This window comes from Chenopodium album, chromosome 4, assembly GCF_948465745.1.
Source record: "Chenopodium album chromosome 4, dcCheAlbu1.1, whole genome shotgun sequence".
Taxonomy (NCBI): domain Eukaryota; kingdom Viridiplantae; phylum Streptophyta; class Magnoliopsida; order Caryophyllales; family Amaranthaceae; genus Chenopodium; species Chenopodium album.
The window spans coordinates 59,259,753-59,331,841 of NC_137837.1; the positions used below are offsets into that span (position 1 = coordinate 59,259,753).

The window sequence follows — 72,089 nt, forward strand, 5'->3', positions numbered from 1 at the left end:
AAGTAACCTCTTTTCTCCCGCTAGTTTGGCATCCAAATCGAGCTCCTTAATAGCCCAATATGCCTTATATTCCAATTTGACCGGGAGATGACATGCTTTACCGTACACGAGTCTATACGGAGTAGTACCTATAGGGGTCTTAAATGCAGTTCTGTACGCCCAAAGGGTGTCATCCAACTTGTCGCTCCAATCTTTCCTTGACTTTGCCACCACCTTCTCTAGAATGGCCTTGATCTCACGGTTAGACACTTCAACTTGGCCACTAGTTTGGGGGTGGTAGGCTAAACCTGTCCTATGGTAGACACCATACTTTTTGAGGAGGGTGTCTAACTTCCGCTCATGAAAGTGAGATCCTCCATCACTTATTATCGCTCTAGGAACGCCAAATCTTGGAAAGATGGTGCTCTTGAAAAGTCTGTGGACCACCTTGGCATCATTGGTAGGAGTGGCGATGGCCTCAACCCACTTGGATACATAGTCGACGGCGACAAGAATATAGCGGTTCCCTTTTGAAGAAGGGAACGGTCCCATGTAATCAACACCCCAAACGTCAAAAATTTCAACTTCTAAAATTCTGGTTTGTGGCATCTCATGCCGCCACGAGATGTTGTCAGTCCTCTGGCAAGAGTGACAAGCCTGCACAAAAATTTTAGCATCCTTAAACATTGTAGGCCAATAGAAACCCGACTCATTAATCTTGGCCACCGTTTTAGTGGGGCCATGATGTCCTCCATATGGTGAGGTGTGGCAAGTAGTTAGCACACCGTAGACTTCCCATTCGGGAACACACCTGCGAAACAATCCATCTGCACACTCACGAAACAAAAAAGGATCATCCCAAAAATAATGTTTAACATCAGAAAGGAATTTCTTTTTTTGTTGGTAGGACAAGTTAGGAGGTAGAGTACCACCCACTAAATAATTAGCAAAATCGGCATACCATGGGTGTTGCTCTACAACTGCATATAAGTTGTCATCAGGGAAAGAATCATCTATAGGAAGAGAATCCTTACCCTCATCATACCTGATACGTGACAAGTGGTCTGCCACTACGTTCTCTGCTCCCTTTTTATCTTTTATTTCGATGTTGAAATCTTGGAGCAAGAGAACCCATCAGAATAGCCTTGGCTTTGATTCCGCCTTAGCTATCAAGTACTTCAATGCTGCATGGTCAGTAAAAACAATGACTTTAGAACCAACAAGATATGATCTAAATTTTCTAAAGCATAAATAACAGCAAGAAACTCCTTCTCCGTAGTGGCATAGTTGACTTGGGCTTCATCCAAAGTTTTGCTTGCATAATAAATAGCATGCAAAACCTTGTTCTTTCTTTGTCCGAGCACGGCTCCTAGCGCAAAGTCACTTGCCTCACACATGATCTCGAAAGGAAGGTTCCAATCGGGAGCACATATGATGGGTGCCGATATCAAAGCCTGCTTAATCCTGTTGAAAGCCTCAAGGCACTCGTCAGTAAAAATAAAAGGAGCATCCTTGAGCAAAAGCTGAGTCAGTGGTTTAGCAATTTTAGAAAAATCTTTGATAAAGCGGCGATAAAACCCCGCATGACCCAAGAAACTTCTAACTCCCTTAACATTAACTGGGGGAGGTAATTGCTCAATCACTGAAATCTTAGCTTTGTCTACTTGTATGCCCTTATCAGATACAATGTGACCTAGAACTACTCCCTCTTTCACCATAAAGTGACATTTCTCCCAATTTAGAACTAAATTGCACTCTTCACATCGTTTCAAAATTTTAGCGAGATTAATTAGACATGAATCAAATGAAGAACCATACACGCTAAAATCATCTATAAAGACTTCCATAATAGACTCTATGAAATCAGAAAAGATGCTCATCATACAACGTTGAAAGGTAGCGGGTGCATTACATAAACCATAAGAGCATTCTACGATATGCAAAAGTGTCATAAGGGCAACGTTCTCTGAGACAAAAGGAGATAATCTAGACTACAAAAATAATCAGAAAATTAAAATAAAACCGTTTCCCCGGCAACGACGCCAAATTTTGACAGGGTAAAGTCGTATCCCCTAATCAAAAGTAATTACCTAAGTCCTCTAAGTAAAGTAGATAGGGAAGTAGGGTCGAATCCACAGGGAAAAAAGTCTTTCTACTCCTAATTAATTATTATAATCTAAATTATCGAGGTAACCAATATTGTTGTAAATAAATTCTATACTACGAAGAATAAGATCGGAGAAAATAAAATAGGGAGAAATTAAATATTAAAAGACTTAGGGCATAGGTTCACTAATAAACAATATTCCAAGGCAAATCATAATAAGCAATCATCAAGCATTGATTAATCAGATTATAAAGGGCTTTCGCTACGTATTATAATCACAGAGTTAATTTACCGATATTAAATCTCATCTGTCGAATCTCGACTTAACCATTTATAAATTAGTCCGCCTATTGAAACTAAGCCCAAACATCAATTCTCATCTGTCTAATCTCGAATTAATATTGCTAAACTCATACAATTAAATCTGGCCAAATCTAATTGCATAGCATTAAATCAATCAATAGGAAATTAACCAAGCATTGATAATCAACAATCACAAATTGACCCCTTCATAATATTTATTACATCCCCATAAACCCTAGAAATAAAACTACTCAAGCATCATCATAACTAAACTAATCAAATAAATAAAGCAAGACATAATCAAAGAAGTAAATAAAATAACTGAAATTAAAAGAGAAGAAATTGTTACCAAAAAAAATCTGGATTAATGAAAGTAATTAAGAACAAAGTTGAGAGAGAATTTAAGAGAGAGAAAAATATCCTAAGTAGAGAGAGAAAATCTAAAAGAAAAGGTAAATAGAATTTACGTACATAATTCGTACTTAAACCCTCCTAAAACAAAAACTAAAACAAAACTAATCAGCTCTAAGAAAAACACGCGCCTGATCGGGCCCGCCTTTTTACTTGCCCTTGCTTGGTATGCCGCGCCCAATCGAGCTTATGCTCACCCGACCGGGCGCGCTTCTTCCTTGAGGGTGCCTTTGCGCGCAGCCGCCCGATCGGGCGTATGCTTGCCCGATCGGGCCCGGCTTCTTCTTCGAGGCTTGGATTTCGATTGGGCTCGATTCCTCGGCCCAATCTGGATTTCCTCATCGGGTCTTGATTAATCGATCCAATAGCCCCGGTATCACATACCGAGCCCTTAATCACCGGCTCTCACCGATCTTGGGCTTCAAGAGTGGTCGTGTCCTTCTAGCTTCCGTAGTTGATCCATGAAAACCTGGAAAAATGCTCCAAAAGTGCAATTTCCTGTAAAACTCAACTAAAACTATGAAAACACTAGAAAACACAAATTAGTAATAAAAGTGGCCCTAAAGAGCCAAAAACACTACTAATTATGACCACGGGATGGGGGTAAAACACTATATAAATTAGACATATCACTTATTAAGCGTGATTACAAGTACCAATTCCCTTTAAACATGCATAAAATGTGTGATCAAGCAATAACAATAAAATATATCAAGCAACATAATAATAATCATGATAATAAAAATAACCATAATCATAAAAAATATCATAATAATCATGTTAAAACATAATATTAATAGCAAGATCCTAGGCATGATACTAACAAGATTAATAACAAACCCTAGCATGTCACTAAACAATAAAGATCAAAGCTTTAACCCTAACATGAATATTAGGAAAGAAAATAGGAAGCATCACAATTGTCATATTTGATAATAGAAATTATAGTTGTTACCCTAAACATGATACTAGGAATCAATAAAGCATCCTAACATGATACTAGGAATCAAAATAAAAATCTAAGCATGATTTCTGTATCATAAAATCAATAAATCAATTAAAGCACTTACTTGGATGCCTCGTACCTCTTTCTAATAACAAAATAAACGCGTTAGTAACTTCAAGGAAAATAATAAAATCAAACAATTAAATTAAATAATTGAAATAGAGATTTGGGACCAAACCCTCAGAAATTAAAACCTTTCACGTCTAGGGCAAAGGCAACTTCGAACTTGGCTAGGTGTTTCTTGGTCTTGTGAATGTGGAATTTTGTAGAAAAAGCTAGAGAGAAAGAGAAGAATTCTTAAAAGCTAGAGAGAATAAGAATTGATGATATTTGATGACGGAAAACGGAGATTTTAGGAGACTATTTATAAAGAAAATCAACCGGACGGATAGAAAAACAAATCAGAGTTTCGACGAGAATAAAACAACTTAGCGCCAGACGCTGGACATTAGCGCCAGACGCTGGACATTAGCGCAAGGCGCTGAGGCTAGCGCCAGGCGCTAATCCCTTTCGTCAAGCGCTAGTAATTAATTTCACGCGTTTTCTTAATTCTGATAAAATTTAGCCATACAGAAGGGCAAAATCGTATTTTCCTTAAAAACATTCTTTTATTCTGATTAAAACTCTAAAAAGTCAACCAAAGTCAATTTATCAATGCTGATTGAATTAGGAATGAAAAGAACCATCTAGAAGAATCTAGAAAACTAAATTCAATTCTAATTGCATTAGGAATGATAAATCAATATTAGGCCCTCCTCTAGATCATTGGGCCGCATATAAAGACCAAACCGGGCCCAGTTTAGTAATTTGGCCATAACTTCCTCATTATTCATCGGAATTGGGCTTATAATATATCGTTGGAAAGCTCTTTTCAAGCCCCATCCAAATTTACCATTATTAGACCCTTGCTATGGACCAAACTAAACTGGATTGGATGTTTTCTTAAAATAGGTTTTCAAAAACAGAGAGAAAGAAAAGAAGTAAAAACTATCCGCAACACTAGACTTTCCACACTTACTTCATTCGATTATGATTCGATGTGAAAGGTACTCATCACCGGGTTTGGTTTTTGGGAGACACAAATGGGTGTCTACACCGAGGCACACCGCAAACAGACCTATCTTGCCGCCTTTCTTTCTTGCTGGTTGTGCGCTTTCGTCCTCCCTTTGAAAGATTTAGGCTTCATTCGTCCAGGAGTATTCAAACCTGCATCTTCACTTGCAAGTGGTCGCAAAATATCTTTGGCTATTCCAGTTTTGACCAACATTTATAGAGGCTTGAACGAGCTATCGACTTTCGCAACACCCGAGAGACGTCCAGGATTCTTCCCAGCACACTATGTCCATATATGGGTAGCAAAGTATTTTCGAAGCCATCGGATGTCTACTCACAAGTACACCGGTGCCCATATGATTGTATTTCAAGGCCCTGATGCAGTCATTTACTCGTCATCTGCCGATGCTAAATCGACTGTACGTTCTGGTAGATCGATCAACTGGCTTGCAACTTGTCCAAATGAATTTGAAGATAAAAGATTTGTAGATGACAATCAATGTTTTCGCCGCATCTCTGATTACTTCATCGCCATGAGATCTTACTATGTGACTCTAAGATACGACGATAGTTACGTGATTGAGCCGTACAACCCTCATAGATTTGGTCGCCAATTTGGTTTTTACCAAGGGGTGCCTAGTGAACTTGACCACAGGTAGATGCCATTACCCCAGAGCGTGTATTCCAATTATTCCAGGTAAGCACCCAATTAGGCACGAAGTCTGAGTTCTTCATCCCGGGTCGTCCGTTTAGTCCTCAATCTCGAGTTACTTCTGCTTATGCAACCTGGTGGGCATCGGTCTTCCCCCGAACCTCGTCAACTTATAGTTCACCAAGTCCTCTAGATGCTCCTGTAACTCGTAGTCAAGGCAAGTCTAAGAAGAGGAAAGATGATAGCGACTATTTGGGAGGCAAAGTTGTAAAATCAGTCGTTGATTCAAGCAACAAGCGCACATTGAAGGTTAAACTCAACAAGTCTTGTGAAAAGTCTCCATCCTCGAGGGAGAAAGAGAATAACAAAAGGAACTCCCCCAGAAAATTTATTCTTCCAGGCGAGGTTTCTGTCCTTTATGACGTCCTTGGCGATTTCTACGATGAGATCGCGAATGACAAGGGATAGGTATATACATATATATATTGATAGGGCCTACACGTAACCCGTCTGCATCAACGATCTTGTACGCTCCATTGGTGTATACTTCTTGGACGATATAAGGACCATCCCATTTCGAACTGAATTTGTTCCCCGTCTTTCTAGAAGTGATGATGGGTCTCCTAACAGCTAGAATAGTATCTCCCACTTGGAATGAACGTACACGAACTTTCTTGTTGAATGCATGTGTTAGTCGAGCATGATAGCACTCCAAACTTTGTTGAGCTTCAAGCCTTTTCTCATCCAATGCTTCTAATTCAGCCAATTGGAGTTTAGCATTTTCTTCTTCAGTAAGCTCTTCCTGTATGGCTACACACAACGACGGGATTTGTATTTCCAATTGTACGATTGCTTCGACACCGTACACCAGTGCGTAAGGAGTTTCTTGGGTCGGAGTTTTGTAGGTTGTTCGATACTCCCATAGAGCTTCACCAAGCCGCTCATGCCAATCTCGTTTCTGCTTCTTTGTTATCTTGATAAGAAAATTACAGAGAGTTTTGTTGAAGGCCTCAGCTAGTCCATTTGCAGGAGCATTATACATCAAAGACTTATGTTGTGTAAACTTAAACTTTTCACACAGACTTGTCATCAATCTGTTAACGAATGGAGTGCCATTGTCTGTGACGATATATCGCGACACGACGTATCGATGAATAATATGGTTTCTGATGAAATCCACCACATTCTCCTTTTTGACCTCGCGTAGAGGGATGGCTTCTGCCCATTTTGAAAAGTAATCTGTAGCAGCAAGGATATATGCATAACCAACCGACGACTTTGGTGTAATTGGTCCTACAACATCAAGACCCCATGCTTCAAACGGCCAAGACGTCATAGTAGGATGTAACGGCTCTGGAGGTGTATGAATTAAATTTGCGTGAAATTGACAAGCTTCACATTTCTTTGCAAATTCCATGCAATCTTGTACCATTGTGGGCCAATAGTATCCCATTCTTTTGACACGGTCATGTAGTTTTGGACCAGATTGATGTGCTCCACAAACTCCTGAATGAGCTCCCTCAATAGTTTTAGTAGCTTCTTCATCTCCAAGACATCTTGACCAAGTTATAAGGAAAGAGCGCCTATAGAGTGTCCCCTTGTAATAGATGAAGCGTGGAGCTCGCCGTCGAATCTCTGTTTTGTGCTTTAAATCTCTTGGCAGTCTTCCATTCTCTAGGTAGTCAATGAGTGGTTGACGCCAATCCACTGCGTTTATTTCGTAGAACGAAAAAATGCACACATCTTTTGTCTCTTCGTCTTCTAGAGAAGTCACTACCCACCGGTTGCAGACGGAAACTATCATGCTCTCCTCTGCCCCCAGTGCCAAAGTAGCTGCAAGATTTGCAAGAGAGTCAGCTATCTTATTGGCACTTCTTGGAATGTGCTAGAGTTTGACGCTTTCAAATGATTCCAACAATTGCGAAGCGTACTTGTGGTAAGGCTTCAAATCTTCTTTCTTAACCTCATATTCATCAAGAAGTTGATGGATTACCAACATGGAATCTCCATATACATCGAGATCCTAGATGTTCATCCCCTTTGCCATTTGCAATTCCAGAATAAGTGCTTGATATTCAGCAACGTTATTCGAGCCCGATAATTATTATCGGGTCAACCAAGTTTCGATAATTATTATTGGGTCAACCAAATTTCGAGCCCGATCACGATCAAACACTTAAAGCGCCATTCAGGTTGTTTCTTTGATAAAATTCCCTTTTTGATCGCCAGACGATGAATTGTAATTTTAGGATCAAGCCCCGACATCTCTTTATACACTAGTAGAAAATAAGTGATGGGAAGCCCCAAATGGCAAGCGGTTTTTAAAATCCGCTTGCCATTAACCTTTTTTTTTTAAAAAAAATCCTATAATTTTAAATGGCAAGCGGTTTTGGCGCGAACCGCTTGCCAATATATATAATGACAAGCGGTTTGGCGCGAACCGCTTGCCAATATATATAATTTGTAAGCAACTGGGTCAAATCCTTCTTTCCTAGCGCTAGGCATCTCCGATATATTTTCAAGGCTTGCAGATGGTGGATTAGATATACTTTTGGTTGCTTACTCGTCGAACTGGAAAACTCATGCTTTCATCTAATGAAGATAGCTTACTTTCGACTTTCTTAGGTGCGACACGTACTTCACATTTTTCGAATGGAGTTTGTCCCTCCTTGCGACGTGACATAGGAATGTAACGTAGCACTTGAACATGTGAGATAGACTTCCCTTCTATGCTTTTTTTCTCATTGATTTCCTCAACCTTCTCACTCAAGACCTCCTTTAAAGGAGGGCCTTCTTTCGTTTGTTGCTTCTTCGGAGCTTGTTTTCCTGTGGAGGCTATCTCCAATGGCATCACTTCAACTGGATCTTCTTGATCGATGTAGAACTTTGCATCAGCGAAATGAGATTCGGCCTCTGAGAAAGGCTTCACCTCTGCGCTCACCCTTCTTTCACCATTCTTGTAATACTTGAAGCATTCATGCAAGGTTGATGCTACTACTCTATTTTCATGCATCCATGGTCGCCCTAACAACAAATTGTATGAAGTTTTTGAATCAATGACATGAAATATTGTTGCTGCAGTCATCTCTCCAACAATTAAATTGACTCTTATCATGCCGATGGCTCGTTGCCCCCCGAGGTTGAAACCTTGAATCATGAGGCGGCTTTGAGACAATTCATCGTCGGTGATTCCTAACTTCCTCATAGTAGAGTTTGGCATGATATTCATTGCAGAGACTCCATCTATGAGTATGCGATTAACCTTTTGTTTGCGGATGTATCCACAAATAAAAAGAGGTCTATTATGAGGTTTCGACCTAAGCATAAGATCTTCATCAGTGAACGCCAAAGATGCACCGCATGCTGCACGTCGGTCAGGATGGTCCTCATAGATGCCTTGTTCGATATTTTCCTTTGATGTATAATGAATAGGATTTTCTATAGCTCGTGTCATAGCGAATCACATTTCTTCTGGTAGAGACAAATCTTGGCGCCATCCCATACGAGATGGTACTGTGTCTAACAACACAAGAATCTTTGAGTCTCTTTCGGAATCTCTTGAATGATCGAGACTTGTAGATGGTTGACTTTCCTCAGATCCATCTTTTACTTCCGTCGTGTAACAAGACACTACATCAATAGAAGCTTCACTAAAATAGTTTCGAGGGAAGAATTTGTCTAAAGTGATAGCCATCCAGGGCTTTACTTCTTCACGAGGGACAAGTAGAGCGCGCCGCTTCCTTGTTCTTTTCATTTCCTCCGCCTTTCCGAGACCTTTCCTTGTTTGCTGGTGCTTTTTAGAAGGTTGTGAAATGGATGTAGTTGGCTTCCTTGCCTTCCTTCTGGTTACCAACGTCCACCCTTCCTCTTCCTCTTCATATGGCAATGGAGTAGGATCTGAATGTAATGTTGGGCTGTACTTCATTACTTGTATGACAACAGGCTCCAAACTCCCAAACTGGATAATTTGTGCATGTCGTTCACATGGTGAAGCATCCACGGTGACTGTGGTATGATTGGATCCTACTGTTTCATCTAAATCTAGCACAATCCTTCCTTCTTTTGTGAGCCTCATTATTTTCTCCTTGAGAGTGATTCATTTTTCAAGGGGATGACTCACCAATCTATGGTATCGACAATAGTTTGGATCAGATGTTCTACCCATTTGCTCGGGGCGTTTAGAATCAGGTAGTTCAATGATCTTTTTCTCGAGCAAGTCGTCTAGCATTCCTGACAAATCTAAATTTGGAAACAGGTACTTTTTTGCCTGCAATTCCTTTAAGGTGGGCCCTTCTCTTTTTGTATTTGCATCCTTCAAAGATGACTCTCTCTTTTGTTCACTCTTTGGCTTACTGGAAATTTTTACTGGAGCAGATGTGGTGGAGACTGCCAACAACTCTTTGGTAGATTTCTTGCTGGTCTTTTCCGTCTTCTTGAAATCATTTTTCTCTTTCCTGACGAAATCTGAAGAGCTTGTACCACGACTTGAGATGCTTATCTCCATGTCGTGGGCTCAAGTTTCTAGTTCTTGAAAGGACCTTGGTTTTATCCCCTGTAGGATGTACAGCAGATCCCACTTCATCCCTTGGATACACATTTCGACAGCAGAGGTTTCTGATAGACGATCTTTGCATTCAAGACTTAAAGCTCTCCATCGACTGATGTAGTCCAGCACTGGTTCATCTTTCCATTGTTAAGTCTTGGTTAATTCGATCATGCTGACTATGCGTCGTGTACAGTAGAATCTCTTCTTGAACTCCTCCTCCATGTCATCCCAACTATCGATGGACTCTCGAGGGAGATCAGTGTACCAATCGAACGCAATTCCCTTAAGGGCCTTAAGGGAACGAACGAATTGTTTGACAAGCAAGTCTCCTGTTGTTCCAGCGTTGTTGCAAGTCTCAATAAAATGAGCGATGTGATGCTTGGGGTTGCCTTTCCCATCAAATTGCTGGAATTTTGGGGGTTGATAGCCTTTAGGCATCTTCAATTTTTTTATCCTCCTACTATATGGTTTCTCGTACAGCTTCTTGTCGCGAGAACCTTCTCCACTTGGTTCTTGATAGCGTTTGCTATCATATCCTGGATCTTGTAGATGGTGAATATGGACTCGCTTTTAGCACTTGATCCGGAACTCTCTCCCTCGGAGTCTACTTCTTCCTCTTCCGAATCGCTTGCTCCCTTTGGACCTTTTTCAAGCTTTTTGTTTAAGCAGAGATCTTCTCATTTTGTTGCTTGATCTGCTTATCTTTTTCTTCTCCATCCTTCATTAACTTTTGAAGGAGGCCCTTTAATTCGACAAGTTGTTCCTCGACGGTCTTGGATTCAATCACCATAACAGCAGCAATAGTTGTTTGTGATGATTGAGAAAACTCAATCATATCAGAAGTTCGTCGTGGAGTTGAAGGAGATGAGGCACAACTGCTTCCTTGATCTCCTTCGTCGAAGGCATCGAAAAGCGGGCTGGTATGGATAACTAACTTCTCAGATCTGGCAGGTGGAGTCCTTTCTGAGTCGTGTGTAGAGGCGGAAGGTTCACCTTTAGAAGGAGGGAATGAGCCGAACACCGGAATCTCATGAGAAGCGAGAGATTTGAGGAGGAACGTCCACGAGATCTCGTGCTTGGCTTAGTAGGGATGATAGCAGTTCGAAGTCTCGCGGCAGCTTCCTGAAATTCGGCCCTCCTCTTCATTCCTCTAGTGTGCAAGCCTTCGTCCTTGAACAGTGCAGCCAACTCCGCAGCCCTTTGCTGGGCGAAGGTGAGATCCTTGGTGGCGGATTGAGAGGTGTTGTTGTTTGAAGCCATTGTTGAAGACTTGACGTGGAAAAGGAGATGAGTGGTAGGGATGGTCCCACCGAGCGTGCCAAAAATTTGTAAACACAAATTTTGCGTCTGCGAAATAATCAAAATAAATGCAACAAATATAATTTTTATTAATATAACAAATTTGAGTACAATCTCTAATGTAATCCGCTGATTCGATCTCCACACTACGTCGTTAAATGGCTCGATTTGCTGTAGCTGAAACTGGAATTCCTTGATAGACGACCGAAAAGGCTTGATTTCAATCAAGGTTGGTCTTCTAGAATGGAACGGCACGTCCGATGCTTGTTGTTCTTCTTCTAGTTCTTGAGATTGGTTTTTAGAGAAGTTTAGAGAGGGTTTTTCAGTAGAGAGATTTTTCTCTGTATTTTTCATGTGTATGAAATGAGGGAGAAAGTTCTATTTATAGAGTTCTCCTAAGCTAGGGTTTCAAGATGACCACTAAATGGGTCTCATATCCATTTCCACCTCCATTTAAATTAAATCAAATCCATTTTGTTGAACGTTATTATTAATTAAATGAGTTTAACTAAAATAAATGATACGGGCCAAAGTAACACAGATTAATTATTTAGTCAATATACCCGAGTCAACAATTTGACTTTGACCCAAACAATAAGTAATGATACTTGATAAAACTAGTCGTTGGAGCACGCTCCCCCGACGGCAAGATAAGTAATATTCGTGGTTGTGTTCGGGTTTTGTGACATTCGTGGTTGTGTCGGGTTTTGCATTAGTAAGGACACATGAATTTACAAGTCATAACAAAAAGTAGTGATAAAGTTTTTACGGAGAAATATATATAGAAAAACAATTTTAAAAGAACAGTTTTCTAGAATTTTCTAGAATTTAAAGATGTTTTAAAAAATTATACAATTCTTTTAGATATTATTTCTGAACGCAATATGGTTTCTTATTGAGTAGCTTAATTATTAACAAATATCTCGTCTTAATGATTATGATAATAAGGAGCAGTAATAAATAAGGAAATACAATTTTAAAGGTTAAAGTTCTGTAAAATGGATTAAATGCAAAGAATATGAAAGAATTGTATATTTCTTTGTTATCAGTCTACATAGTTGGTGTGATCTAAACTTCTTCAAAGCTTGTTTTGTATTTTTACATTTTTTCTTCGAGTTGAATGTTGAATTTTAGTCCTATTTTTATCCTCAAAATTTGTTTTCCCTAAGTGAATATACGATCTAATTTAGGCAAAAGTTACTGTATTCTTCCCTTGGCCTTTGTCTCCTTGTTTTTTTATTTTTTATTTTGTTATAAAATATCTCCTTGCCCTTCTTTTTCTCAACTCCCCCCTCTCTTTCTTTCTCTCTCTTCCCCCCCCCCCCTCTCTCTCCCTCTTGTATGTGATGAGTGTCATTTTGACATTTATTTTCTAGTCATGTTCCTAGATTTTTATGTTAATTCCTTTAAAACTTAATGTCTTTATTAAGGTTTTTGATATTTTATGACTTATTTCTCCTTTGTGTGTTTTCATACATTATTGAGGTCATTTTGGAAGATTAAAAGATGAACGAAATAAAGGGATTCAATGTCTTTGAAAAGAAATATGATATATGCAAACTTAAGGAACTATTACGTAAGAATCCAACACGTTCTACCTTAAGGTTGAAATCATTTCTTAAATATGTTATCAATCAGATTAATTTTCTATACAAATTACAATATTGATTTTTTATCATATGAACTTAAATATCTTTTTCTCCCCCTCCCTCCCTCCTTTTCTTTCCTTTCCTATCTTATGATTTTCAAAATTTATAAAGTTATGCTTTATTTGCATTTCCCCCTTTCTCAATCATTCTCCTCTCTCTTTCCATCTTTTGTTACATTGCACCACTTATGTTTTCCAAATTTTAAAGCCTTTTTAAAAATATTGTTTTTTTGTTTTTTTCAATTTCTAAATCTTTTCAAAAGTATTGTACTTCCTCCGTTCTTTTTTACTTGACACGCTTTGACTTTTACATATAATATCATTTTAAATTCGTCTCAATAAGTACTATCGTAATATACAACTTTTATAATTTTTACTTATAAAGAATTAAAGTTATTGATCGCTAAAGTTTTGCATTAGCAAGCATGATAAAGGAAACAGATCAAGTATAAAAGAACGGAGGAAGTATATCTTTAATTCATTCGGTTAAATAGAATATTGTGTTTGCACATAACTTTTTTTAGAAGTGTTTACATTTTTGATATGTAAGTATGTAACGTTCATGCAAATGAAGGAGCATAGAAAAAAAGTATGAGCTAGTAATCTAAAGTTCTCACATGCATTAGAGCCATTACCGTCACCCTATCTCAACACGTGGTTGCACTTTATATGGTGTGTCATAACCATTAAAATCAACGATCACGTGCGGTCCCCTAAATCATCAAAAAGCTTTAAAGATACACTCGATAATTTATTAGGAGCTAATTAAAAAGGCCATTATAAATATAAGTTTTCTTTATATCCTAAATTTTACTTTAAACAAGGCCTCTAGGGTTTGTTCTATTCACCTGATTTTCAATGATCTTAACTTTTTCTGAACTTACATGAACTTATTAAACCTTATTTTAGTTATAGTTTGTACTTGAATAACCCTTATCAAAACTTATTAACCTGAAATAAGTGAAAATAAGCTAAACAAAACAAACCCTAAAATGTGTTCTCTCACTAAGAGTTTTTAAGAAACCATACTGCACTATTCAAATTTCCAAGTACAGACACCTTAAAAAAAAAAAAAAAACAGTACGGACATCTTCAAAGAATCCACGCAGACTTAAATAAGTGGTTTTCGCTGCTTCTAGGCCAAAAAAATTATCATTAATCCTGTAAAGAGATTTCAGTTAAAGTAGAAGTTAGATTAATTCCACCAAAGCACAATCATGTTAATTTTTTTTTTTTAAAAAAAAAAATCATCATTTCAATGTTTGCCATCTTATACAGTAAATCAATCACTTGTATTTGACCTACCACTTATTTTGAAGTGATGAACTCAAAAAACGTATTCTAAACAACAAACACTTGCAGTTGCATGCATCAAACACCATCAATCAATCAGTACAATATCTTTATGCCAAATGAAAATCAGAATAGATAAAATTATACATTCATCATGGACAATCCATCAAAAAAGATACCTTCACAGAGGGCATCTTTTTATTAACTAAGAAACCCTATAAACAACTATAAGAGCCTCTTCTCCCAATTTCTTTCCCAACACAAAATCATCCTGATACAAAAAAAAAAAAAAAAAAAAAAAAAAAAAAAAAAAAAAACTAAAGTTGAATATGTTAGCATAGAAACCTAAGCAATTAAAATATTTTGGTACTGGATGTACTTGTTTGTTTGGTCACTACAAGAAACTTTATGAGGTCCATATGGCCCTCAATTCTTTACCAACCTCTACTATCCAAAGTCAAATGCCTCTCATGCAATTATTAACTCAAAAATACGATTCAAGATAGCTCTCACAAAGACAGCAGTACATCACAACACAAATTCATAAAGATATTTCTCCATATTTTTAGTAACAGAACCTAGATAAGAGTATCAGTATGCCAACAAAACAAAAAAGAAAAAATTATAGGGCATTGTCCAATTATGCTAAATTTGTGACCTTCCATCACATCTCAATAGCCTCAATAAAAATACAATCCAATCAAGGAACATATACTCCAAACCAACATGAAAAAAAGAAAATGAAAGTCGACGCCTAAAATACATGTCATTTATTTCCAATACTCCAAAAGGATATCTCAACCATTAAAAAAACCCAACAACCAATGACATTGGAAAAGAGAAAAAATCACAAAAAATCATGGAACATACACATATAGGCATAATACTTCAAGGTAGTTATGAAATTCATCAATCGAATGAAATTTGGTGACACATCCAACGCAAAGGCATATACGAGGAATATGGAACAGGAAGGCTTAATGATATCTGGTATTCTGGGTATGAGTATGCAGACAACATTCATTTTCTCTTGGTTATATGACAACTAAATCAGTATAAATATGGCCAGTATAGCATATGCATGGACATAGTCATCAAGTCACTAATACATTAGAAATGTAAGTAAGCTACGAAATGTAACAATCCCTATTAGAGATTCTGTGAATTAACGTTAACAAACAGAAGAATATAGAAACAGATTTCATAAACAATTAAGGTATGCGGCACCAAAACAAATTGTAACAATAATAGTAGTATCGATCAATCAGATCCTTACTCCCTCCGTCTCATTATTAGAGTCCCCTTTCTAACATTTATTACTCTAATAAAGAGAAAGGGGACTCTAATAAAGAGACGTGGGAGTATATCATAATCACAGAGAATTCGCATTGTAAGCTATACGACAACAGTGAACAAATAGACTCGAAACTTAATAGTAAACCATGATATATATGTGAGCTACAAAAAAATTAAATATAGTGAAGTGATAACCTGAAACGGATGATAAATAGGAGCTTAGCCTCTGGCTCGACGTAGAATCCACCCTTCAATTTAGTCTCCCTTCTGAGACAGATCAATTCCCTCTCCTAATTAACAATAAACAAGGCTAATCAGAAACCTAATCAAATTAAATAACCATACACCAAGAACAGACACCACAAATAATACCCCTTTGTTGCACATAATAGGTAACGGAGGTAGTATATGATTAATTTATTAGAAAGATAAGTATTGTTAAACATTTAAAAGACATGTAATTTCTAGAACAATTGACATAGCATAATTAATTATGATTGTATTAGGGAAAAAGAAGAATCAAATCAGAGAGCTGACTTTTACCAAGTTTATTAACACAGTAATTTTTTAAGACAAAATATTATTCTATTAAGACATTTTTATGATTTAATTGCTCCTTTTAATACAAAGAAGTTATGAATAGAAGGTTTGAATCATGAAAGAATATATGCTTGTTGCTAGTGGGATCAACAATTCAACATACTTTCGGCTAATAAATAATCTTAATTAAATTATTATTCCTGATGCACTTTCTTGCTGAATTCCGTGTAATTAATTAATGTGAACAAATTTACTACTGTAGTTAGTGATCAGCTTCCTGATTTCAACTCTCTTCTTCTTCTGAACATCCTGATCCTCCTCCTTGGCCAAAGTCCATTCTTTCTCCCTCTTCTGCTTTTTCAAAACCGACTCCGGTACAACAACTTTAGTAGCCTCCTCACCCATTTCTGCTTAACAAAAGTACCAATCAATCATCCATTACAACCAAAGCCAATTACTCAAATCATATAGCCTATAATTAAGCATCTGAAAACACTAAAACCAAATCAGCTCCTCCATTTCATATCAATTGCAGATTACACATCCCAAACCAATGCATCATTAAAATTACATGTGTAAGCCATAATCCAAACAATTTGTTACACAGAAAACAAACTTATCACCACAATTTGAATATTAACCACAAAAATCTATTTAATTTATGCGATTACTTGACATATTTATACTAAAAACAAATAAAATTCAAAACTTTCCCACATTTTATTACAAAAACACACAACGTACTCCAAATTTTTCGCAAGAAAGGAAGCTAAATCAGTCAACATTCAAATAAAAGGAAAAATTTAATTAAAGAGCTGAAAATTCAAACAATTAGAACACGAGAGTGAAAGAAGAGAGAATCAAACCTGGAGATCAGAGAATCATCAAATAACCTCTCAAGCTTCTTCAATGGAGAGGAAAGTCCAGAAGTTGCTTCAGTGGAGGGTTGGAGAAAGCTCAGAAGAGAAAGGAGAGAGAGAATTGTACCTAGAGATCAACAATTCAACCACGAATCAGACAATTCATTCCAAAAGAACGATAAATCACTCAAATTCAACCCAAAAAACGAAAGCCAAAAAACAGAAACAAATCGATCACATAAACCCCAAAATAATCGAAAACCAATTGAACAAATAAAGACAAAAAATCAAAAACAAATCGATCAAATAAACCCCAAAATAATCGAAAACCAATCGACCAAATTAATGGATTTTGGTTTTAGATCAAACTACATATCAGGGTAGTGTAAAGACAACGAGACAACTAATTCTAGATAGAATGAACCGTTAAATTTGAGATTATGATGCATCCTAAGATACCACTTTTCTCCATACCCAAAAAAGATAAAATGATACCACTATAAAAAAGTATCACCTTATATAATCATATTGTAAGATTTGTAACTTTTGCAAGTGGTCAAGATCATAGAAAATACAAGTATTATAAAAGTATATGAGATGCTCATCATTCAGTTATCATCAATCTGAGAAAAGGTTAACACACGCGAATTAGCTCGAGAATCTTAATACTTATTTTACTTGCAAATTCAGCCAAACGTAATTTAATATAAATCATGCTCTGTAGTTGCATCTAATTTAAAGATCAAGATAAATTATGCTCTGTAGTTGCATCTAATATATAAGACGAAATAAACATAAATCATGATACTTAAAATCTTTTAAACATATAAGATCTGAGTCAAGAAGTCGAAGACATGCTATTATATCATGTTCCTTGCAATCAAATCGTTTAAAATTTATTAAAATCATGTTTAATCGAAAGATCGTGAAGATCTTATGCTATAAAGTAATTTCAATCAAAGACACGAGACTAATTGATTGAAAATCAAATAAATCAACAAGATATGACAGTTTAAAGGCTCAGAATCACAGAACTATGAATTAAATAGGTAATTTCAATCACTTGTGACGGTGGTTGTAATGGAGGTGACGGTTGAAGGTTGGTGTCGGTGACGAAATTCACAAAGCTTCGTAGTGCGATTTTAACCTAGAGATCAACAATTCAACCACGAATCAGACAATTCATTCCAAAAGAACGATAAATCACTCAAATTCAACCCAAAAAACGAAAGCCAAAAAACAGAAACAAATCGATCACATAAACCCCAAAATAATCGAAAACCAATCGAACAAATAAAGACAAAAAATCAAAAACAAATCGATCAAATAAACCCCAAAATAATCGAAAACCAATCGACCAAATAAAGCCCAAAAATCGAAAACAAATCGATCAAATAAACCCAAAAAATTTGAAACTAAATCAAGAGAGAGAAACAAGATCGAACCTGATAAATGTGACGATCGGAAAGTCATCTTCCACAACCTCAGACGCTGAGAAGAATCAAAGCCCCATCGTCGAAAGCGATGATCGATGGTCTTGAGCGAGGTACTGCATTTTTCTCTCTCTAGGTTTCTCTCTCCTTGCTTAATCAAATGCTCTGAGCCTCTGACCCTTTTCTTCTAAGATAAAAGAGAGAGGGAATTCGGTGTAGTGCTTCAGATTCAGACAGAGTTGGAAGAAGCAAGAAGGTGAGGAAGTCGGTGAAAAGCAAGGGCCATGTAAGTCGGTGGAAATAAGGGGTATAATTGGCAATTCATTAATGTTGGGGGCAAGGCTGTAATAACACCAAAAAATCCTATTCATAAGGAACAGTAGCAACATTTGCACTTTTATAATGGTTATGGATTTCCATGCCTACACAAGTACAACGCCAAAATTTGAAGAAAAAAAAAAGCCGAATAATACGAATTGGTGTTGTTATTTGTCGCTCCCATTTTAGCGGGTAACGCTCCCTTTTTGTCTTGAAATTCCAATTTTACCCCTAATATATAAATACGGTTTTTTCCTTCCCGACCAACATTTCTCACTTTCTTACTTCTCTCTCTAACTCTCTTACTCTCCAACTCTCTTACTCTCTAACTCTCTAAAACACTCTAAAAATTTTAAAAAAAAAAATTCAAAAATTTTTCTTCATTTTTTTAAAAAACAACAATCATCATAAACACAAAAAAAAATGGGTGATTCGAGGCGGATTAGGCTGAGATTCGGAGGGAGGAGCTTCGGCGGCGCTGGTGGCAGCGGCGGCAACAGTGGCGACGAGGTATTTTTTTATTTTTTTTTAATTACGGATCCCAGGAACTTCCGCCCAAAAATTCCGGAAGTTCCATGGAGGATCCGGAAATTCCAAGCAATGTTGAGACACTTTTCCATGGGACATCCGGAATTTTTGGGCGGAAGTGACATCCGTTCATTTTTTTGTGTTTATGATTCGATAGTTGCATCACCAATAACCAGTATCTTCCAGAAAGAATGAATTTGGCTGCTATACAATCCTGTCTGTGCAACTATCGAATCATGTATCTGGCAAGCACATGGAAGACCATGGGTCACACGCATAGAACATCCACACCGTTCATGGACCTGGTAACTTAAATCCCACATCCTTTTCGTCTCCTTATCCAGAACTTTCAAGCAATGTTGAGACACTTTGCCATTTATACGTGACAGTGGCAACTGTCTGTACATCTGACCAATTTTAGACCTTGATGCCTCCAAGTCATTACGAATTTGTATGATGCGATTACCGATATGACAATGGACTCGGGCCCATACGGTATCCAAAGCACCTGCCAATGATTCTAATTAGTAAATTCAAATACAATTACAATTAATACAATTACAATTACGTAACAACGAGAACAACTAATAAAATAATACAACTAACCTGTGGATGATTCAAACCAAGTTTTCACTGCTGAATGTTGGCTCTCAACTCTGCAGTTGGTGGTGTTACCAAAGTGAAGAACCTGGTTCATCCAAAATTTCACAAATTTCTCCTTATGACAAAGCCATGTTCTCTGAACATAATGAATCACTTCCGGATATTTTCCCCACCTCACTTGCATGGCAGCTAGAGCACGATCATACTCCGCCTGTGTTGTTGCATTCACGATTTTGAACCATCTCCCAGCTCTAAAACTGACACCAACCGTCTTGTTTCCAAACATCTTCGTCACCTTAGCCTCCACATCTCTGTTGATGTGCCATAGACAGAGTAAATGTGACGTCCCTGGAAAGACTTCTCTCAAAGCCGCACATAGCCCAAGATCACGGTCTGAAATAAATAGCCGTGCACTCGTCGCGCATGAAAACATATCCAACTAGAAAATTCTGGTTTGTCGGTGTCACGCCTACTATCTCAAAGAAAGGCATGTTATATCGATTGGTCTTGTAAGTAGAATCCATACCTATGACATGTGGGTATGTACGGAGTATGTTGACCATGATCGGGTGCACCATAAATGCATGTTGCAAAACGTTGTGATCATCGTTCGTGACTAGTAAATGTATTTACTCTCTCTTTCCAGATGAAGAAATTGCTGAACAACTCCTCTTCCTTCGAACATCTCCATCCTGAAGTCATTTCGGCAATTGTAAATGTGTCGGATGTTTGGATGATCATCAGGAAATTGATCGGCAATAGTGGACATGATGTTACGGGGAGCAACCTTGAACTTTGTCATGTCCCGCACAACCTGTTTTGCACCCGGACTCAAGCCGCTCACTTTACAGTGACCTTCTGGGTACACAATCATTGGGTGGTTATGTGTCCCGGTGTGATCATTTTTCGCAATGATCTTCCAACTTTCGGTGCTGACATCATAATATATCTTGATGTAGAATGGACAACCATTAGCTTTGGTTTTGGTGTCCTTCCGTATCGCGTTCTCCAAATCTCTCGGCTTGCTCCTTCGTGACCTATCACATCGCAAATACCGATACGGCCGACCATCTCTGGTTTTGTTATAAGACGATTTCACCAATATAAATCCCAATTTTATGGAAACACCATTAGCCCATGTAACTGCATTGTCAAATGTAGGAAAAAACGTATGGGTGACAAAATTCCCACTATAATTCACACCGTCACCGCCTTCCTCAGATTTCATATCCTATACAAATTAAACAAAACATGGTTTATGTCAAAATAATAATAATAAAAACAATAATAATAATAATAATTATAATAATAATAATAATAATAATAATAATAATAATAATAATAATAATAATAATAATAATAATAATAATAAAAACAATACTAATAATAATAATAATAACAATACTAATAATAATAACAACAAATACAAAACAATAACAATATTAATGATAATAAAAAATTATAACAACAACTACAAAACAATTTATAAGACCATAACATTAATTAATTAATAAATAATAATAATAATAATAATAATAATAATAATAATAATATTAAAATTATATTTCTACTAATTAATAATAACAATATCAACAACAGCAACAATAAAAATAACAGCAACAACAACAATAATAATATCAACTACAACAACAACAATAATATCAACAATAACAACAACAACTACGATAATGATAATAATAATAATAATAATAATAATAATAATAATAATAATAATAATAATAATAATAATAATAATAATAATAATAATAATAATAATAATAATAATAATAATATTTTCAATAATAATAATAATAATATAAATAATAATAATAATAATAATAATAATAATAATGTAACAAAAAATAAACATATTACTAATAATCATATTAATACAACAAAATTACATTAATTATCAAATACTAAATCACAACAATAATCACAAGACCACGAAAAAAAAATACATAAAAAAAAACTTAATTAACATAAAAAAAATTAAATAACCGTACTTAACATTTAAAAAAAATATATGAATAGGGACATCCGCCTAAAATTTCCGGATGTCCCTTGGTACATCCGCCAAAAATTTCCGGATGTACCATGGAACATCCGGATTTTTTAGGCGGATCCCATCTTCCGCTTGAAATTTCCGGATGTTCCATGGTACATCCGGAAATTTTAGGCGGATGTACCTAGGACATCCGGAAATTTTAGGCGGATGTCCTAATTACCGAAAATAATAATAAAAAAAAAACTTACAGAATGATCCGACGCATTCTCCGGCGTACGTATGTTCCACTCGCCGTCCATGACCCAAGACCCGTCGGAAAATTTCACGATTTTTTAAAATAGAAAATTTAGGTGGTCGTGGGGACCGATTTGGTTGCAAGGTCGTGGGGACCGATTTTGGGAGGCTCGGGACATCAATGTCGTGAAGTGAGGGGACCGTTTCATGTATTGTGTCCAAATGGGGAACAAGGTCCTTTTTATAACACAAATTGCATAAAGGGCATAGTGGTCCATTCAAGTCAAAAAGGGAGCGTTACCTGGTAAAATGGGAGCGACAAATAGCAGTTGAGTTTGGAAGTTGATTCCCTGATCAAAGGTCCCATTTTTCCTGCAAAATTCGACAGCATGTAGCCTCCTTCAACCCCTCTTCACTCTCCTCTTACTCACTCAATATTCCCAGATTTTCTCTCTCCTTCTTTTACCGACTACCTGAATCGTCGGTCAACATCACCACTTCTTCAACTCTTCATATTATTCGAGGTACTTGAGAATCTAATTCTATTTTGGTTTTGTAATTGATTTTTTTTTTAATTTTTTTTTTATGGTTTATGAAAGTTATTTTGCAATGTATGTTGTGATTTTAATTTAAATGATTATGATTTGCGGATTTGGAATTTTAGAATTGTGAAATTGTTTCTGAATTTATTTGTTGGCAATTGAATTATGTTATTAACCGGAAAAGATCAGTAAGTAAGTTTGCTCGAATAAGAAAAAAAAAACCATTAATCTAGCAACACCAGAACAAAATACAGTAGGTGATTACATTTGTAATAAGATTGTTACAACAGCTTTCGTCGGCGTTGTCGTATTTTGCTTTGTACTTACGGCTTATGCAGACGATGATAAGATACCGGATATCCTATAACAAATAGGCACTAGACAAGCAAGTATTGCATAAGACTAGTATTCTTTTGTGTTCAATTTGTGTACATAGTCTTAGAAAAACTTGTGAGTATATAGGCGACGTTAAACAAGATACCACATATCCTTAAACAAACAGGCACTAGACAAGCAAGTATTTCTTTGTGTTCAAATTGTGTACATACTTAGTCTTAGAAAAACTTGTGAACAGTGGCGGAGCCAGGATTTATAATTCGGGGGGACAAATTTCAGATGTTTAATAAAATCGACAAAAAAATTTAAGAAAAAAAGATGATCACATAAATTTGCTTAATATATATTTTTTTATGGACAAGACAATTATTCTTATATGGAAAAAGAGGAGTTTTTATAAGTTTCATTGCATATTAAGAAAATTATCAACAAAAAAAATATTTTTTTGTTGGTGAACCCCAATTGTAAGTTATGTGATCCCCGATAATCGAAAAATACGATTTATCGAATAACAATATGAAAATAGATATAAAGGGATTTGGGTTACATTCCGAAAAAGAAAAAAAAAACACAACTTTATTTGACTAATGAAATTATTAAAGTGTGTTATGTAAAATTAAAATTAGAAATTTAGTTCCAAACACTATAAAATAAAAAATTTGAATTTAGGCACACATAATCAAAGATATAAAAAAAAAATGAAGATATGTAGTTGAATAGCAAATTATTAATTATTATCAAAAAGGCGGTACTTGATTAAAGTTAACTGAAAATAGTTAGAGGTTTAAAAACTTATTATACTTTAAATTTATAAATTATATATTATAAAATGAAATCCAAAACAAGTATATAAAAAAGGGGAGAAATCCAAAAACAAGAAAATGAAGTTAAATGGCAGCACTTTGTATAAATTATAAAATGAAATAAATATTAAGTCCAAAGAGAGGGTTAAAAAAAAAAAAAGGATACAAAAAATTGTATGTGTGAAGAATCGATCCGTGAGACAATAGGAGGAAAGGAAGCCTTATTCAAGGCCCAACAACCACTAGACCATAAAAAAAATGATAAAAGATGGTTCAACTACATATCTTTGTACCAAAAATGAAATTGCATACGTATTTTGTACCAAAAACTAAACATCTAGGGAAACAAACAGGCACTAGACAAGCAAGTATTTCTTTGTGTTCAAATTGCATACGTATGTAGTCTTAGAGAAACACGTATGCCTATGTTATATGGACTCAAGTAACTATGTTCGACATGGGTATGTGTCCAAGCGTCCGACTCGACTATTTTGTTAAATGAAGTTAAATGGCAGCACTTTGTATAAATTATAAAATGAAATAAATATTAAGTCCAAAAAGAGGGTTAAAAAAAAAGGATACAAAAAATTGTATGTGTGAAGAATCGATCCGTGGGACAATAGGAGGAAAGGAAGCCTTATTCAAGGCCCAACAACCACTAGACCATAAAAAAAATGATAAAAGATGGTTCAACTACATATCTTTGTACCAAAAATGAAATTGCATACGTATCTTTGTACCAAAAACTAAACATCTAGGGAAACAAACAGACACTAGACAAGCAAGTATTTCTTTGTGTTCAAATTGCATATGTATGTAGTCTTAGAGAAACACGTATGCCTATGTTATATGGACTCAAGTAACTATGTTCGACATGGGTATGTGTCCAAGCGTCCGATTCGGCTATTTTGTGAAAAAAAATCCATGATTTTGAACCAAAAGTGAAGTGTCCAACGACATAACGACATGGGTACCTGAGGTGAAATGAAGAGTTCATATAACATAAACGTATGCACTAGCATAAAGCTTATCAATTGGAGAGTTATTTTTATCAAATATACTAGCTAGTCACTAGCCACCTGCAACATAGAACTGCTGCTTTATGTTCATCGAAGGATTGCATCATGGCCGTCTTAGAAGGATTAATTGAATCTGAACACAAGAAGAGCCTATAGTAGGTTTATAAACTGAAGATAAATTATATAATCAATATATAAAGCTAAACTTTTAGCCAGGTCACGAGACATTTCAACTTTTCACCAAGTGTCATGCCACGTAAGCGATAGTTAATTAATAATATACACATAAGATTTATTTGAATGTTTTATTTTTTAGAATAGGGAAAAGCAGAATAGATTCGATAAGATAAAAATGTTATTTTAGAGTTTTATTTTCAATAAAATTTGGATAAATTTAGTAGGATAAAAAGGTTAAATTAGAGTTTTGTTTTCAATAAAACTTTTGTTTAGAATTTTTTTTAATAAAATACCAATATTTCTATACAAATGACGGATCCGGAGAGGTACAAAAGGAAAAATTAAAAAAATCAAAGAGACGTGTTATTATATATAGTCGTTCTCTTAAGCCTTAACATGGACCAACATTTCCCTAGATGTTTAGAGATCACATCTTTAGAAAACTATTCTTTTTGGTTGTACATTATTAGTTCTTATTATTTTAGATTGTCAAGTGATTTTTTCATAAAATACCCATAAACAAACAATCATTGTCAAGTAATTATTAATCTTCAAATTACATAGATATTTTAGATGAAATTTTTTATTTTAAAATTCAATAAATAACCCGGACATCGCACGTGGCATAAAACTAGTATTTAAATAAAGCGAAGCCTAGGAATTGAAATGCTTATACACTCTAGGATGTTTGGTTTGGAAAATGGAAACGGAGTGTAAAGGAAACAAATAAGGGGGAAATGAATCATTTAGATATTACCTTTTCATTTGTTTGGTTTAACCATGGTAAGGGTATTTGTTACCCCAAGTTTTTTTGAGAGGTAACTAATGAGGGGTAACCATGCTATCAAATCAAACACACTATAGCGATATTGGTTTAATCTAATCTGTTTCCAATCCAAAAAATACACTAACCAAACACCCCCTTTATGTGTCTCACTAATACATTTGCACTGGGATGGTTCTTCGCTTTGCTTTAAATCAAACCACACGCTCCACTAATTGTATGACCTCTATCAATTACCGTGAGTTATTGCAGAATTTACTTTTGTTGTTGAGAACTTCCCTAGGATTTTTCAATTTTCTTTCTGAGACGTTGGCTCGTTTTGGTTGTAAATAAATGGAAATAATACTTTTTGCTCCGTTTGGTAACCGTGTATAAACAATGATAATGGGAATGAATTTATATGTAATTTTTGAAATAAATTCCAGGTTCAAACCCATAATCTCTCAACATAACCCCTAATTTGTCTATATTTCTTTATAATTTTCATTCCTACCTAATATCACATGTCAAGAGTTAATGGAAAAGCATGAAGAGAATGTTGAAAGTTCTTGAAGTAAAACAAAGAAGTTAGGGTGTTTATTATTTTGACGGTTGGGATTTAATGGCTATTGGAATCCCTTAATTTTAGCTTCCTCTTATTGCTAATTTAATGGGGCATTATTGCTGATTAATGTTGTTACTTAAAAGACTAGCCGCTACTCTTTTAATGTTGATTAAAGCTAGCTCTTATTGGGGATTAATGGGTGGATGTTACACCAATTGATTGATGACCATTTTCCCCTAAATTGCAGGTTGTTTTTTCTCCCTCCATTGCCTTATAAATCAACATTATTCACCTCCGGAAAAAATACAACAATTAGTCTCCTTTCCTCTCTAAATATATCTAAACACGAATTCTTTCTATTTGTTTTCTGGGCAAGTATTCTGGGTTCCAGTCGGGTTTGTGAGTGCACATAAACTCCGGCGCCGTGCTTATCCTGGAGGGCGACCGCTTCTAGTCTACTGCACCGGGAGGTAGCGCGGAATCGTCTTTTAGGTCAGTGGTTCTCCACGACGCGGCTATTGTCAATTGGTCTACACAACATTGAGATAAGTGTTTCCGACCCGTTTAATTTGCATATCTTCTAACAATCTAAAAGACGATTGATATGATTTCTAAATATTTGATTTTTTGATATGTCAAATTTAGACAATGTTGTGATTTGATGTATTCTGATTGTTAAGATATTTTAGTCAAGAATATATCTTCGTATATATTTCGGTTACTTGATTATAGCCTAGAATATTTTTGTAATTAGTTGTTGCCTAATATATAGCTATGTCAGTAGCTTGTGATAAGCTTGGTAGATTGCATATATTGCCAATAGTGCAAAGGACATCACTCACGGATTATAATTCTAATATGGTATCCGTAGTTATGATGTGGTTTTGTTTGGAGCAATCTTTTCTTGTGTATGTGATTAGTCATATTACTATTGCAATGATGAATGATTTCATTGAATTTATGCTTATAATGTGAATGTATTATGGAAAGTCTGGTTTTGATTTCACCGTCTCGACTTTTCTCAAAGAAGTTTTCCATAAATTGTTTCCTTAATTTACTCAATGGATACTTAAACTAGGAAATGAATTATCCTAGGCTATAAACTAGGAATTGTTATAATTGTGATTTGTGATCTATTACTCCGTATTGTTTTTATATGTTAGCTATGTGTCTTATAGGCTTTAGTTTATTTGTACATGGTTTTGCCTAATTTTAATTAGTGGGTAATTTTGTGTTTTCAATAATTTATTGCATTTGTGCAATATCATGCTTGATATTTTTCGATTCTCATATGTATGAGTTGGTTTTTCAAGTTGATGCATTGTCTAATGGGAAATATTGTTATCATTAACTTGCTATTTTACACGCTCAAGTCGATTGAGTTACACGATATTTTAGATTCTTTGTTTTTGTATTGGGCTTAACGTTCTCATATTTTGTATCTCTTAATTGGATTGATTTTGTTTACATATGTTATCGTGTGTATCCTAAACTTTGATTTGCATATTGGTTTAGTCCAATTACAAAGATTTATCTTCTTTGTAGTTATTATTTTCTAATACCTTTTCAAAAATTCTTGAGATAAATTTTAGGACTAGGTTCTTACTCGCGGATTTTCGGGAGCATTCCCAAAGATGACCCACGATCAAAGGTCATCCTTGGTCGGTTTGAGCTGAAATTTTGGGAGTATGTTTGGGACACATGAGGCTTATTTTTCAACGGTTTAATTCAAGGGAGGTTCATTCTAAACTAAGTCTCGTGTTATTATGTTTATCATCTGGTTTAATTTCTAGTAATTATCTTAACAAATATATGCTTTTGTGGGTGTTGACAAAGTACGTTAAATGTTGAATTTGTCAATTAAATATTTGTTGAATGATTAATAGAAAGTAAAAGTTATAATGTCGATATTTATGAGTACGGAGTATGATATTATATTTCACATAATCAGTTACCTTTAATTTGTTGGTTCTACATTTTGTGGAGTAACTTGTTATTCAGTATGATGCTTTTAAGCAATGTTTTAACATTTTTTTTGAGGTGCATGTATGTACTCCGGGTACTACTTTTATCATGATTCATGTATGTGTTGAGTATGGAGTTGATGAGATGTACTATATATGTCAATTGCTTGAATCCATGATATGAAATACTCGTATTTAGAAGCTTTATTCATAACTCAATTGATCTCATTACTTTATCCTCGGTTTAACATGTTTGTGTGAAACTTAGTATTCTTAAACTTGTTGAGTTTTGTGAAGAGAAATTATGTGATAATTTTACTTAAGGAGATTGTATGGCTTTCTCTTTGGAGAATTTTCGAGTAAAGTATTTTGGGAATTGACTACGATTTTCCAATATTTTATGATGGTTTAATGTTACTGTCTATGACTCTTTATTGTGTTATAATTCTTTATGAATAAAGCATGAATAATTTGTAAATGCCTTGAATTTTATATGGTGGATTGGGAGTTAATATTTTGAGGTGTTGTTGAATTATTATCTTTGATTAATTCAATGTTTCAAATATCTCTGCTCTTGTCCACTTTATATATTATTATACCTAGTGTTATGACATAGCTGTGATTTTTTTTTTTTTTTTTTTTTTTTTTTTTTTTCCAACCATGTATTTGTTTATGCTCTATTTTGGTATTTGAACCTTGTCCTTTCATGTGAGGGTTCATGTTTTATAAACTTATGCGTTTTCTTTATAAGAAATCTATGTTGGTGCATTGGTAAGGGTTTTGAATCGGACTTTGTTGTCCAATGTGGGGGAAGTAATAAAGAATCGGTGTTGGACTCAAAGTCTTGCTTAGTTTTTGCTTGATAAATTGCATATCCTCATTGATTCTTTATTGAATAAATTGTCTTTGAGCATATATGTGTATTATTACTATGTTTCAAGTGGTTGGATATCCAAGTTGGATTACTTGAATCTAGTAGGAATGAGTGACATTAATGTTAGAATTTTATATTGTTTAATGCAAAGCCTAAAAGTGGTTAATTGAGCTAGAGATGGTTTATGATTGAGTTTTCCTTACAAGTTTGTTTTGGTATCTCTATGTCTTTAGAGTATTAACTTTGAATTAGTGGAATATCATGAGTGATTGTTTTCATGGAAGAAGTCCTTGATTATGAGTTAGGTTATGTCTAACTATGTGTAGAATTCTACAATCTTTTCCTTAGGATTGTAATGCTTGATATTTCTTCTATGGATTTTGTTGTTAATACATTTGAGTTTTGCTGAAAGTTTTTAAGGCTAAACTTGTGATTTAGATGAGTCATTGCTCAGATAAGTTTTTTTGAATTTATTAATTATATGGGAGAAATTTGTGTCCGTTTAGTAGTCTTATGTTTCTTGGGAACTATTCTTAATCTGACATTGCTTTTTATGTAAGTAGATTAAGCAAGTATACTCTTAACTCGAGCAATGATCATTAGATAGATTTGAGAAGGATGCATAAGTACTTGAAAAGTACAAAAGATAAGAGTTTGCACTATTGCAAGAAGTTTCCATGAGGTCTTGATGTTCGACAATGATTTCAAACTCAAGTGGTTATGTTTGCACCACTAAGTGGTGGAGCTATGTTTTGGAAATTGTGCAAAGCAACCTTGTTTTGCTATGTTTGTTTTGGAATAATCTAAATTTATTGCTCTTGAATTGACAGGTAATGAGGCAAGATGATCAAGAGTATATGGCTCTTATGAGCAAATGTGTTTGCAAATATCCCATTGAAGGGGAATTCGTTGAGATTTGCAAATCATGGTTACTTTTGATTGAACCATGCTTATAAGGTTGATGTCAAAGATGATTTGTTGAATGGGGTGATATCACTAGACTACATTAAGTCTAAAAGAAATGTTACGGATCCGTTAACTAAAGGCCTATGAAAAAAAAACTAGTTTTGGAAACATCGGAAGAGATGGGGCTAAAGCCCGTGGTATGAATTGTGAAATAGTGAACTCCTACTCACCATGAGTTCAAAGGGGAACATTATGTCATAATTCGGAAGCACATTTTTATTTTATTTGTCCATCTCTAGATGTTTGTTTGTGCTTAGCAACAAATGAGAAGGAGGTTGAGCATACGGCTCTTAATGAACCCATATCCATATTTTGGAGGTGTGTTGTAGCTCACACTTGATGGAGTTCACCTACTTAGGTGTGGAAGTGTGGCCGCTTCCTATGAGTATTTCGTGGGCTTATACTCTAGAGCACCTATGAGCATCCAGGCTGGACGTATGGCCAGTATAATGCGTTATCTTTATTCGCGGAATTTCAGAATATTATACATGTTCAATTGTGTGGCTCAAAGTGACGGGTCCCTAACTCCCTATTGAGTTCAAGACGAAAGTCACTTGGTAGGTGAGGGATCATAGCTTGATGTCCACTATGTGTTAATTCAAGTCGCGAGACATTGACACTTATGCAATTGTTTTGTTTTGCCCAGAATTCATTTTTCTTTCTTTCTCTCTTTTCACTTCTTCGAACCTGTGGGGGATTGTTGGAAGTTCTTGAAGTAAAACAAAGAAGTTAGGGTGTTTATTATTTTGACGGTTGGGATTTAATGGCTATTGGAATCCCTTAATTTTAGCTTCCTCTTATTGCTAATTTAATGGGGCATTATTGCTGATTAATGTTGTTACTTAAAAGACTAGCCGTTACTCTTTTAATGTTGATTAAAGCTAGCTTTTATTGGGGATTAATGGGTGGATGTTACACCAATTGATTGATGACCATTTTCCCCTAAATTGCTGGTTGTTTTTTCTCCCTCCATTGCCTTATAAATCAACATTATTCACCTCCGGAAAATATACAACAATTAGTCTCCTTTCCTCTCTAAATATATCTAAACACGAATTCTTTCTATTTGTTTTCTGGGCAAGTATTCTGGGTTCCAGTCGGGTTTGTGAGTGCACATAAACTCCGGCGCCGTGCTTATCCTGGAGGGCGACCGCTTCTAGTCTACTGCACCGGGAGGTAGCGCGGAATCGTCTTTTAGGTCAGTGGTTCTCCACGACGCGGCTATTGTCAATTGGTCTACACAACATTGAGATAAGTGTTTCCGACCCGTTTAATTTGCATATCTTCTAACAGAGAACACATGCTTGTGGGATGAGGTTGTGTTCCCATAGATATTATATGTTGTTTCCATAGTAAATTACACTTAAAGTTCATTCCCATTATTACAATTTAGGCTTTCCCAAACTGTTTTACTGCGTATGGGCTCACTTGTAATTCTGGTTTTTTTAATTCTCTTTCTGAGGAGACATTGTCCTTTTGTGCACTATGAGGAGTGTTAATGCATATTTTTTCTTTTTGAATAAAATTGGATGATCCGAAAATGTCATATGTTTAGCTTTCAGTTTCTCACAACTAAGATGAAAATTGGTATCAGGGTTCTCACTTGTATTAACCAAACATCTTTGCATGAAGTTTATACCCAAAGCGAAGAACAACAAAGACATAGGAATACAGGATTACCTTGTCAGGTTTGGTAGGATATCCCTTAACTCCTTAAGGAAACCTTATTCATACAAAACAGACTTTAGAAAGCGTTACTCAATTGAATCATAGGCTTTCTCATCATGTCTACCTTAATCATACTTATAAGGGATGTATGTTTTTAGTTAGAGGCAAGCAAGATATTTTCCTTCAAGGAATAAAGCTAGAACATCACACCTCACCAATTACGTACTTTTCGCAATATAGTAGTTAAGATCTTATGAATCAATAAATCATCTTGTAAGTTAGAGAGCAATAAACAATACAAGTAGTTTCTATTTTAATTTTAGTGCTAATTGCTAACTGAGTTAAGTATACAAGTACAATGGTTTTTAGGTGTGATTAAATGACTGAATTAGGTTTAAAAAATTGATTGGTTGCCTTAATTTTGTCACTGATGGATTAGTTGATCACTTTCAAAATAATACTTTGGTCACTTACATGGAGAGAGTGTCTTTAGATTAATGATTACGATATCATGAGCAGTTTGAACAAAAACATGTGAAGAATAGTTTTGATTTATTTACAATTATTTAAGCACTATCATCATGTTTCCTTAGGAACAAAATAGCAAATTGTTAATTTGTAGTTTATTAATTATTTTTATTTGTAGAAGTTTATTTTAGTACTGCATTTCAAAATTTCTAAATGTGTCTCTGAAGAAAAGTGTACTTTTTGTGGTGATTATTTTTGCAGGAATGAAATAAGTGTAAAAACAGTGATGGGGAGAGAGGGATATGTAGTTCCTGTGGACCCTCAGATGGGTTTAAGTGTGGGTCTAAAGAAGAAACCTGCTGGATCACGCAGTTGGATTTTGCTTGATTCTCCTGGTCAGGCTACCGTTCTTGATCTTGACAAGTATGCTATTATGCACCGTGTTCAAATTCATGCTCGTGATCTTCGTATATTGGATCCTCTTCTCTCTTACCCTTCCACTATTTTAGGTCGAGAGAAAGCTATTGTTTTGAACTTGGAGGTTCTTTTCTTACTTCAAATCTCGACAAATTATTTCAAATTTTCTTTTCTGCTTTTTCTCTTTGTCTCTGTGTGTCTTTTGCTGATTGGTATATTTATTTGGTGTTTTGGATGCTCAGCATATCAAGGCAATAATAACTGCTGATGAGGTATTGCCAATATTTAACATCTCTTTTTATTTTATTTTGGGATATGGCTCTTATCTTTTCTAATGCTGTCCAGATAACTGCTTTACATTTTGTAATATGTATTAGTTTGTTGGGTGTGTTTATTAATGGAACTGTAATGGGGAGCCAAGTTAAAATCTGAGATTTAACAAATGCACTATTTTGTTGCATTGTGCTCTTATAATGACCAATTACATGTAGTAAATGGCTTCTCTGATGTAGTTTTCATCAAAAAAATATCTGTAAGGTTTGGACTATAATTAATGTATTGGCTTATTTTATATTTTCGCTTGTGTGTTTAGCTTGTTTGTCAAGTTTTATTACAATTATGGGCTTGGGATCCTTAGTGTTGTATTGGCTTGGACTCTAATTAGGTTATTTTTGGTGTTTCTCATTTATTCTAATCTGCCTGTTAAAGTCACATTAGATATGTATTCTGTATGGGGTGTTTTGCTGACCCAGGATACTGTAATTGAAATAATTTCAAACAAGTAAAATTGCTAGTTTCAAGTTTATATAGACGAATAACAAATAGTCAAATAGTACTATAGTCCTATTAATGCTCATATATAATTCTGTTAACATTGGTGCCTCAAATTATTTCTCATTTTCTTAATGTTTTAGCTTAAAATCTAGTCTTTGTGAAAGAGTGAGACCTCAAGTACCCAAGGATGTGGTTTGTTACTTTGTTTATATACTTGTAGGTATTGCTTCGAGACCCTTTGGAAGAAAATGTAATCCCTGTTGTTCAAGAACTTCAGAGGCGCTTATCCCCAGGAAGTGCTGCACATAAAGTTCATGGAGATGGGAAGGAATCAGGAGGACATGATGTTGAAGCTACTGAAGAAGATGGTAAATTACATTCACTCTCAAAATCTCAAGGGTATTTTCATCCTTGATTATCATCCACGAAGGTGGGAATTGTGGGTTTTTGTCCTGCGAAGTTGTGATATTAAACCAACAACAACAACATAGCCTTAGTCCCAAAATGTTGAGTTGTGATGTTAAACCCATAGATATTATTTTCATTTTATCTTTCTTGTTTAAAAATGTTTTTTTAGCCTCTATATATTCCTTATGTCATTCTTCAATTGTTGTATCTGAACTCTCCTTTAGCTGATTATCTCCATCAAATTTGTAGAATCTCCCTTTGAATTCCGTGCACTTGAGGTAGCCTTGGACTCAATATGTAGCTTTCTTGCTGCACGTACTACTGATCTGGAAACTGCTGCTTATCCAGCATTGGATGAGCTGACGTCTAAGGTTAGTGTGCCACCGTAATGGGCTTTTTGAAAAATGTTTAGGCTCCCATGTCCTTTGAAAACTGTAACTTTGGTGGATTTGGTATTAGGTCAACTCTGTTAGGTATTATGCTTGTGAGATATTTGGATGTCGAATGTGGATCCTAACCCCCTGAGTCAAGATGTAAGAAATATCATAATCTTGAAATAAAGATCTGATCTTGAGTACCTTCTTGAAAAATTATAGTAAGTGAACTGGATATGACAAGTGCACTCGCCACTTGACCACCTCTTGGACGAATGCCTTGACTATTCAAATTGCTTAGACCACATCCTGAAGCTAAGTGATTTGATAATTTTAACTCTCCTTAATTGATTATCAAGAGCACACAAGAGCAAAGCACAAATCTTAAGCAAAACAAGTTGTATCAAGCTGAAGTTATTGTCATACAATACATCATTATGCGTTATTTATAGGCTTGAAATAAACCTACATCTACTAGGTTTAGCTTTCCTAAGTTGGTTAGGACAAGTCCCTCACTCAATAGCTATGAAACCGCCATTAGGAAACCTTGATTCCCCTTAGCATTAGCAAGTAACAACTAGCACACAGTTTTGCATGTTTTAGGAAACTTCAACTTTACTAAATTACATCAAACTCTAAATAAAGGAAACTAAGGCTAAAAACATGACTTAAGCTAGTCCAAGTAAAATGAATCCAAGTTGATTCCAAAACCTTGGGGCTAAAACTAGAAATCTAGTAAAGATAGACTAGGAGTAAATTTTTTTTATTCAAAAAAAGGAGTAAATTCCCACCTAGGTAGAACCTAGGGTTTAGCTTCGGCTCCTTCAAGTTGACTTGCTGTCCTTGTGAGTCTTGTCACCAAGCTTGCCTTTTGTCAACATCAAAACCCATAGGGTTGAGTAATAGAGTGATAGGCTCTACAAAAGAATTACCCTTTGTGTTCACATTAATGTCCTTTTTATAAAAAATAATTTTGCTTTCCATAATCCGTATCGGGGATGTTGGTTAGAAAATAATCACTTTTTCTCTCTTGTTTTGGCTTTATCAGTAATGCTGTCTAATCTGTTAAATATAAGTTGTAGCCTTATGTTCTATGAAGTATCTTGATTTTGTTGTAGAACTTTCTTAATTGCTAACATGTGGCTTGATCCAATTAATTCGATAGTTACATTTTTTTTTGTGTGTTTTAACATTAAAATCTTAGCTTTATATGAGTAACTACCATTGCAAAAAGTCACATCTCTTTTAATATTGTAAACCTCTCTATTTATTCCTAATTGGTTTAATTTTACACACAAAATCTCTTCTTTAATGTCCTAAAATATTTTGCATTATCTGTTACTCCATTTAATTATAGGTCACATATGTATGATAATTTCTCTTTATTTTCCTTCTACTTAGCAATACTGTTGTCGAAGTTACATCCTTTTCCTGGTTCTTAATACTACTAAAAATATAATATAAGCAAAATTCACAGCCCACTCATAAATCTAAATCACCTAAAATAATCTGATTTCTGTGCTAACTTGTGCTTATCTGCAGATAAGCAGCTGGAACTTGGACAGGGTAAGGAAATTGAAAAGTGCAATGACAAGATTGACTGCTCGTGTTCAAAAGGTTCTACTTTCTCATCTTTTGTTAATCCAACTATTTAATCAGCTAATTCTCTACATCTTTTATACTTTTGAAGACACCCTTTAAAGGTGGGGTTGAAAGGTTTTATTCTTAGATGTTATTTCTTGATTTTGCCTGTATTAAACTGATTTACTTGAAATACAAGGCTATATGTGCGATAAGGTTTTCATTTTTATTTTTTGATGATGGAGTTTTGAATTGTCAATTGTGTTTTACTATAATGACTTGCCAATCTAGCCTTTCTTTTTTATTTATCTCCAATTCCTTAGTTTTGTGTGTGTGTGTTTTTTTTTTTTTTTTTTTTTTTTTTTGGGGGGTGGGGGGGAGATGGTAAGGGAGTGGGAGAGTTATGGGCTGGGCATTCAACACTATTATCCAAGTTTGCCCTAATTTTAAATTTGCATGTAACAATGTCAAGTTAGATATTCTCATGATACTAGCATTTTAGCTGGGTATGTACCATGGTATAATTACTTCTTGTGCTTATATAATGGACCCTCCTACAGATGTTTGTCATGTATTCTATTCTGGCAGTCTCCAAATAATTGTCCTCTCACTTCAAAGGGAAAGCCCCCATGTAACTATTAACGCATGTGATGTGGGCTCTATGAGCCTCTGTTACTAATCCTTTGTCCCTCCTTCATTTATTAAAAATTTTGTATCATCTCGGGTATTTAAAATTTTTGGGAGGAGTAAATCAAAGAGAAGGGAAGGAGATGGTGGAGCTTCTATAACTCCTATAGTGGCACCACCACCAAATATCCCCATGCATGGCATTAAGTTCGTAGAACCATATCACTTGGATGTCTACAAGACACTCCACAGTCATGGCATACAGCCAAAGCCGTTTCTTTTGTAAAGAAACCATATCCGATTTGGGCATATAGGTGAAGGTGAAATGCCTAACTAAGAATTTTGGGTGCGAAAGTATCGTTAAGCTCCATGCCTAAACATACGAACGCCTCACCTTGTAGTTCCTTTCATCTTCCTGAGAAGAGGTGGTGGAAGGCACATCTGACAATGAAAGCATCAACCTCTACTTCTATTTGTTGACTAATGGTTATCCGTATGACAAGAAGATGGTGGGACTTTCTTTTTAAGATAATTTTTTCCATCATTCAAGCTTAAGAACTAGAATTTTTGTTATTTCTTTACCTAGAATAACTTTGTAAACACTCTGTATGTCTTCTTATTGTTGTAAGTTCAAGTAATTTGATTTTTGTAGGTGAGAGATGAGCTTGAACAACTTTTGGATGATGATGGTGATATGGCTGACCTTTACCTGTCCAGAAAGTTGGCTGCTCCTGCTTCACCTGTTAGTGGATCAGGAGCCAACTGGTTTCCTAGTTCCCCTACTGTTATCTCTAAGATATCGAGAGCAAGCAGAGCAAGTATGGTCACAGGTCGTGGTGATGAGAATGATGTTGAGGAACTCGAGATGTTGCTAGAGGTTATTATAACAATCTTTATTAGGTTTTATTTATTTATTTTTTTTTGGAAGAGATGACTTACTTTCTAATGGTGTGTCCTTACTTTATATTATCTTCTCTTTTAAACACTTGTATGAGCCTGCAATTTCTTGTACAAAGTGCAAGATAATGTTCGAGCCATTTGTTAGTGTGAATAATTTAACTGTAATCTTCATTTGCTCTGGATGTGAATTACAGGCTTATTTCATGCAAATTGACGGGACATTAAATAAATTAACAACGGTATGTATTGTAAAGAACTATGTAGCTTAATATGCAATCCTGTAGTTAATCTGCTTGCATCTATGTGAATAGAAGTTTATCTGAAATGTGGTGAATCTGCATATTGTTAGAGACAGGAATATCTGACCTAGCCCATGTAACTGTATTTTGTAGTCCAATTTAACATGTTGAGCAGCTGTGGTGATGATTGGTTCAAAATAGTGGAGATTGGGGAAGAGAGTAAGTTTTTTTTTATGAGTTAATAAAATAATTAGGCAAGAAACCCAAAGGGTATGGGAGGATTATTCATCATCTCAAGCTGTATATCAATTGACTCAATTTCTCTTTCTAGTTTATACATCCTTAACCTTAAGACTTGTAAAACAAGACTTTAAAACCTACTATAGCAAATCAAATAAAATAGGTTATGAAGTTGTAGACTGAAATTTGGGATATGGTCATATGGAAGGGGAAAAAAAAAACTCTTCAATATTCTTTTCATGTAAGTCATCTTGAGTTGTATATCAATTGGCTCAAGCTTTCATGCTAGTTTATTTGTCCATAACATTAATACTTGTAAAACAAGAAGTTAGAAGTTATTACAGCAATTCATGTAGAATAGGTCATGAAGCTAAAGACAATCATATTTACGACAATAAATAGCTTTTCACTTTAAAATAATTTCTTTTATATTAATTTTATTTTCAACGAATGTGGTTGGTGGTCAGTGAAGGTCAGCATTTTCCTAATATTTGTAGAGATACGATAGAAAATGCTTAAAAATGTGAGCCCTAAAATGTAATTTTGTAAGGGGATTCATTGTTTCTGTCAAAGGCCTCTTGGTCCAACTGAAATGGAAGATCTTAAGTGCCAGTTATGTCAACTCTCCGAATTTCTATTATACTTTGCTGATAATCTTAATCATATTTTCTTTTTGGTTCCTGTTATCTACAGTGCAACAAAGGTTTTTATGCACTGTATGCAATTTTAACATGTATGTCTCACCTCTAGCGTTGTTCTGTTAACTTGTTACATGAACCTTGTGAGAAAGGGCTCAGCGTTCCATCTTCCAATTAGCTTAATATAACCTACAATATTTTATTTGGCCAGAGAAAAAAATTCTGTATTGTGTTACTTGAGCTGGTTGCCTGTTGCTTACCCTTGTTGGTTAGTTGTCATTGTGTAAAGGAGTGGATTGGGATTGTTCGGGGTAATGGTGCTTGTGTAAATTGCATTCTGCACATTATACCTTTATTTTTTACAACCATAACATGATGAATTTAAATTGGAACTTGCAGCTTCGTGAATTCATTGATGACACTGAGGATTACATTAACATTCAGGTGAGTTAATCTTTTAGAATTGCTTCAATCTAGACTTTGATATCTGAAACATGAATGCCTCATTTGTTGTTACTGAAACTTGATCTTCTCTGCAGCTTGACAATCATCGAAATCAGTTGATTCAGGTGTGGACTCTCCCCTCTCTCCCCCTCTTCTGATGCTCGAATATATACAATCATGCTCGAATATAGAACTTTATTAGAATTGAAGCACCATTTGTTTTACTAAATTAATTGATCGTTATTTCCTTGTTTCTGAGGATCCTGCTTGTATTGGCTTTCCTCACTAATCTGCTAATTTCATACAGTATGTATCAGAGCGAACCTTTACCTGTATTTGACCCTAAGCACTTGATGCCATAAATTCTCCTCTTTCTTAGTTTCTTTCATGAGGGTGTTTTTCTTATTTTTTAATTTTTTTTATTTCTTATAAAGGATTTTCTTTCAAGATTTAGCTAGATGCAATAATTTTAAAAGTACATGGTAGATGAGCAACCGAACTGAATAAAGGCTGCCAAACTCAGATCCATTAAGTCAAAAGGCTTTGGCTAAAAGTTTTATGAGTATGTTGGGGTGTATAAAAGCGCTCCAATGTTAATCCATATGTCTTTGAGTGAACAATGCCAAAAAAACACTTTTGCTTATGAGTCTTGTTAACAATTTGTGCTTATTTTAATATTGCTAGCAAAAGGAATGGCTTCCTTTGCTTTGGTCATCTACATGTGGCTCTGGTTGATGTAATTATTGATGCAAGAGATACAAGAATAATATATGTGACAAAGGTCATGAAGTTGGTAGAGACACAAGGGAATTTTACCACTCCCTCTGCTTTTATGATGTACCCACCTTCCATTTTGGTGTGTTTTTATTTGGTGTACCTACCTGTTTAATATGAAGTACTTTGTATTTCACAAACACATTTCACTATCTTTCGATTCTTACCTCCATGTCCCTTTTTTTTTTTTTTTTTTTTTTTTGTTCTTCTAAATACACCTTTTCATTACTTTCCAGTAATTTATGTACGTTTTTGTTACACCCACCCACCTTTTTAATTCATGTCTCTTACTTCTTCTTACACCAACTCAACTCTCCAAAAAACAAGAGTCAAGAATTAATGGGTTCATCAAAAGAAAATAGATCCAATCTTCTCTCCTTTTGCTTGTTATCTTTAGTCTTATGGTTCAAAATTAAAGGCAATTCTTCTTTATGAGAATAGAAGATTTTATGTGGGGGAAACCTTGTAAAGCTTTGAGCAAAATGATGGGACTTAGCTCAAAGTCTGAAAATCTTGAGTTTATATCTAAGGGGTGTAAATAAAAGTGCTTAAACTTTAGGCTAAAAGCATCTAACTTGTATGGTATTGGAATTTTGTGTCAATTCCTTGATATTGCTAGGGACTCTGACTCAGGACTTTAGGAGCAATCAGTGTGACACTGTTTCTTAACTTCCAAATAATATTTTGTCAATTGGGAACCCAAAAGTTAGAGCAAGGAAGAACTGTGCTAGTATTCCCAACTTAATTTGCCTGTCAGTGAGAAAAACTGGTAACTAGATTGGGAATCCTGAATGCGGGTTTCACATGCAATTTAATGATTTCTTACATTATTTTTTTAATCTTCTAAACTTTTTTCAATAGTTATGTCATTTAAGGGTTTGAGATTACCTAGGTTGTCTATAATTGATACATGTGATTTGTTTCTTTGTGATTACTTATCATGCAGCTGGAGCTTTTTTTGAGTTCTGGAACTGTTTGCCTATCAATCTACTCTTTGGTGGCTGCAATTTTTGGCATGAATATACCTTATACTTGGATGGATAATCACGATTACATCTTTAAATGGGTACACAACACAGTTTTAGCATTTAAGTTCAGCTAGTAAATGTTGCCGCATTCAATTGTACTTAAAGGTCTTTCCATTTTGCAGGTGATTATCCTTTATGGTCTTTTTAGCGCTGTACTCTTTGTGGTTGTTGTCGCATATGCTCGTTTTAAAGGGCTTGTTGGATCATGAGCGTGTGGGATTATTAAGCTTTGTAAATCATTCATCTTTACACGAAGAAACAAGACCAATCTCTATCAAGAAGTAATTCTGGGTAACCTCATATACAAACATACATATCAATTGCATACTTGAATCAGTGCTAGCCCTTTTCATGTTTGTACTGATATTAAAATATAATCAAAACAATGCAATCCTTGGTAACCTTAGCAGACCTTGCTGAGGCTTTTTTGTTTTTATATTAAGTTCTCTTGTATAACTACTGAACCTCAAAATTAGGTGTTTCTTTGTCAGTAACAGCTCTTATTAACTAATGTAATCAATTGCATCACTTTCTTTGCTATTGAGAGCTTTTACTGAATTCTGATTTCTCAAGATATAATTACCATACTTAATTGTATATATGGTGGTCTTTTCAAGCTGTATTATCTACGTAGATGAGCTGCCATCGCAGCCTCCCTTAATCGATTTGTAGCAGATTAGCATTTGTATCTGCTGTAATGCTATATGTGTGCCCTCCTTCTATAGTAGTCTTAAGATTTATTTTATACTAGTCTCACCGGTTGCCACCAGAAATTAAAGAGATGAACTATCACATCCTTCTCCCACCACAAATTTTTAATGGAAGGAAGAGGAAACAAAGCAAGAGTTGAAGCAGTGCTACACCATACGACGCCAGATTTAGCAGGTTAAGTGTACTGAAAGACTGGGATGGCAATGGTAATTATCAGTAAATGTATTTCCAGTGTAAGCAGGAATGGGCAGAGTCATGGTATTTGCAGGTGCCAGAACTCATGCTGCTGAGTGCTGTCTATATCTTTATTTTTTTTTTCCCAGCTGTGACCGGTGTCATCTTGATAAGCGTAGTTTTATTTACCCAACTTCCCTTTTTTGCAACTTCCCTTAATCATGTTTCGGATAAGATTTTGGGGTCGATGTCGAACATGCCAAATTTTGCCGAGAAATGAGGTAATCTTTGCAACCTTAGCTATATAAACTTTACAAAAAAATGAAGACTGTTTAGATAAAATTTTAAAATTGTAAATCAAATATCAGTGTACAAAGACCTGTGATTTCACATAATGACATTAGAGCATTGCCATCAATGAGGAAAATTTTCCTCATGAGCAAAAATGTTGAGCAAAAATGATGAATTTGGTACTACAACAATGAGGAAAAAAAAATTTGCTCATGAGGAAGTCCAAAAATGCTCATAGGATGAGGAAATCTGATGATGAATAGTGTATAGTGGGCCCCACAAAAATTACTAATCGCAACTTTTTTTTTTTGCTGAGCCCACCCCCAAAACGACGCGTTTTGGGAAGCTGAAAGAACAAGCTTCCATCAAAACGCGTCGTTTTGATGGTTGCTCATGAAAAAAAAAATATATTTGCAGCCGCTGACAGGGCGCGTCAGCAGCGCCAATGAATGGCTGACACGCGTCCTGTCAGCATTTCTCACCCAATCAGAAAATTCCTACCGTTTTAAAACGGTCACATATCTAAACGGCTATTTTCGTTTAGATATAATTAAAAAAAAAAAAAAAAAATTTCACAAACGGTCTTAAAATTTTTTTCCCTACAAATAGACATCCATTTTGACATATTTTGACAAACTTTTAAAAAGCACAAATTTTTTCTTTTGCTAATTTTCTCCCAAATCTACTTACATCTAAATATTATTTTCTTATATAAATTTGAGAAAGGCTATAATTAAAAAAAAAAAAAAAATTCCCATAATTTTGTTTCGTTGTTTTAATTATAATTTCGGAGCAGTTTTGTTGTCAAGTAATTATTATTGTTGTTTATTTAAAAACAAAATTTTAATTTCTATTGTTAAGTTAATAAAGGGTTTTTTTTTGTGTTCCTAAGTAATTTGTTTTTTTTTAATTAGTCTAATATTTAATTAATACGTTATCGTTTATTTAATTTTTTATTGTAATTCCGGAGGTTTTTTTTTTAAAAAATAAAGTAATTATTGTTGTTATTTTAACATACAATCTAATGGATCCCAACAACCCTAATTACTATCATCTTTCTCAACATTTTTCTGATTTAGGAGAAGATTTCATCACTAATCCCAATTTTCAACTATTCCTAGGAAGATTAGGCAACCCGTCTTTGCAAAATTCTGATCACCAACAAACACCTCCACAAATTCCTAATCAAAACAGTTACTATGAACAACAAACTCCTCCCGTTACTGTAGGGAGCAACTCTGAGTATGATGAGAGCCAAGAAGAAGCTGTTCCGGAGACACCTCAATACCCTCCACCACCTCCTAGAATACCGACCAACCAACCACTAGCTAAAGCAAGTCGCATTTGGTCAGTTGCTGAAGATGAAGCTCTAATTGGGTTATACCTGAAAATAAGTGGAGACGCGCTTGTTGGTACGAACCAAAAAGCATCTCACCTTTGGCGAAAAGTATGTGACGCTTATAATGCAGCTCAAGCAGAGAAGCCGCATATACTACCGCCAAGACCTTTGAAGAGTTTAGAGACACATTGGCGAAGAATGGCAGCTGATTTGCTTCAGTGGACTAGTTGCTATGAGGAAGCGGGTAAACTTCCAGAAAGTGGAAGTGGTTACAACGAAGCTGATCGAATTAAAAATGCATCAAAGTTGTTTTATATCTCCACTAATCCACAACATAATTTTGCTTTTCCCCACGCAGTGGAAATGGTTAATCAAGACCCGAAGTGGAGGACAAAGCTTAGATGGGGTCTGTCGAAAGAGGAAAGAAAGGCTTGTGGTGCTGATGACGAAGAAAATAGTAGTGGAAGTGGGAAGAGGTCTAGGGCTGAGGGTGAGAGTGACGTTCGAACTGATGGATTTTCGTCGGGAGGTCTACGACGACCTGATGGTGTTAAAAAAACGAAATCTCAGCGTAAGGGCAAAGCAGTGGCTTCAGAGAGTGCATTTCTGAGTATCGGTGAACAGATGAGGGCGTGTACTGAGGTTAGAGAACGAGAAGCAAATCTACGACAACAAAGGTTGGAACTTGATAGGGAAAAGGAAAAGAGGAAGCAAAAACAAGTTGAATTAGCAGAGAAGAAGATGAATTTTGATATGCTGCAATTGTATTTGAGTAAGACAACACCACTCACTGCTGCTGAAGAGGCGCACAAGGAAGAGTTAATTGAACTAGTTTACGGGCGAAGACTGGTGTAGGTTTTTAAGTATTTGTAATGAGCTAAGTATGTACTGAAGTTTATTTGTTTTAAGCAATGACTAGTCGTAATCAGTTGTTTGTTTTGGGTTGCATTGAAAAGTCACTTGTCTCATTTATGTCAATCCCCTTTTAATGTATTTTCAGTAGTCATTGAAAAGTAGACAAGTCTCATTGAATTGTCACTCGTGTCTTTTTGGATTGATAGTAGTCATGTGAACTTTGTGTCATTGAATTTTCACTCGTGTCAGCAATTGAATTGTCGCTCTAGTTTATGACCACACATTGAGTCCATGGTTTATAAATACCACTGAAACAATCACCCACAAACACACCAAAATATAATAAACCCTCCAAAAATTCTTTCTTATCCCACATACAAAATGTTTTCCATTAGCTCAACATCAAGCTCATCTGATTCTGATCAATATGCGGAATTTGATCAATTAGTTGATGACTTTTTCACTACTCAGCTACCAACTATGTTGCCTAACCAAACACAACCCCAACCCATAACCGAAATTGATCGTGTTCCAGAGCCTAGAGGCGATACAGATAAGAGAGATAGGGAAAAGGGGCATGTACAGTTGTTTAATGATTATTTTGCAAGTAACTCAGTATACAACGAAAAACAGTTTCGCCGTAGATTTCGAATGCAACGACCTTTGTTTTGTAGGATTATGAACAAGGTCGTTGAAGGAGATCAATTCTTCCAACAACGTAGGAATGCAGCTGGCAGACTTGGGTTATCTCCGTTACAGAAATGCACCGCAGCAATTAGGATGTTGGCATATGGGACCGCCCCGGATGCCGTGGATGAATACTTACGCATTGGTAACACTACCGCTCGGAATGCATTGCAACACTTTTGCCAAGGGGTTATCACCCATTTTGAAGCTGATTACCTTAGAAGTCCCACGGACGAAGATTTAAGGAGAGTCTTGTATCAAAATGAAATGCGTGGCTTTCCCGGTATGATAGGTAGCATTGATTGCATGCATTGGGAGTGGAAGAATTGTCCTATGGCATGGAAAGCGGAATACGCAGGCCGAAGTAAAAATGCTACCCTTATTCTGGAAGCCGTGGCAGATCAAGATTTATGGATTTGGCATGCCTTCTTTGGAATCCCTGGAGCTTGTAATGATCTTAATGTCCTCTATCGGTCTCCGGTGTTTGATGATGTTTTGCATGGCCGGGCACCTCCAATTAATTTTTCTGTGAACGGCCATGAATACAACTTGGGCTATTATTTAGCAGACGGCATTTACCCTAAATGGCCTACTTTCATTCAAGGTATAACTCTACCTCAACTTCAGAAGGATAAATTATTTGCTGATAAACAAGCCGCTGCTCGGAAGGACGTTGAACGAGCGTTTGGGGTACTACAGGCCAGGTTCGCCATACTACGACAACCGGCACTTGCCTTTAACGAAGACATTTTGTGCGATATTATGAAAGCTTGTATCATTATGCACAACATGATTGTCGAAGATGAACGACACAACTATACTCGGGCCGAAGTTTTGAGAAAGTACTACGAACAAGATCGGCCACAACACAACAGTGCAACAACAAGTGTCACGGTGAACAACAACGAGCCTTTTGAATTCAATGTTGGCCGACCGCCTAACGTTGATTTTGACACGTATGTTCAGAGAAGAATGACCTTACGTGATAGAGACACTCATGTTTCTTTAAAGGCGGATTTAGTGGAACACATTTGGCAAAAATATGGTTCTACTAATGAGTAAAAAAATCAAATATCGTACAATGTTCGAATTCAGTAAGCGTAATTTTAATAATGTAAGGTTATTAAATATTAAAGTTTGTAGAATAGTTTATAATAATTGTACGACAATATATTATTTTAGTATGTAGAATAGTTAACGATTGTACGTTATTTTTCGTTCTATTATTATTATCCAAAAAAATTCGGTTTTATTACTACGGAATTTTTTTTTCAGGTTTTATTTTTATGCACGTTAAATTAGAAATTTATATTTTAAATTCATTAAAATAATTTGATTACTAAACCTAAATCGTAATATTTACACTTAATTATACAAAAATCAACAAATATATGGTGATGTGTAAGAGAGATAAAAGTAAGTGGAGTATTGGAATAAGTAGGAGAGAGAAAGGTGAGGAAATTTTTTTTGATCATTGATGGGGTAAAATTTCCTCACCAATTTTCCTCATGAAATAAAGGAGAGAGAAAGTGGGTAGAGAGAGAATGAGGAAATTTTTTTTTCCTCATTGTTGTGCATGCTCTTAGGTCCATAATGTGACAAAAAAACTAATATTTCTGTGCCTTTATTATCATAACATGGGGAAATGTACAAGATTTTAAATAGTGTAAAAAAGGAAGAGAGTGAAAAGAAAAATTACGAACTTATCTCTATGATTGCAATTATTAAATAACCACTTAACTAGAGATATAAATGTAACTATGTAGGTATAATGAATATTTGCGGTCAGTGGCGGAGCCACCCTTGTGCATGGTAGGTCACGTGACCTAGCACAAAAACAGAAAAGGTTTAAATATTAAATATTGCAACTAGTAATGATATGTACTCCATAGTCCAATGGTGGAAGCTTCATATTTTTAGACTAAAGTTACTGGTTCGACTCCTAGGGGAAGCTACTTTCCTTCCTTTTTTCTTGCATTAAGAAGATGTAATATATAAACATTTAACAATGCAATTATACAAGTAAGTGCTTAGTGTTGTAATGGTGGGAGGCATTGTACATTTTTCCAAAAGGTTATGGGTATGACTCCTAAGGACAACGTTTTTTTTTTCCTTTTTACATATATCTACCACTACCTACTTAGTTCTCAAACTGGTACATTGTTAAAGTCATTGTTCGAAATTTTTTTGGTAGTTTCATTAGTGACTTGTCATTATCCTTCTCCTTCCCCGTAATATTTAATATTTTTGGAATGTCTTTTTTTAGAATATTTTTTGGTAGTTTCATTAGTGACTTGTCATTATCTTTCTCCTTCCCCGTAACATTTAATATTTTTGGAATGTCTTTTTTTAATTAACTTTTAGAATATTAATGCATTAATTATGATTGGTATGTGGTCGATGGGTAACGGTGACCTAGCACCCGTAAAATCCTGGATCCGCTACTGTTTGCGGTATGGAAGAAGATAAGTTATTCTTAAAATGTGTATGTTGCAAGACTTGCAACGTTTGTGAATAAACGTTGCAAAATTAAAGAGGAAGAAAAAAAGCACATCATGCAGTCAACTTCCATTTTTTTAGGCAGACATAATTTGTTGTTACTATTCTGTATTTCAATCATTATGTGAACATATGATGTGAAGTTAAGAAAGCAACTCCATTAGGATCATCCAGTATCAATATCTCAAAATTTAATACTACAAACGTATAAATAAATATGAAATGGAGGTAGTATATTATCATGAAAAAATGTTCCGTCTATTAATCGCAAAATTTAGATTTATGCTAAAAAAGCGTTCACTGATTCTTTTACTTGTTCTTTCAACAGTATTATACAAGTTTTGCACGTATTATTCCCTAATGTACGGAGTGCAGAACATTTCCAAAATAAGGAGTCAAGAAAACCATGTCAATATATATGCTGTCCTTCTTTGGGGAAGGTGGGGATAAATGATGAATTGCCTTCCCAACATAATATGTTGCGGATCAGCTATGTTAGCAGTAGTTATATCATTTGTTGCAAGTTTATGTAGCAATCGGATGATAGATGGTAGAAGAGCGAAAGAAGACTGCTTGAAAGCAGCTGCAACGGCGATTGCTAGAGCTGCAGGATATAATAACATCAAGCTCAGAGTTTACAGTGATCCAAACTTTGGTTGTGGGGTATGGGATAGCAGTGATAGTGATTCTGACGACGATGCTGAATGCAGTATCAGTGTAGTCCATGATGATAGACCAAGCACTAGCTCTGCAGCTGAACAAAGAGGTACTGTAAGCAAGAAAGGCAAATTTGGGTATGCCAATGATAAAGAAGATTGATCTTTTCATTGCCGGACAGGGTGAGCCGTGGCTGACTTCTTCCTGCATTATCTATCCCCCTTGAATTTATGTATATACTTTCGTCTGTACTGTATCCGAAAAATATATCTTTGTACTCTTACAGATTTGTAATTGATAAGGTTGTCTACATATGAATGTCATTTGGATTTATTATAGACTTAGTTATTAGTGCTTATTTGGTTGACACATAACTGTATTTGAAGCTTATTTTTTAGGAAGTGGATTCATGTGCCGTTTTGTTTGGTTGGTGATATCACAGAATTAGAACTTCCTTGAAAGCTTAAAATGCGATGAAATGGAGGAATTTACTTACCTAGTCACCTAGGTAAATGAAGCTTCCATGAAATTATGTTCGTTAATTCCATCATACAACCAAACAAGTCATAACATTTCCTAAAAATTGAATTTTATGGGCATTGAAGTATTCCTAGGAACTAATACTTCCGCCCTCAAACAACACAAGCACCAATCTATTGCCCTTGTTGACAAACTTAAAAAAAAGAAGAAGAAGAAGAAGAAGAGAAAAGAAAAGAAAAAAGGAAAAAAGGAAAGAAGAATGAATTGGTGGCAAATTCTTGTATCACTACTCACTAATTGTGTAGTTCCCTTTAATGGGAACATCACGTAGAGCTTGCAATATAATACTCTAATGTCTGTGATATATTTTATATGTTTGATAAATTATATATTCAAAACTATTTTTTCGCTCATTTAAAATGACTTTAAACGAGATAAAAATGAGAATATTTCTACATAATCGGTCCCCTTGATGCAATATACTTTGAAAATGGGTTGTAAAGATGTGGAGAAGTGTTTTAGATAATCTTCCCTTTTTTTTAAGGGTGTATAGACATTTCTAAAAGCGTAGTAGAAAATAGAAACGAAGAAAACAATTTATTAATATCATATCTTCAGAAAAATGCATGTCATAAAAACCTGTTAATGAGAGATTAGACTTTTTTTTTTTTAATTATTTATTGTTAATCCTTATCTTACCTAGATCAGAACTAGTCCAAAGGCATTTCAGATAATTATTACACAAAACAACGTAATAAGTCAAATTAATATTCCCATCATATTCATGAACCAGTTTGGCTTAAACTAATTCAAACCGCCTTTTCCATATTATTATAGCAAAGATTATTTATCAAAATTTGCAACAAAATTATTCTATGACTTTAAACTAGCTGAAGTTTCATTTCTAACTTCTGCATTTTATCATACAGTACCAAAGTTTTGTTTATCAAGAAAAAGGAAGATGAACTGCCTAATAGATCTTATTGGCTGCGGAGCAGCGATCTTCGGCTTGATGTTTCTATGTAACGACTGCGTCTATGGCAAGAAAAAGAAGAAAGATAAAAAAGAAAAGAGCTTCAAATCTCTTGAATGGAACATTGCTACTGCTGATGATGATTATAATGCACGGCGTAGTTTTGCTCTTGTCAACGAAGGCATTTGGATCCCAAAGCGACAAAACAGCTATAGGCAGGAAGTAGAAGGTACAGGACGCTATAAACACCTCCCACACTCATGGTAATCACAAAGATTCAATCCATTGCTTGACCGCGAGCCTGATAATCTTCCTTCGAAACTGGTATGAAATAATATCACAGGTTGGGTTTGATTTGGTTTGATGCATGCTCAAAGATACTGTGATGTTTTTGTCTATGTTACAAGCTTACAATCTGTTATAAGAAGCACTAGAAGTCAAATCCTTGGTTTTACAATTTTGTACCATCATACTTGTATATATTTTTGGTTCCAACCATTGTACACATGTAAATAGTGTGATATATACTTTCTTTGTTCTTTAGTACTTTGAAAATGTTGCATTAAACTGTAGATTCTTAGATTTGATTTAATGTTATTTCAAAATACATACTTGCCTTTCAGTAATTTAAAAAATAGATAATTGAAGATAAGATTTATAAAATTAAGTATGCGTGCAAGACACTTTTAAGGTGATCAAAATGAGTGACATGGCACCACAAACACTGCAAAATCTCCTTTAAAAGAAAACCCCTTTAAAATATTGTCTTTAATTTGAAAGAAAATCATTAAAAGGATTGTTTGTAAAAATATACAGGTAATGTGAGAAAATCACTTAAATGATCACCTTAGAATTTTTAGTGCATGTGTGTTATAAACCGCGAAAAATAAAATGTAGCAAATTTTCAGAAAGGCTAATATAGTACGCTAGCTTGGGGTTGATTATTTTTTCTTTATTTTTTTTTTTTAATTTTTTTGAATAAAAAGAAAAAAAAAATAGTTTTGTTTTTTGAAAAATAAAGCAAAAGAGGGAAAAACTATCATAGAAAGAGGGAGGAGCTTTATTGAATTAAGGGGTGCTGAACATTGTATACCATTGAGATGATCTTCAAATTGTTAAGCCACTGCAGTCAACTTAATACAAATACCAGCATTAATACAACTTGGATTTTCAGATTTCAGAGTGAAAACCTTTTAGGAGTTCAAGATATTGAATTACCAGCATGATGCTCCTTGGTTATGATCCTTTCAGGCTTTCACAACATTCCCTGAACATCGGAAGCTTTGAACTGTAATCAATTTCTTAGACTCTCACAAGTCTCATTTCCTGACCAATATAACAGTATAAGCCATATGAGTAGACTTTTTACAGGTAATGAAAAGTCCCATAATTAACAGGGAAAGATTACGAGTAATAATAGATCATAATACGAAGCTGAATACATTTTTGCGAAGATTCTATCATATAACTTCCAAAAACATCAAGGTTAATAATGCTGGATTTTAAGGTAGTTAAAAAGCAAAGCAGTACATCTAAAAATTATCTGGGCATATTAAGGGGATTATAGTTTTTCCCTGAAGGATAATCTTTGGAAATTAAAAAAAGAAAAGCTATGAATAAAGCTGGTGGATGGAACATTAAAGACTTACACATATGAAATAATGCTGCACTTACTAAGCTTCTCAGGCCTTGCTGTAAAAAAGGATAAGCTCTGAGTGACATGGGTGCAAGCCTAATATATACAAAATGCAGATGTTTTTTCCAAGAATAAGATTCCTCGATCTGCAACATGGATTTTGAAGAATATATGGGCTTGTATAGAGTATATGTGTCTGAAGCTGCCTGCTGGGAGTCTTTTATAGAGATTGATTGCTTCTCAATGTATTTACATATGAGAGTAAGCTTTGAGAAGGTGGTTTGGCAAAGGGTGATCGATAGTAATAAAGCTTTCACTTAAGAATATCTTTATTCTCAGGCTTGCACTGCAAAAAAGGGAATAAAGATAGAATGGCTACCTGGAGATTGCAGGTGGATCTGAATTGTGTTCTTTGCCAGCAGCAACCTGAAAATCTGTCCAACATCTCTTTCTTAGATGCACTTTCGCTTCTGGAATCTGGTCTACCATTCTGTATTTCTTACATCTCAAAAATATCACTCCTGCAAGACAATGAGACATAACTCAAATTGGAACAATTGTTAATTGTCAATGGAAGACGAGAAGCTACGGAACAGCTCCCCAACGACACCCTGAAGTCATCTCAGAGTTCTCCCATATTTCCGGGCTTTCAAGACGAACGAGCAAAAAATATAGCTATGACATGTTGTCTATTGGAACAACCCAAATCTTCAGGAGAGATGACCCCTATGAAGGGGAAAAACAGGGATTGTCAATGTCATTACAGGAAGCAGATGCCTAAGAGAGAGGAACCTCTCCTAGTTCTCATCCCTTCCAGTGATTCTATTTGTAGTCTTCTATTGAAATTTGAAAATGTTTGAAATTAAGGTCTTAGACACTGGGATACACCATAACACATATCAGCTCCACGGAACTGCATATGCCAAATTACCAGCGATGTCAAATAAAAAAATGCAGTAGTAAATACAATTGTGCCGTGCGCTGCTGCTATGATCGCAGAGCTGACGAGGATGAAATTTTCCCACCCCTTTTTTTCCATTTTCTCCATCTGTTCAACTTGAATAGCCTCTCTAAAACAAGTTTTTCAAGGGAGGGAAGGAATTATAAAATTAAGGTGTAGAAGTGCATCTGAATTATTCCCTTCGTTTTTTTTTATGCAACACTTTGACTGGCACGAAATATTTGGCTGTTGAGTTGAATTTGTTAAAAAATATTATGTAAGTAACATTAGTTGGGGAATAATTTTTTAACAGTTCTTCCCTACTAAAGGCGAGTAAAGTGAGAAAAAGAAAGAGCAATATTTAATACAAGATTTTCAGGCATGGCGACATAAGCAACAATTTTTAATACAATTAGTATTTGGAAGGGATACCCAACCAGCTGACATTCGCACACCATGTTATCTCCTGACAATTAAATTCTTGATTAGAATGAGATTACAGCTCATCCATCTATCTTCTAGCTTCCTTTCTTACCCAGTACCCACTCTTCCATCACCCTCCTCATTTACATATGTTAACTCAATGTGATTGAGATATTCTTTACTCAGGTACAGTTCTTCCCTACTACTGTCTCTTTATCTGTTGCATTTTTGGGCCAAATGATCAAGATTTCAACCAATAAGGCACAATACCAATTTGTTTTTGAAAATAATATGGAAGCTCTCTGGTCATTGATTGCTACTATTTATCAGTTCACTCAGAAACTTGTACCATCTTTGCTTGCAATTAAAAGTTCCACATTAATCAGCACCATATGGTGTCAAGTACTCGGTCTTATTTAATCCCTTACAAAAATCAACAGTACAGCAACACTAAAGGCTTGAGGCTAACTATAAGTGCATAATCATTTCGTATATGACAGGGCTTTGCAGCAACAACAATAATTTTCAAAGTTACAAAGTGTAAAACGTGAACTTGTCATCTAAAAATATCTGTAAGACCAAGGCTTCTAGTTTTACCTTAGAGAAATACACCAGCCACGGAATTTGTACTTGGGACTTGTCGAAGACCATGCCTTTAATCTGTGCACTTTCTCCTTTTCAGTTTGTCTCCTCTCAGCAAGGAAACTAGATCAGCAAATAAGCTTTGATATGAAATGTGACCAATCCATGTAATCTATTATGCATCATAAAGGAAGAAAACATAAATTTTCAGCTCAGCTTGAATATTTATTAGAATCAAAAATATTTTATACGTAATAAATTTGAAAGGTGTAATTCAGCCATACCTCCAGATATACAGTAAAGCACCTTGACTACTCAAGTTCATCTTCCTATCATAAATCTATAATGATCAATCCTGATGAAACCCACAAACCAAACATATCTGAGATATCTGCCCCCCAGTACATCACATTCATGATTCATGCAAGGTTCATCTCCAACTCAAACTAATTACTATTTTCTGTCACCAACACCCAACTGCATCCTGGAGTTTTACCCTTTAATTTTTGCATCTGTCTAACCTCTTCCGTCTCCTTTTCTCCTAAAATTGAAAATATTTTCGACAAGACCACATGTGGGGTTGTGTTAGTTGGTTCCAGTCTCAAAATTTCTTGAGCTGCAAGCTTTGCAACATCAATATGCAAGTGGGACTGTGCTGCACCCAGAAGCGCTCCCCAAACTCCAGCATGAGGTTCAAATGGCATTGAATGGATAACATTAACTGCTTGGTCAAGTAATCCTGCTCGGCCAAGAAGATCAATCATGCATGAATAGTGATCAGGCCCTGGCTCTAAATGATAGGCTGATTTCATCAATTTGAAATACTCTTGTCCTTTTTGAACTAAACCCAAGTGCGTGCAGGCAGAAAGAACACCAAGGAAGGTAATTTCATTAGGTTCCAGCCCCTTTTTCTCCATTTGTTCAAATAACCGAAGTGATTCTTCCCCAAGACCATGGAAAGCATAGCCTGTGATCATCGAATTAAATGAAATGACATTTGGTGAAGCAATCTTCATGAAGACATGATATGCATCAGAAACATTTCCACATTTCGAGTACATTGTCACCAAGGAATTTTGAATCGACAAATCAAGCTCCATTTCCATCTTCACAACACAAGCATGAAGTTGCAAGCCAATGATTAAATTAGCTAAACCAGCAGCAGCACTGATCACACTGCTCATAGTAAGAACATTTGGTCTGAAGGATCCTCGAGTCATCCTAATGTACCAATAAATAGCTTCAGCAGGTCTCTCACTGTTAACCAATCCTGAAATAACAGCAGTCCAAGCAACATCATCCTTACATGGCATCATGTCGAATAAATGGATTGATTTTGCCAAATCACCTTTTCCACAAAACCCTCCAATCATTGTTGTCCAAGAAAAAATGTCCCTTCTTGGCATATTTTGAAAAAGACTATAAGCTTCGTCAACTTGATTAGCATGAACATAGGATGAAATCATGGAATTCCAAGAAACTATATCTTTCTTGCTCATATGATTGAACAGCTTAATGGCAGTTTCTAGACACCCAATTTTACCATACATATTGATGAGAGCATTGCATAATATTAGATCACATTCAAACCCCATGCGGAAACCTAAACCGTGGGATTGACAAGCTTCTTCATATCGGTCATTGTTAGTACAAGCTTCAATAACTGTGGTTAAAGTTATAGGATTAACCCTCAGAATCTCATCCCTTCTCATAGACAAAAACAGAAGAAACCCATCTTTGAAATTTCCATCCCTCATATACCCTCTAATCATTGCTGTCCAAGAAACTACATTCTTCACAGGCATCATATTGAACAGTTCTCTAGCATCCTCTATACATCCTTTTTTACAATACCCATCTACCATTGACGTCCAAGAAACAACATCTTTTTCCACCATCCCCGAAAAAACCCGAAAAGCTTCATTCAATTCACCTGCCTTTAAATACCCACAAATCAAAGCATTAGAACAAACAGGGTCACGCCAAGTTCTAGGCATATCATTGTACAATCTCTCCGCCTCCTCGAACATAAAAGCACGAACGAAACCAGTGATCATGGCAGCATAAGACACTGCATTTCGGTCCGGCATCCTATTAAACAACTCACAAGCTTCACTAACTCCCACACCATTCCTCACATAACCAGTGATCATCGCATTCCAAGATGCAATATTTCGTTGCGGCATTTCATCGAACACCTTCCGTGCATTCAAAAGCTGCCCATTATCTGCATATACCGTTAGCAAAGCTGTCCAAGTAATGATATTTTTAACAGGCATAGCATTGAATACCATTTCTGCTTCCTGGGTGGAACCACATCTTCCGAATTTGGTGATTTGGGAATTCTTTTGTGCAATTGATTGATCAGTGTTCTGCCTTTTGGAAGAGTCATGTTGTCTAAGATGATGATAGTTTGGAACAATGTGGGGAGTTAAAGTTGTATAACAAAGGATTGACTTGTTGATAAATGAAGAAATGCATCCTCTTTGGGCAAAGAAGGTACTGGGTTTTATTAGCATGAGAATGAGATTGACTCAATAACAAAAGACGATTTTGACTCGACTCTTGTTGAATGAACTCAACGCTTTAATCAAGACCAATAGATATTCCATTATTCCGTAATTAAATAGACTCGACAAAATTGACCCATATCTAACCCAACTCTAAAGAATGAACCAAAAATTGATCAAAAATCTATCTATAACTATACTTAAACAGAGGACACTCGGAAAAGAAGCTCCACGTGTCACCTTCACAAACAAACCATATTTTCCCGCTCTTTTGCCGTTACCTTAATAAATAAAGAAATTATTCACTAAATAATCAAAGACCTTCTATTTTCTTTAAATATTACACATAATATGTATATATATATTATTTACTTGGCAAAATTGGTACGTCAATCTATACTTGGCAAATAATCTCTAAAAGTTTATGATTATATCTTATTACATGTATGTGAAAAGGCAGAGAATCACAAAATAATATTCATTCAAAATAATATAGTGGAATATGTGGAATATATTAAGTAAAATAATATAGTGGAATATGTGAAATATATTAAGAATATTCACAAAGATTGTATAGTAAGAATCATATGTTACAAAATATAGTAAGAATCATATAGATTTTTAAGTAATAATATTCACAAAATATAGTAAGAATCTTATGTTACGAATATAATGGAATATGTGAAATATAGTTGTTTAGGGTAATTTTACCCCGCCACGTGGTCCAATCAGAGGATGACACGTGTCAGCCTCAGGATGGCCCAAAGTTGACCAATCCCTGCTTGACACGTGTCACTCCAGAAATTAAGGGAAAAAGGCGGCCTTCAGGCCCAAATCCCGAGAAAGCTGCAAAGCGGCGCAGCCCACCACTGATTAGGGTACAGTGACCTAATCAGGGGCACAATTCCCAAGGACCCTATAAATAGGGAGATGTCCCTCTTTTTGAGGGCACGTTTTACCATTTATTACACTTGCATTCTCTCACATCAGAGAAACACCTGAGCTTGGAATCCGAGCAGATACCCCCCTAAATTTCCGTTCTCTTTATTCCGTTTCAAGTTACTAACTTGACCGTCGGAGGCGGAGCTCCAACCACCCGGAGTCTCCGTTATTCTGCAGGTACAGCTCAGCCGGATCAGACTTCGTGACGTAACTCTCCCGAGGGACAAAAACACCCAAAACAATAGTTAATTTGTGATTTGACAAATCATTTTTATGAACAATATTTTTACTATATTCCACAATTAACAAATCTCCTTAGTTATTTTAGTAAAATCTCAACATTCCACTATCATATAGTTGGTTGATTATTTAATTTGTACTAACTCAAACCAAAAGAGATGGTGGCTTGAAAAGAATTTAACCTAATAGCCAAAGTAATCCAAATCTATCTATACTTAGAGTATACCCAGCCATTGGTTATTGAGGTTGGTTATTAAGAGAGAGAAAGTGGAATAATAATAAAATACTGAAGAGAGAGATTTTTGGGGGAAATTTTCAATAACTGAATAACCAGTTATTGTAGCTTGGTCATGGAATATTTTATTGTTTTTTATAATGACACATAATGACAAGGCTTCTTGAGATTGTGACAACTATTTGTTTGATTTATGGCTGAGATTTGCTCTGAATTTATAACTGTTGTAATATTTATAACGGCCATAATTTTTAAAATACAATTCTAAAAAAAAAAAACACCAACGGCTCTAATTTATTTTTCTCTATAAAATGAGCCTAATATTGAGGTATTTTGAAACAAATTTTTTTTAGTGAATATTACTCTCTTTATTATCAAATTGTGTAGAGATGAATATTCCAAAATCTAATAGAAAAAAAAAAACCAACAAAATCTTAGAACTCATCACAACCCCAAAATAATCCAAATCTTCAACCTTACTATTCTAACATTCCAATTGATCTCAACTCAGATTTAGATACAAAGTTTCAACAATTTTCGAATTATGGTTCACAAAATGTCAATTTCTCAACCAAGTACTTTTTACTTCTTTCCCTTTTCAACCACCACAAAATCCTAATTATTCATATTCTCAAAATGTTATCCCATCTTTTGAGAAAATTCAAACAATCTCTCAAGGTGATCCAACATTTCCTATGTCCCAATTTCCTATGTCACAAGGTGATGATAGTGCACTTCCGAGTTTCAATTGCTCATACACATCGAATGGATCAGATGACGACAATGAACCAGAATTTGAAGAAGTCGAAGTCAATGAAAGAGGTCATGAAGGAGGCAATCAAGATGGGAAACAAAAAGTTTTGGTCAAAAGCAGAAGAAGTGGTTCTTGTGAAGGCTTGGCTTGAGGTTAGTCAAAATAAAAAAACTAACACCGACCAAAAGGGGGATTTTTTTGGAGGAAAATTGAGGAAATGTATAATAATGTTAGACTATACAAACAAAGGTGGTTCGAAGAAGGTACTGACGGGGTAACACGAGAAGATTTGTTGAAAATCAGGGGTTCGGAGCAACTTAGAAACCGTTGGAGAAGGATCAATGCTTCATGTTCTAAATTTGTGGTTCACATGCTCATACTGAATCAAAAAGGGGAAGTGGTCACAATGATGAAAATATTATGAAGGTTACATATAGTATATATGCTGTTGACAAAACAAAGACATCATTGATGTCTAAAACCTTTCAAGACAAGCATGTTTGGGACATTTTGATACAACATGATGCGTGGAAACCAATTGAAGATATTGTTAAAAAATGCAAGCAAAAAACATCTACTCAAGGAAGTGACTCAAAGAGATTACGTATCAATGAAGCTGGCAACTACTCATCTTCATCAAACCCAGAAACACCAACCAGTGGTGATATTGGGTATTCAGGCTTGCCTACCAGCAACGAATCTAGCAAAAAATAAAGGAAAGAGCAAGATGACAAATATGTCAGTTGGAGCATGGCAACAATGGTTGGATACGGCCCATGACATGAACCTTATGAGGCAATTAGAAAATCAAGTTGAACTTACAAGGTTGCAACTAGAAAGAAGCAAGGAAGCAAAGAAAGATTAATATGGAGTTATTTAAGCACCTCGATTCAAAGCCAAACCTATCTTCGGAAGATCAAGAACTAATGAACAGTTTATTGAAGAGTTGTTCCCCTCAGACTGATGTACTAAGTTTATGGTTAATCATAGTTTACATGTTGCTTAATTTCAAATAATTTGTTTATTAGTTTTCTGTTTTATGTATTAAGGTTTGATTTTTATTTTGGAAATTTTTAATGTGTTGTTGATTTAGGATATGAATGAATGTTATATTGTAATGTTATTATTAATAAAAAAACAAGTTAATTACATATCTAGTATTAAAATCATATTATACGCTTTATATGTACATATAATTATATTGATCCGACTAAACCCATCAATTCACTATGATATTTCACTGCAAAAGATGTACATTTATTTACATTACATTGAAAAAGAATTGATGTACCCAACACTGAAAAGCAAATATTAGACATTGATGTACTTAACACTGAAAAGGTAATAGTGATAAACATTGTACGCTGATGTACTTGACACTGAAAAGGTAATAATAAAATTACATTGCTTTTACGTACATAACAATGCTAAGTTGATATTGACAATACAAATGCATGCATCTACAATAAAGATGGCTACATACCAAACACATTTATTCTATAAAATGAATGAGATACATTTCAATTGATTAACCATCCATCTTTTCCCCTAAAAAACTTCTACCTTCCATTCTCATATCAACTTGGTTTTAATAACATGTCATCCGACGAAAGCTCTAACTCTTCTAATTCTTCATCCAATTCAGAAAATAGCCAAACACAACGATATGAAAGACGAAGGCAAGCCAATCGTCTTGTTAATCGAATGGTGGATGAAGTTTTTATGTCCAATCCAATTGAAGTATATCAAATGTGAAATCAAGTTCCAAGGGCACCAAGGATCCCCATTCCAAGGGATCGTGGGGATGGACAAAATCGTTTATGGAATGACTACTTTGTTGACCATCCTGTGTTTCCCCCACAGTTATTTTGTCGGAGATTTTACATGAACAAACATATATTTCTCCGAATAAAGCAAACTTAAGAAGAACGTCATCCCTTCTTTCAGCAAAGACAAGATGCTACAGGAAGATTTGGTGCTTCCGAATTGCAAAAATGCACAGTTGCTATGAGGCTAATAGCTTATGGCACCTCTACTGATTCTGTGGATGACTACACTTGAATTAGTGCATCTTTTGCAAGAGATTCACTACAACATTTTGTGGAAGGAATTGTCTCTTACTTTTGTGATGAATACCTTAGAAATCCCAATGAAGAAGATCTGGTAAGACTACTAAGAATTGGTGAACGTCGAGGATTTCCAGGCATGCTAGGTTCTATTGATTGCATGCATTGGCGGTGGAAAAATTTTCCACTTCGATTAAAAGGTATGTTTTCTGGAAGACCTGGTAAACCCACATTAATCTTGGAAGCTGTGGCATCATATGATCTTTGGATTTAGCATGCTTTTTTTGGGACACCAGGTAGTCGTAATGATATTAATGTTCTTGATAGATCCCCTTTGTTTAACGATGTTTTTGAAGGTCGTGCACCTTCTATTAACTATGTTGTGAATGAACATCAATACAATATGGGGTATTATCTCACTGATGGTATATATCCTAAATGGGCAGCATTCATTCCTACAATATCACTACCACAAAATGAAAAAGAAGGTCTTTTTGCCAAATTACAAGAAGCTATACGAAGGGATGTTGAGCGTGCTTTTGGAGTATTACAAGCTCGTTTTGCAATAATATGGAATCCTGCGCTAGCTCGCGCGTGACTCATTAATGTTAGGAAAAATAATAATAGCATGTATCATTATGCACAATATGATCGTTGAGGATGAAAGAGATACGTATAAAACATATTACGATCTAAATGAATATGATCAAGCTACAAATGCGTCTTCAAGTAATAGAAATACTGAAGAGTCTTTTCAGTTCGAAAATAGCAACAACCGAATTGCAAGTTTGGAAATGTATGTATATGTCTAATAGAGCTCGTGTTCGTGATGAAGCTATGCATAAAGCTTTGAAGAAAGACTTAGTTGAACATATGTGGCTCAAATTCGGTGTTAAACCATAGGCAAAATAATTTGCGTTAAAAGTTGTATAATCGTAACATTAAATTATTGTATTTGTACTAAATCACGGTTTGTTGTTATCTTTTAAAGATTGTTGTCATTTGATATAATATGTATTATTTTTATTATTATCGAATTTAGTAAAGTTTTAATTACTGTGTATTTCTTAATTATTCTGTATTTCTTAATTAACGACTAATTACTTACTAATTAAATAATATAATGCATTAATTTTAAACATAAACAATTTTATTTAATTAATGTATGCTAATAATAATTATAAGTTTTAATTAATTATTACTAAGTGCATTAGTAATATATGATAGGATTAAAGAGAGATATTGTGTGGTGGGGTTGGGTAAAAGTAGGAGAGAGAATGTATAACAAAAAAACTGTGATCAACTATTGGGAGACATTGGTTATTAAATGAGAATTTCTCATCCTCAACTAAGTTGAGTCCATTAGTTGAGTCCAAATGGACTCAACTAAGGGGTAAAATTAGAATTTCACAATCTTGAATAAAGTATGCAGAAGTTGAAGCCAGTTGGTCCCCACAATTGAATTTAATTATGTGATAATATTTGATGGGGCAATTTCTCTAGGTTTTTACTTTGAATAAAATCCTAGAGTGAGAGGGGCAATTTTTAGAAGCATTAATGAAGGCAAATTCGCATCCTATAGTTGTAATTTGAAGCGTAACAGTTACACTGAAGTACGGGGGTCTTTGCTGGATTTTGGTTGCCGCTGATTTCGGAAGGAAGCGCCGGAATATCGCACTTGACGAGGGATGTAAGTTTAAACCATTATTTTTTAATTTTTTTCACAAAATTTGCGTGGTGTTCTATCAGTTGTGGGAATGTCGAAGGAATTTTTTAATTTATTTGCTTAATGTCTTTACGTGTTTTAGGGTTTTAATCAGTTAAGTATGTGTGAAATTAAGGGTTTTTACTTTGAATTTTGTTCTTAATATCGTTTGAACCTCTTCGTTTGAATTATGTGTATAGTGTGTGTGAATTGAATTTAATTATGTGATAATATTTGATGGATGATGAAGAACACTGTGTGGTTGTACTGTTCTAAATATGGGTAATTTATGTTGAATTCATTGTAATTTCTGGGTAACAGTCATAGAATTTGTTTGGTGGTGCTTTTGATTTGAATGAAAATTTGATTTGCTAAGTTGATCTGATGTCCTCATGTGGTATGATGATGCCCTGTTATGAGCGTTGGTTGTTTTGAGTGTACTAATTTATTAATCAATGTTGTTGTGTTAATTCCTATTGTTAATCTTTGCTTTAAATTGGGTAAATTGTATCTAAAATTAGTTTTAACTAATTGATGGGAAATTTGAATGCAAGTTGAAGTGGTGTATTTGTGTATGATTGGGTTGAGTTATTGAGAATTAGGTGATCTGAAACTGTTGTTGGTGATCCCATAATGTTGCATGTTTTTGATACCATAATGTTAGAGTTGGTGATCCCATAATGTTGCATTTGGTGATACCATAATCTTGCCTGTTGGTACTTTCTTCTTTGGTTGGTGGTATTGGTTGGTACCATTCAATTGGTTGGTGGTATTTGATTGGTGTCTCTAGAGGTATATAGGCCAATTGTTTGGGTAGTGGTGTAGGTGTGTGTTCAAATAAATAGTGATATGTTTTCCTTTTTTGTGTGTGTTGTTCTAATGTTTTAGTCATGATGTCGGAGCAATTCAATGATTCTTCAATAGGCTGCAGAAGTTATTGGGGGGGTATGTGAAGAATGAATTTAAAAAAAAAAGACACCTATTAAAGAGTTTGAGCACAGTTGTTTTCTGATAATGATTTACTATATGTATATATTGATATATTTTTTAATTCTGTATCCTTCGCAGTGTACCCTTAAACATATAATGCGGACTAGAAACGCTCCAGCTAGTTCATCTAGCAAACAACAGGCCAACAAGAAAACGACAACAAGCAATTGTTGAGGATGTTGAGGATGGAGAAGATAATAACTATGACAGGCTAATCAGTGGAGCAGACGATTCTAACGATGCTGACTATGTGGTGGAAGAAGAAGAAGAAGAAGAAGACTATGGTGAAGGTGATATTAATCCCGGTGATTTCGGGGTGGAGTCAGAGTACCTTGTGACAAGAAGCGTAAAGTTGTTCCCAGGAAGGAGAAGTTGATTCACATGACATAGAATTTGGCCGGGCACATCTGCTTATTGAGGATCTCCGTTCAGTTTGCAATGAAAGACAGGACGATCTTGATGGCTTAGTTGTGTTGTAGGTGGCTTATGCTTGTATGGGGTGTTGAATCATTTGTTTGGGATATTCATATTTTGAATTACTTTGCGATAAATAGTTATTAGGGGCGGGGAAACAGTGGAAACAATAAGGTCGTTGTCTAGGCATTGATTTTTGCATGGACTTACTTAGTATCGGTGTCATACCAAGTTGACTATATGCTATTTTGCAATGTTTAACATGCTTAATATGCTATTTTGCAATGCAATGTACATTTATAGAGCATGGTTTAACATGCTTCATATGCTTAGTTGTGTATACATTAACTCTTTAACATTGAAATGAAAGGGATGGTATACCATCCTCTACCATATTGGTATACCACCCTCTACCTTATTGGTGTACCATCCTCTACCATATTAGTATACCATTATGCCTGGTCAGGTGATAGGTATGAAAATTCAGTTGATGGTTTGATAACATATGCAAAAATAATTTATGAAGTGTTATTTAACTAGTTGGTGTCTCCATCGACTAAATCACAAGGGTTAAAAATGGAAATTCACGTATTAAATTAATTAGATATACTTAAAACCTAAAATGGTATAACAACACTAGTATAATGGTATACCAACAACAGTATAGAGTTTTAAATAAGATGTGTTTGTATAAAGTAAAAACTCATAAAGTAGTGTTTGGAAATTTATTCAACTCCATCGTCTCAATCTCAAGGGTTTATAATGAAAATTCACGTATGTAATCTATTCAACTCAACTTTAGTTGGCCTCCATCGACTCAAGTGTTTGGAAATTTATTCAACTCAACTGTAGTTTTTTATTTCATGTGTCTAATCAAGGTAACATAAGGAGTACAACCACTAAAAAAAAAATTATGATTACAACATATATAATACATATAGTTGTTATTTCATAACCAACCTAATGCCTTGTTATGAAGGAGATCAGAAGGAGGTATTGTAATAGCTCACTGTAACAATGCGCATTAATTCAGGCATTCAAATTAGTTCATATCAAAAGCGCAACAATTACATTGCCAAATAATTACATGACACAACATGAGCCATTCATGTAAGTAGAAACTCAATCATCATGTCCATGATATAGTGCTTTATATAGGCCATTTCGAAAAACTATACCATGACTTTCAGTATTGGTATGTATTTTCAGTACCATCTAATTAGAGGATGGTATACAAAGTATACCAATATGGTATAACAACTATTGTAAGTAAAGTAAGTCGTTGGCAATGCATTTAATGCTCCTAGTATTGTGTTATTTTTGTATAAATAAGATGTTAGAGGTTATCTGTAGTGTAGAACCCCTCTCAAACTAAAATAGTAGTTCAATCCTTTCTAATCTTAAATGGCTAATACATCACCAAATATTTGTTTGAAACTAAAATCAACACAACTCTCACCATCTACACGTATTCCATATCATCCTCCATATGTTATGTATTTGAAGCACCTTCGTAGTTATGACTTATGAGGTAGAGTTGAATGTAAACATACCTTCCACTACGCTAGTTATGATGACACAAAGACGGGGAATACGATAGACGTAGATGAATTACGGGTTGGCTTGCTTTCATCTGCGTTGTACTCAGACTCCTTTCCAGTTAGGTGCATGCTTATACCACCACTAGGTGATAAAATACTCCACATCCACCTTCGTTTGTTATACAATTCTTATGATTGGCACAGGGGTATGTGGATACAGAATCTTTATGGATTACACATTATCTATAGTACAATCTTTTTGGATTGCATATAGACAATGATAAAAGTTACCAAATAGTTTGGTACTGGTTACATGTTCTCTACGTTCATTGGTATGCAAATGAATAACAAGGGTACCATTCTACCTCGTTATAAATAATAGGATACTATTGAAACTATTAAATGCAGTAAAATATGATACCATTACTAAGTACTTTGATACTATTGTATTTCTTAATGGTATGGAATACTGATACCATTGTAACTCTTACTAGTATGTATTACTGATACCATTATAACCAATCTATTATGCCAACAGGATACCAATTTCATCATCTTGGTATTGATTGAACAATTACAGCAACACACCAGAAAATTGTACTACACCTAACTTATTTTCTACATATTAATTTATTATTAAGTGATTAGAATCCTGTTGCAAATGATGTATGGATGGGTTTGTCAGAAAGCCGTTGTTAAATAAATGGGGGAATAGAAAATTTAGGGAAAAAAATAAGGTCCTCTTTGATTATGTTTTGCCCAGCTTCCAAAATTAAAAATTGGAAGTTTGCGATTATCTTTTGGCAATTAATTTGAGGAAAAAAAATTGGGAAAAAAATTGGGAGGGAAAATTTGGGAAAAAATTGAGAAAAAATTAGGGTAAAAAAATTGGGGATTTCCCCGCCATGGCTACTCTCTCGCCACTTAATAATTGGGGATGAAAGAGGAGGGGGTTAGTTACAGGTCCCACACTCACCCCATTTCTTTTTCAATTTTTTTTGGATGCTTTATATTTGGTCCCCACACCTAGTCCCCCAGTACATGTACTTGATTCAGGAATTTATTTTCCTTTTTTTTAACCCTTAGTTGAGTCCATTTGGACTCAACTTAGTAGAGGATAAGAAATCCTCGTTATTAAATGGGTATAAGAGTGGTTATAAGTGAGGTGGAAGATGTAGAAATTAATAAAATAAGCAATAACCACAATGGTTGTGGGCAACCATTGTGTTTGCTCTTAGTCTATATTTATACTTTATTTTACTCGTAGTATTTAAAAACACAAACCAAAAATCTATATTAAGCCACATGTCACCGTAATTACTCATATATGCCACATGTCACCTCACCTCTCCTAATCTTTCATTTTTATATTCCCTTTTTATTATAGAAAACTAATGTGTGTCCCGGGCGATGCCTTAGATTGTTAGTTTGTACTTTGTACTTTAATTTGATAATTATGTTCAACTATTTGTATAGCTAGTGTGTGATCCGGGCGTTTATTTATTTATTTTTTTTACCTCGTATAATATGTATTTATTTTCTAATCTTGTGAAGAATAAATAATTTAAATAAACTCTAATTTCAGAGGAATATATATTGTTAATTATGTGAAATTTAAAACACTAATAAATGTTGGTTGAGATGGCAAGTGTATAACCTTTGTTTAATGGAGGTTGCGCGTTCGAATCTAGATCAAACCATAATTTATTTATTTTGTTAAATGAATTTGCAATTTTATGCGTCATATTTACTTTCGTGGCACCATACCTGTAAAGGAAACGCCTTTTAATATATAGTACAGATAAAATAAATAAATAAATAATTTTAAAGTCTTTATGCATTCCAAAACTTGCAAACTTAAGTAAGAAAATAAAGTGTTTCCTTTCCAAGATAATAAATCAAAGTTAAACTAAGTAATGCACATCACATAAACAATAAAATAATCTTTTCATCTCCTAAACTTAAAATATAACTTAAACTAAATTTGTCATTTCATACACCAACACAATATCTATGTATATATACTGAACTAAATTCCAAAACAACTCTGATGCATATAGCACAATTATGCAATACATTTCAAGAAAAATAATCTAGGTAACGACCCGTGCATTGAAGGATCCAAAACCTAGTTTTGATTTGAATTAGTTGATATACACAAACTCAAGATCTAAACCAACCCAAATATTTTTAATCTATAATTTCAAATGGTAGAGAGAAAAAATGTACTTATTCACCTTGGATAATGAAACTCCCTTCACCCTTTAATTACGTGCATGTGTTCCTTTTGGGTTCCTAACATGTTTTGTCTCTTTCAAAATCTTTCCATTTAAATGTAAGAGAAATTTTCATTGGTACTCTCCAGGTTTTGACTTCTCCCATCGGTGCCACATATTTTTTGACTTTTAGGTGATGCAACAGAGCATATGAATTTGCCAACTACATTTAGATGGTTGTTAGGATTGCTCGTCATGTACCTAATTTTACTCTTTGTTTCTCTCAAATGAGATTGGTGTAAAGTGTCCTTTAGTCATGCCATGTAATTGACTGAGTATGAGTAATTGAAGATCGTTATTTTTGGGTTAATGAATGAGAAATGATAAATAATTGGCATACTTTGTGTTTTATATACATTGTTAAGTTAGTATTGAATCCAAACCCAAAATTCTATTATATTTCAATGTAATGAATGAACTAAAAGCAAAATTCTAAAAAGACAAAATGGCAACCATTGGCACAATTTATAAGTGGAGATAATTCAAGATGTTTTCCAACATTGCCCAATAAAAAAATCTTGTCCAAAAACTGGACTGTAGTACCAAAAAAACATAGTTAAGTACATCAATTGCCAAAAACTTAGAAACTTGGAGACTGAGTGTGAGCTTGGACAGTTTTACTGGTTGGCTAGGCAACTGTGAAGCTATCATTTCTATTGAAGCTTGAGTTGAGGGTCTTCCTTTCTTTCTTGTCTTTGCGGAATCTTCTCCTTTCTTCATAGATGTTGCGGACTGAGAAGTTGTTGCCTATACTGCCCGTTTATAGGTCTTCACAAAGTACTAGAACTAACAAAGTCATGTAGGTCTAACGTTGCATCAACTAACAAGGGCCCTAATTGCATGCCTACATGGCACCCCTGTCACTTATCAAGCCCCACATGAACAAACCTTATTGTTTAGGATTAGAGGGAACTAAGATTTGCCCTCATGGCACTAGTAGAAAATTCCATTTTAGCACTGAGCAATGCCCACCGGTTTTTAAAAACCGGTGGGGAAAAAATGAGCGGGATTTTTTTACCGAGCATACTGGCACTGGTTCAGTCCAAACCGGTGGTAAAAAAAATTATCCCACCGGTTTGAACCGGTGCCAAATTTTATTTTATTTTATTTTTTAAAAAAAACCGCCTCGCTCCTCTTTCTCTTCTTCGTTCTTCTTTCGATCTCTTTCTCACTTCACTTTAGTTTCAATTCTCACTATTCACTTTGTGCTTCTACTCTCTCCACTACCAAACCCCTCCACCACTTACGCCACCCGCCTCAGAACCCCCTCCACCATTGTACGACTTGAATCCACCACAGCAGCCTCTTCCTTTCCCTCTTCATTCCGCTCTTAGCAAGGCCGACAACCCCAAGTTCTCCACCATAGATGCATCGTCGCGCCACAACCCTGAGGTTAGCCATATCCGTTGAGGTTCTCCACAACCACCTCCCTAAGCTTCGCCACAGGCCATAGCCCCGAGGTTCGCCCAATCCCCGAGTTTCTCCACAACCACCGTGCCAAGCCACCACGCCAATCCTTCGGTTCCTCCACCACCGACCGCCGTCCTTTGCCCTTCATCTCTCCTCTTCTTCCAGCTCTTCATCCTAGGGATAGTATTAAATTTTTGGCATTTTGAACAATTATTTTCAAATATCTACTTATATTATTTTCTTTTGCATTTTGAACAATTGTTAGGAAAATTAAAGGTAAGGTTTGAATATAATTTTACTCCAATTTTTCTTTTTTTATGTTGTTTTATTGGGAAATTTTGAATAAATTAGAGATTAGTAACCTTGTTACTGAATTAGTTGAATTTTGGTATGTTTTAAAGGGTAATTTTAGGTTGTTTTAATGGGTAATTTTGAATAAATTAGAGCTTAATGACCTTGTTACTTAGTTAGTTGAATTTTGGTATGTTTTAATGGGTAATTTTAGGTTGTTTTAATGGGTAATTTGGAATGAATTAGAGATTAGTGACTGTAGACACCCAAATGTGTCTCCCCAAAATCAAACCCAGTGATGAATATCTTTCACGTCATTTAATTATCGAATAAAGTGAAAGTGTGAAAAGTCTAGTGATGTGGTTGTTTTTTATTAAAATATCTCTTTTTCCGTTTTTGAAAATATTTCTTTCTACACTCTATTTATGAAAATAGCCAGCCAATTTAGTTTGGTCCATGATAAAGGTCCAATAATAGTGTAGTTGGATTGAGCTCGAAAAAAGCTTTCCAACAATATATTATAAGTCCAATTCCAATGAATAATAAGGCAGTTATGACCTAAACTAAATTTGGGCCCTAAATGAATTTTATATGTGGCCCAATGATCTAGAGGAGGGCCTATTAATTATTATTCCTAAAGTTATTAGGATTGATTTTAATCTTCTAGAATAATCTAGAAGGTTCTTTTAAATTCTAATGAGATTAGGATTGATAATTATATTTTAAGAGTTTTATTTGGAATAAAATAAATGATTTTATCACAAAACCTGATTTTAATCTGATTAACGCGGAATTAATTGCTTAATCATATTAAGAAGAGGATTCTGCTTACAAAGCGTGTCTTATCTTTTAATTATCCCCAAACGACAGAGTTTGTCACATGACGCTAATGTCTGTCGCCTGGCGCTAATCCTGTCGCCTATGCTAGAGCTAATGTCTATCACCTGGCGCTAATCCCGTCGCCTGGTGCTAATGTCTATCGCATGGCGCTGATGTTTGTCGCCTGGCGACAGGTGCCAGTTTTATTCCGTATAGAACTTGAAGTATTTTCTATCGTTTTCGGAATATTTTCTCTATAAATAGGGGTCGTATTTCCCCGTGTTTAAGAATTCACAACCATCATCTCTCTCTATTTTCTCTCTAAAAGCTAGAAGCTTTCTCTCCCTATTCTTTTTCTAAATCTTCCCTCATACAAAATTCCACATACAGTAGTTCTAGACACACCTAGCCAAGTTCGAAGTTGCTTTTGCCCTAGGCGTGAAAGATTTATAATTTCTGAGGGTTTGGTCCCAAATTATTTAATTTAATTGTTTATTATTTTCCTTGAAGTTACTAACGTGTGTATGTTGTTATTAGAAAGAGATACGAAGAATCCAAGTAAGTAGTTGCTTTAATTCTTTTGATATAGAAAGCATGCTTAGATTATTTTATTAATTCCTATTATCATGTTAGGATGTCTTTATGATTCCTAGTATCATGTTTACGATAATAACTAAAATTTCTAATATCATGTATGTTTCTATGATGCTTCTTATTCTTTTCTTAAATCATGTTAATATCATGTTAGGGATAAAGCTTTGATCTTTATTGTTTAGTAACATGCTAGGATTTGTTATTAATCTTGTTAGTATCATGCCTAGGACCTTGCTAATATTATTATGCTTTATTGAGAATATTATGATGATGATGATGATGATGATTGTTATTATTATGTTGCTTGATATTATTGTTATTGCTTGATCACGCCTTTTATGCCTGTTAAAAGGGAATTTGTACTTGTAATCACGCTTAATAAGATTATAAATAATCTTGTTTAGGCTAATATGATTATAATTTAAGTGATCACCAATAATAGATTTGTTTGTGCATTAATATCCAACCAACATAGATAAATAGGTTAAGGGTTAACCTATTGAATGTATGTTAGTCAGAAAGCGCTCATGAATACGAGAAGAATAAAGTAGAGGCCTATTATTGGGGCAGGTTCAATCTCTTTTAGATTGGATTTGTACCTTCATCCTAGAATATCCAGTCATGGTTCCAGACCACTATTGAGTTAGCGATCTCATGGATCGTGAAGGGGTGTAACCTTCACCTTGTGAGCGTTTTACAAGTTCCTAATTAAAACTTGTTGGCAGCTCTTTCACTCTAGCTTCCTTCCCTTTGGACGCCACCATGCTTAAGTGTATGATCATAGTGGGGCTCAAGTGTGGGATGCTTGAAATATTCCCTACAGTTTTTTGGCGACTCCACTCGGGAGGATTTCTTTTTTTATTCCTAAAATTTACATTGGCAATAATTTAGAATGAATGGATGAGACTCGAAAAGTCCTAAGTATTTAATGTGGGTAATTTTGATTAACATTATTGGCATATGGATAAAAAGGTCCACATTGGAAAGACCATCCGTAATAAAAACATAGGATTTTTACACGTAGGAAATTAGGAAAATATCTTTCACAACTAAAATCGAAATAACGCTGTGAAAAACTGGAAAATTCAAGAATAGAAAGCTGCCAAGGCATGTAGGAATTAGCGCTGAGAAAACAGCACCATCGCCAAGCGATGGTTCTGTCGCCTGGCGACAGTAATTGTCATCTAGCGACAATGCCATCGTCTGGCGACAGGCACTATTGTCTCGCGCTGAATTCTTCCAATATAGAGGTAGAAAGCTACCTTCTTGTTTTGACTAGTTTTTAGTACTGTTTGTTCGAATTTACTTCCTGATTGAGTTTTTCCCTTTTTTCTGAAACCCATATGTGTTATACATATGGCCATAACCCTTCGGGAATTCATACTCCATCTACCCAATCGAACGCTCTTGGCAACGAAGGGTACATCCAAGTTTGTTGAATTCACCAAATCGTGGAAGCGAATTTAACTCGTGGGGTTCCATCCACTCGCGCCAACCATTCCAAAGGTAAGGCTTCCGCGCAGTTCATTTGGACTCATAACCATGGACCCTCTTTGACTAATCCATATCCTTGAACTTTAGAGAACTAGAACCATGGTTAGGTTGCAAACTCATTGCATCATATTATGACTATTTGACTACTTGTGCATTATTTATTTGTGCATAACCTGTATGTGTTTCTACTAACCGTTTGTTTAACTTGTGAATGAGTCTAAATAAACTAATTAATGACTAAAGGACTTTGCTAAATTAATTAATTAATTAATTAATTAATGATTAAAGTCTATATAAATTGATGAAACTTGACTTAGTATGACTTTAGGCTTGTCCCTTTAGAGTAAAATACTGGAAACAGTCCCAGACCAGTGTTCCAGCAATGGCGCAAAAGTTTGGGTTGTAGCGCCACGAGCTAGTGATGGATTAGCACCAGGTGACATTGTTGTCGTCTGGCGCTGGTCCTAAGAGTTTGGCGACAGTCCTGTTGCTCCAGCGACAGTCCATGTTTTTGCTCGAGTCTTCACGACAAGTCTAATTAATCAGTTTACTTAGTCGGTTTAACCAATTTATTAATGACAATAGTCATGTTTAGTCCTTAATTAAGTCTAGTCACATAGTCTAATCCCATGGTCATGACACGAGTCAAACATGTCACCTACACTCACTAGTCTTAGCACACACTTTGTGTATATGTCATCATGACCATGTCTTAGGTTCATGCATGAGGCGTTAATTCCGTCATTCGAGTTGGGGGCCTATTGTATTCCTAATTCTCCCATATTTCTCTTTCACCCATATCATTCTTCTTTTCCTTCCATGTTCTCTTCCCATCTATTGCATGTTGAATAGAGC

The 72,089-nt window shown here is 35.1% G+C and overlaps 1 protein-coding gene, 1 long non-coding RNA gene and 1 pseudogene across 6 annotated transcripts; 1 reads left to right on the plus strand and 2 right to left on the minus strand.

The window, feature by feature from the left end:
- Positions 1–16,279: 16,279 nt before the first annotated feature.
- LOC145629155 (uncharacterized) lies at positions 16,280–18,608 on the minus strand. Of its 3 annotated transcripts, none has more exons than XR_014111586.1 (4): positions 18,439–18,608; positions 18,057–18,140; positions 17,000–17,120; positions 16,280–16,540 (listed from the first exon to the last, which is right to left on the minus strand). It is a non-coding gene; the product is annotated as an uncharacterized LOC145629155 (long non-coding RNA). The 3 variants fall into 3 exon arrangements; XR_014111585.1 differs by having other exon boundaries at positions 18,029–18,140; XR_014111587.1 differs by lacking the exon at positions 18,057–18,140.
- A 3,846-nt stretch (positions 18,609–22,454) lies between these two features.
- Positions 22,455–41,259, plus strand: LOC145629156 (magnesium transporter MRS2-I-like). Its single transcript, XM_081681695.1, has 12 exons — positions 22,455–22,641; positions 32,524–32,803; positions 32,922–32,951; positions 33,674–33,821; positions 34,111–34,232; positions 35,778–35,852; positions 37,096–37,320; positions 37,538–37,582; positions 38,860–38,904; positions 39,000–39,029; positions 40,625–40,744; positions 40,829–41,259. Exons 2-12 carry the CDS (start codon positions 32,549–32,551, stop codon positions 40,913–40,915), a joined length of 1,182 nt encoding a protein of 393 aa, XP_081537821.1. The 5' UTR covers positions 22,455–22,641; positions 32,524–32,548; the 3' UTR covers positions 40,916–41,259.
- An 8,010-nt stretch (positions 41,260–49,269) lies between these two features.
- On the minus strand, positions 49,270–55,361 carry LOC145627032 (pentatricopeptide repeat-containing protein At1g53600, mitochondrial pseudogene; annotated as a pseudogene). 2 transcript variants are annotated; one of them, XR_014111279.1, is made up of 5 exons: positions 53,238–55,361; positions 52,969–53,125; positions 51,388–51,529; positions 50,591–50,698; positions 49,270–49,787 (listed from the first exon to the last, which is right to left on the minus strand). The product of XR_014111279.1 is annotated as a pentatricopeptide repeat-containing protein At1g53600, mitochondrial pseudogene, transcript variant X2 (transcript). The 2 variants fall into 2 exon arrangements; XR_014111277.1 differs by lacking the exon at positions 49,270–49,787 and having other exon boundaries at positions 50,311–50,698.
- Between the last annotated feature and the right edge of the window lie 16,728 nt (positions 55,362–72,089).

Excerpts from the sequence above, each read along its gene's own strand:
- LOC145629156 (XM_081681695.1), top strand. The coding sequence starts at position 32,549 with ATGGGGAGAGAGGGATATGTAGTTCCTGTGGACCCTCAGATGGGTTTA. Across the intron at positions 34,233-35,777 it reads TGGATGAGCTGACGTCTAAG|ATAAGCAGCTGGAACTTGGA; the intron begins GTTAGTGTGCCA and ends GCTTATCTGCAG. Across the intron at positions 37,583-38,859 it reads CATTAAATAAATTAACAACG|CTTCGTGAATTCATTGATGA; the intron begins GTATGTATTGTA and ends TGGAACTTGCAG.